Source organism: Triticum aestivum, chromosome 5D, assembly GCF_018294505.1.
Source record: "Triticum aestivum cultivar Chinese Spring chromosome 5D, IWGSC CS RefSeq v2.1, whole genome shotgun sequence".
NCBI classification, from domain to species: Eukaryota; Viridiplantae; Streptophyta; class Magnoliopsida; order Poales; family Poaceae; genus Triticum; species Triticum aestivum.
This window is the reverse complement of record NC_057808.1, coordinates 10,669,894-10,741,982: the sequence shown is the minus strand read 5'-3', so window position 1 is coordinate 10,741,982 and position 72,089 is coordinate 10,669,894.

Genomic DNA, 72,089 nt, shown 5'->3' with positions numbered 1-72,089 from the left:
CATGTCTACATAGTTCTCGAACCCGTAGGGTCCGCACGCTTAACGTTACGATGACAGTTTTATTGAGTTTTGATGTACCGAAGGAGTTCGGAGTCCCGGATGAGATCGGGGATATGACGAGGAGTCTCGAAATGGTCGAGACGTAAAAATCGATATATTGGACGACTATATTCGGACTTCGGAAAGGTTCCGAGTGATTCGGATATTTTTCGGAGTATCGGAGAGTTACGGGAATTCGTATTGGGCCTTAATGGGCCATACGGGAAAGGAGAGAAAGGCCTCAAAAGGTGGCCGCACCCCTCCCCATGGTCTGGTCCGAATTGGACTAGGGAAGGGGGCGCACCGTTCCTTCTTTCTCCTTCCCCCTTCCCATCTCCTACTCCCACAAGGAAAGGAGGAGTCCTACTCCCGGTGGGAGTAGGACTCCCCCCTATGGCGCGCCTCTCCCCTTGGCCGGCTGCCTCCCCTTGCTCCTTTATATACGGGGGCAGGAGGGCACCCTAGAGATACAACAATTGATCCTTGAGATCTCTTAGCCGTGTGCGGTGCCCTCTCCACCATATTACACCTCGATAATACCGTTGCGGAGCTTAGGCGTAGCCCTGCTCGGTGGAACATCATCATCGTTACCACGCCATCGTGCTGACGAAACTCTCCCTCAACACTCGGCTGGATCGGAGTTCGAGGGACGTCATCGAGCTGAACGTGTGTAAAACTCGGAGGTGCCGTGCGTTCGGTACTTGATCGGTCGGATCGTGAAGACGTACGACTACATCAACCGCGTTGTGATAACGTTTCCGCTATCGGTCTACGAGGGTACGTGGACAACACTCTCCCCTCTCGTTGCTATGCATCACCATGATCTTGCGTGTGCGTAGGAAATTTTTTGAAATTACTCCGTTCCCCAACAACAAGACCACCAATGAGCCTTTCTTTTGCCATTCTCAACACCCCACCAGAAATTTGCAATAGGTCTTCTCATGCGATCACAGATGATTTTGGGGATTTGAAAGCAACTCAGGATGTATGTTGGAACAGCTTGAGCTACTGGCTTCAATAAGACCTCCTTACCAGCTCGTCATAATGGTTTATCAGACCAGCCATTCAGATGCTTCCATATGCGACTAGGGAGGAAGTTGAAACAATTAGAGTGAGACTATCCCACCCAAGTAGGCATGCCAAGATAAGTGGTTTGCAGTGCTTCATCCTGAACTTGAAATGATTTTTTGACTCTTTCTTTCACAGCATTACCACATCTAGAACCAAAGAAAATGGAAGATTTATGCATGTTAATCCTCTGTCCCGATCCAGCACAATACAAGTCAAGTACAGCTTTCAAATTTGTGTACTCCTCACGTCCCCACGGGCAAAAAACAAACTATCGTCCACAAAAAGCAAATGAGATATTGTCGGACCAGATTTTCCGTTCCTGATTCCTTTAAGAAAACCATGTTGTTCTTTTTGTTGCACCAAGCAAGATAAACCCTCGGCGCAAAGGAGAAACAAATAAGGGCTGATCGGATCCCCTTGGCGAATGCCTCGGGATGGTATAAAAGGATCCGTGAGGTCTCCATTCACCCGGACTGCATATCTAACTGATGCAACACATCTCATAACATTAGAGACCCACTGAGGAGCAAAACCAAGTTTCAGAAGTATACCCTCCAGATAGCACCATTCAACCCTGTCATACGCTTTCATCATGTCAATTTTGAGAGCAAGTAAGGCGTCTTAGACCGCTGTCTGCGAATGGAATGCAAGCACTCATATGCAATAAGTACATTATCTGTAATGAGCCACCCATGAACAAAGGCGCTTTGCTGTTCTGAAACAATGTTTGGCAGAATTTTTTCAACCTATTGGCTAAAACTTTGGTAGCAATCTATGGGCCGAAAGTTCGTCAAAGTTGAAGGGTTATTGGTCTTGGGGATAAGCACAATAGTGGAGTCGCAAAAACCTTCTGAAATGTCCACACCAGTTAAGAATCCCCTCACAGCATCACAAATATCAGCCTGCAACAACTCCCAATGTTTCTGGTAGAATAGAGCAGGATAACCATCCGGACCAGGTGCCTTAATCGGCCCCATCTGAAAGAGTGCTATTTTAATCTCCTGTACTGAATACCCAGCTGTAAGCAACTCATTCATAGCACCATCGGCCTTGGTTGGAATTGCCTGTAGCACCTGCTCGATAGAAGGACAATTTTCAGAAGTTAAAAGAACTTCATAGAAATCACGCACCATCGACAGCAATGCCACTCGATCTTCACATCGAGTACCATCTGGTTTTGTGAGAAAATTAATCCTATTGGTACGACGTCTGGCAGATGCACGGGCTTGGAAAAAGCGGTATTTCGATCCCCTCACACAGCCAATATATTCTAGAATGTTGCCTGTCCATTATTTCTTCCTTAGCAAACAATTAACCAAGCTTCCTTTCCACAGATTTCTCTTCCTGAGACATAAAATCTGGATCAGCACCCCTACGAATGTTGGCTAGCTTTTTTCTAGCTTGTTTATCTCTCTCATGGTTGACCCAAAAGAAAACATGTTCCAATCTTTCAAAGTCCTTGACAATTGATGAAGCCTATCGCACATGGAACGCAGGGAACAATCAGATGTGTTGAATTTTCTCCAAACCTTCTCCACAGTTTCAACATAATCTGGAGCACGTAACCATGCTGCCTCATATTTAAAACTATGTTCAACTGGAAGAGGCTGGGTTCGATCATGGACCTCATTCAGCAGGACATGAACAGCATAATGATCAGAAGTAGTTGTGATAATATTCTCCACTGGAAAACCTTCAAATAGCTGTAAAAAAGCATTGTTAGCCACAGCGCGATCCAATCTGACTTTAATGTGGCGATCCCCATCTTGTTTGTTACTCCAGGTAAACCGGGGCCCAGAATAACCCAAACCAGACAGTCCACAATCATCTAAACACTCCCGGAATTCCATCATCCCAGCTTCACCGCGATCACGGACACCCAAATGTTCTTCAGCAACCAGAACCTCATTGAAATCCCCTGCACAAATCCATGGCCCATCCATTTTGTTTTGAGAAACCTCAACTTGTTCCAAAATTCATGGCGACACTCCAGTTTTGGTTCCCCATACAAAATAGTCGCACGCCAAGCTGTTCCACCAACCCGGTTCACCACCATGGAAGCCATCACTACTAACAGCCATACATGAGTCATATCCCAGAGACCACATAAAATTCCTTACTCTTGTATCCCTCATCGTTGTTTCAGATAAAAAGAGAAAGGACGGCTGATACTTCTTGATGAGCCATCGCAACTCACCCACTGTCAGGTCCATCCCCAGGCCCCGACAATTCTGTACAAAGTTTTCTGTGGCCAAAGGATCTTCCAGCCTCATTTGTGTCACACCACCCGGATCGAAAGTAAAGCCTGATTGAGAATGCTCAGGCTGTTGATGATTGCTTCTATCATCCGTCTCAGAAGCATCCGCACTGGTGCAACCTTCGTGATTACCAGGGGACAGATTGTGAGGTACATGTATCTCTGTCCCTCGAACTGTGCACTGATGCTGAAAACTCATACATGACGAGGTGCATCGTTCTGACTGGAGCTGCTGACCGGGACGGTGAACACCTTACGTTACCAGTTGAGTGAAGGGTGGCTCACCAAGAACAGGCGTCAATCCTGTATGAAGGCCAGCCTTGGAAAGAGGGGGTGAATAATCTGGCCTAGAATCGCATCCGAGCGCCCCCCCTCCACCGATTGGTCCTTAAAGATGGCTCCGAGACGACCAGAATGAAACAGAGACGCCACCCAATCCCACATCAGCTGCAAGCAACACGCCGGATTCTGCGAGCTACGAACGATTTGCACTGTGCGCTTCTTCAATCCTTCTATCACCATCGTGTCCATGTGGAAATGCACCGGAAGATCCAAGGGAAAGCCTCCCAAGGAAAAACAAAGAAATAATAGAAAAAGGAAGACAAATTTGGGCATTTTGGGGAATACAAATTTCGAAGTGGAGAGACAGATCTGGGAGGAGGAAAAAAATGAAGAAAGATAAATAGATAAGGGAAGGAAGAGCAGAGAAGATCAGCTCGGGCAGGAACTAGGAAGAAAAAAAGGAAGGACACGGCAAATCCCCAGAACAACAGGAACAAGCCAAAAGAACAGGGTAAAAAGAGAAGATTAGAAGAGGTAGATCAGTGAGATTGAAGCTGGACCTAAGGAAGATTGAAAGAGGGAGAAACTAAAGGGATCGGTATGAAGAAAATACGGCATGTCGCCAGTCGCCGGCATATTGCCAAATCATCGCCGCTTAGGCACTGTAGCAGGGGAAAGTCTACCGCCTCCAGAAGGCCGCCTGCCGTCGAGTCGATTGGTCTCATTTAGGTATCGCGACATAGGCGTGGTCAGCCCTCACCAACGATGCAACTCGTCGCCGGATCTTCCCGAGACACATGGCGAACATGTCTCTCTCTCCGGTGCACAGGTCCACGGCTTTCCGTTCGCGGTGGACGGGTCGGGTGTCTTGCTTCCCGGAGGAGATGGCATGGCGGAACCGGAGCTTGCGATGACGTGGCCCAAGACAGGCCTATGGCGAACAGGTCACCGGCGTACATGTCACCCTTTGGCGTAGCTGTTAGATCCATTGGATCGGAGTAGGCTAGTAATCCGGTAAACCTACCTTCTCCAGCGGTTGATGAACTCGAGCCGGAGGCCATCGTGGAGAGGGCGATGGTGGCGATGGCAGAGAGAGGTGAGGTGGTGGCGACGGGGGATGTGTGGGCAGTGGCAGCGGTGGAGCTTCCCATCGCTTCAGTGCCTCCCTCTGGATCGGATAGGGTTACGAGTGGGAAACAGTGGCGGTGACGAACCTCATACCCCGTCCCTCTGGTCCCCACCTCCTCTTTATAGCACTGTGCGACAGGGGCCCACCAGCCTTGCTTAGGCTGGACGCCCCCGATCAGGGCATGGGTCAAGGGCCCAATGAGCCGTTGGGCCCATTGGTGGAGAGATCAACCTAACATTCTCCCCCTTGATCTCATCATTATACTTTTAACTTTATACTTTGAAATAACTCTTTTCAAAGTACTCGTTCCATCACAGATTTGCATGTAGAGCATGTCTCATCATCATGGTTCATTCCCGATAGAATCAACACCTACAACACACTCCTCTGTTTTGAAACAGATTCTTTAACCTTGGGCCCTTTTATTGTCCGGAAATCTTAGACTATACCATAAAACCCATGTCGACTGTGTGTTCTCCGAACATACTGGACGGCAAGCCTTTAATAAGCAGATCTGCAAACACTTGTCTGTTGCTTTTATGCTTCAAGCATTTCTACATGATTCCAGACTTTCTCCTTTACAACGCATAACTCTGTGTCAGTGTGTTTGGCATCAACACTTGACTCGTTGTCATAGGAGCGAAAAACTTAAAATGGTTATCGCTGTTGTCAACCATTATCAATTCCGGGTACAGGTTTCCATAACGATTTTGCCTGTCCCTCAGCCTCATATCATGCTATACTTTATATTTGCATCACATTGATGATAAATGATTCATTCTATAGAGTTCTTCCACACAAAAACTCCTAATGTGAAGGCCAACGACAATTGTGGATTTCGCTGTACATTTCACAAGTTTTTATCTTTGTACTCACATCCTTTTGAGAGCACTTGTTTCTTTCAGCATGAGGCCGATATCTTTGACTCCATTCCATCAATTTAAATATATACTGGACATTGCCAAAACAACCCGGATATGTGAACTATGTCACGGTAATGTTATAAAGCTTCCAACAGCTGAAGCATATGGTACCATATTCATTTGGTCTATTTCACATTGACTCTTGGAACACTAAAGTTCCCAAAATCATTACCCTTTACTATAAGAACAGGCGTAGGTTTTCTCACATGCATACTTTAGAGACTTTTCAAAGTATGCTCATGCGACACTCCTAATACCCATTTTTTTCTTTTTTTGGTGAATCTCAATAATTATAACGAGAGTCACTCTACTGAGAACATTCTTTTGAACTTTGAGAACAAGAACTTCTTTTCTCCTGCTGTAGTAGATTGACATCACCATTAGCAAGTAGGACGTCATGCACATGCACAGGATTAGGAAATGAATTTCCCGTTCTATAACTTTGCATGAATACAATTGTCTTCTCATTTTTTTTAACCCAAAAAACATCTGAATCTTCTAACTTTAAATGCCACTGTCTAGAGACTTGCTCTAGTCCACAAAAGACTTCTTGAAGAAGTATCCCTTGTGTTCTTTACTTTCATCTGATGTAACTCAGATCATGATGTCGATCATGATGTGCCACTAACAGGCAAATTGATCCTATAGTGTTTCATCTCCAAGAAGCAATAGGTATTACAGGACCTGTATCACAAGGTCCATGTTTACTCATTCCTCCTTTATGGAGCTAACAACAGGTGTTGTATAAGTCATACAACATGCTCCCCCAGATGCAATCTATTCGAGTCTTAGGTATTTTCATATCATGCTCCCCCAGATTACTCCATCTTTACCAAAAATGGTGTATCTTTAAACTTTATTATTTGGGTTTATTCTGTTAAAACTCTCTTCTTTATGGCACTTTAAGCACCGTCTTAATATTCCTTAGTTTTCTTTCCTTGAGGGGTATTATGATGATCATCGTACTCCCCCAGACGATCACATTCTTCATTAATGGATATCTCATATTTCTTTCTCCCCCTCGGAATGTGGCAAGAACTTTTCTGCCACTATTTCGAAAAACCATTCACAACTCTTGTGAATTGAGGAAACTTTGAGTATCTACTTCATTTATCTGATTACTTCATATGTAATGAAGTTATCTGTTAACTGGTATTCCATTTTAGAAACTCAACAGAGTTCTTTATCATTAGTACTTTTGCAAGTCACACTTGCATATCATTCTTATCTTTAGATTCGTCTGTAACTTTTATTCTCTTCGGAGTTATTGAGTGCTTAATGACCGTTACACATAAGATGTACGGTCGATACTAGGAAAGCATAATAGCTACTCCATACTTTTCTTCCAGAGTGGGACACATTAAAATCACATGAGTCATCATGTCTTTCTCCTGTCATACAGGATAATTCTGAGAAAATTTCTGCCGCCATACGGGTTACGCAGGGATTTTCCCAGACTTTTCCTGCCATGCGGGTTTTATCATAATCATCTTTTCCCGCCATGCGGGTAATTCCCTGTAAGGGACATAAATGCCAGAATTGGCTCTTTTGACTGCATATTCAATCATCAAATTTATAAATAAATCCGAATGCTCTTTGACACACATGCTTGATCCACGTTGGCCAAATTAAACACGCATGTTGCTTGTTTCATCTCAAATCATGTTGACTGAAAAAATCTTCATAGAGAGTACATGAAAGACATTTGTCAACCAAGACTCTCAATGATCTATCTCTTTTCTTTTCTTGGATATTAATATCCAAGAATTATTTTATTTTGAAGCCATTCTTTAGAGAGAACATACTCCCTCACATTATGACCTTTCTTGGTCATCTTTCGGGTCACAAGTACCCATGCATTTGCTTTCACGAATGAAGGCATGGAAAACTTTTAGTCTGAGAAAAATTTAGCCAATAATCAACAATAATGAGCATAAAAATAACCCATGTTGATCTGGTTAAAAAATATGCACATTAAACTTTTAAAACTTTCTTTTATATTCTAAATCACCGTTGGGCAAAATTAGAACAAATTATCATCCGTCTACATTAATTCCATATCACCGTTGGCAGAAAAGGAAATAACGCATATAACTCGTAAATAACGTGATGATAAAATTTCTATTAAGCAACTTTGCTAAGAAAATAATCATCATTATCAACTTTATTGCAGCGGAAAACTAACAATATACATTTCTCACTCTTTATCAAATGCTTTTGAAAATTTGTCACTTTGATACAAAACTTATCAGAGATGTGAACTTTTAACTATAAGACTCATTGAATTATAATATTGTCATCATCAACGTTGGTCAGAAAATAACAGTACCATAATTAAAGTTTAATCAAATATCTTTCTACTGTCATAGCAGAAGCTATCTGAATCTGATTTCACCCACAAGTGAAAAAACTTCTCTCAAAAACTGTTCTTCCAATTAAATTTTCCCGTTGGTTCCAATTTAATTGAAGGATAAAACTTTTACTTTGCAGCGAAACTTTACAATATTCTATTCATAAGAATTTTATTTTTCTTTTAAAAGAGCACTTTTCTTTATTTTGCAGCGGAAAACATGAATAAAAAATTCATGGACTTTATATTCTTTATAGAAACTTTTATTTGACCGAATAAACAAAATCATGAACTTTTTAATTTTCTTTATAAAATTCATGAACTTTTCTTTTTCTGAAAATTTCTATTTTCATTTTCAGAACCTTTTCTGTTTACCTTTTTCTTTTCTATTTTCTAAAACAAACTTTCTTTGGATTAAATTTGAATAGAAAATACTATCTAAAATTTGCCCAAAACTGGACAAATAACCAAAAAAAAATGAAAACTTTCAGCGCAGTGGGGCTAAAAACCGCCCACGGCATGCCGCGCCGCGCGAGCCGGCCACAGCCCAGCGCGCAGCAGCGCTCATCTCCTCTTTCGGCCTGAAAAGGCCCGGCGCGGGCACCAGCCACTCTGGCCTGGTCCATTGGCCCAAAAACGCTTTCGGCCCAAAAGCCCAGGGCGGAGCTAGGGGTTTCTTTCTGGCCGTCGATCTAGATCGGACGGTCCAGAGCGATTTTTGCTCGGACAAAACTGTGGGGAGAGGAAGCCCCGACCGCAACCCTAGCCCATTCTGTTTCCCCTCTCGATCTTTCTCTCGTGACGGCGCGGAGCTCGGGGCTGCGCCCCGGCCGCCCGGTCCGGCCGCCGCCGGCAGCGGCGGAAGCCACCGCGCCGGCGACGGCGTCTACTCTCACCGCGCCGCGCCGTGGCTACCCTTTTCCTTCCCCTCTTCTTTCCTCTTGCGCGCGTCGCGTTCCCCGTCCGCAGCAGCGCAGGAGCGGGTCGTACCTCGCCGTTCGCCGGCGATGGCGTCGTGCGGCCAGCGCACTGCATCGGGCCGCCGTCTCTTTCTCCTTCCCCATCCCGCCGCATCTGTGTGGGTGAGAGAGAGCCGCGAGAAAATCCCTCGTCTGCTCCCTTGCGCGCGGCGGCGCCGGAGTGACGGCGGGTTAGGGCGGCGACGACAACGGCAGGACGTCGATCTGCCACCGCGCAGGAGCCCCTCCCCTATCCTTTCTTTATCCATCCAGTCCGCCACCTTTGACAGAGAGAGAGACGCACATTGCGTCCTTCTCTGCTCCGCTTCGACGACGATGGCATTGTTGCCTCCCCTTCGCCGGTGACACGTTTCCCGTAGCGGAAGCGCGCCGCCGTCGAACGGCGTGGCTGTTGTGCTCTTTGCCCCTTTCGGGGTAAGTTCTTCTTCCCGATCGCCTCGGCTTACCGATGCGCGATGGGATCGAGAGGAACGGCGCGGCCATAACGGCGGCGCAACTTTTTCGGTGATGCACTTTGCCCTGTCTAGGGTTCTTAGGGGGAAGGGAGGGATCTTTCTTTCTCTGTGTATTCTTTGTACCGAAAGTCTTAGCCTAGCATGGCCTGATACCATTGTTAGATCCATTGGATCGGAGTAGGCTAGTAATCCGGTAAACCTACCTTCTCCAGCGGTTGATGAACTCGAGACGGAGGCCATCGTGGAGAGGGCGATGGTGGCGATGGCAGAGAGAGGTGAGGTGGTGGCGACGGGGGATGTGTGGGCAGTGGCAGCGGTGGAGCTTCCCATCGCTTCAGTGCCTCCCTCTGGATCGGATAGGGTTAGGAGTGGGGAACAGTGGCGGTGACGAACCTCCTACCCCGTGCCCCTGGTCCCCACCTCCTCTTTATAGCACTGTGCGACAGGGGCCCACCAAGCTTGCTTGGGCTGGACGCCCCCGATCAGGGCGTGGGTCAAGGGCCCAATGAGCCATTGGGCCCATTGGTGGAGAGATCAACCTAACAGTAGCACCTGCCAAGGCGACGTGCCCCTACGACGCCACCCTTCGTCAACCCTGTTAAGAGGCGCCTTTGTCTTGGCAGACCAACCAATACTGCGTCCAGCTGAGGCAAGGTGACACAACCACTACGATCATCTCTCCACAAGTTCACCAGGAGATGTCCCCTGATAAAGAGGACTGCCATAGACTTGGCGTCCAACCAAGTGAGGTGCACCCATCATGGCGGGCAGGTTTTTGCCGTATAGGTCCATGGCGTCGCCGGCATACATGTCACTCTTTGGTGTAGCACCAGCCCAAGGCGACATGGCCTCTACGTGATGTGAATTGGGGCCCGATCTTTCGATGAAAGAGAGATTTTTTTCGATAAAGGGCGATTTTATTAACTCAAAATGTAGCATCAAGTGGATACAAAACATTATGAGCAACACCCGGCCTCTGCACGATGAGAGAGAGATAACTACGATTTTTGGAGGATTTGACCCTCACGATCCGGCTACCAACCGTACAGGGAGAATCGTATATGACTGATATCCACGGCAATCGCTGAACCAACTCCATGGTGTTATTGACCAAGCCAACGGCACAATCACCTATCCACGAAGGATTTTTCCTGCAAGCAAATCGAATAACATGCAAGAAAATAATATCCAAGCAATTTAAAAATTGCGGATATGCTAGATGAATAAATCTCACAACTCAGGGTTCCGATATCGGATGTCCCCGAAGGGACGTCAGCATTTTGATAGGATGTCTTGACGGTCGCACTAGCCGACTACAAGCAAAAACAAATTAAAGCAACATTAGCTAAATTTCTCGAAACAAAACCCAGGTCTAAGCCCTAATTTAGGCTAGCTATTTATTAAGAGCAGCCGGCCGCAGAACACTTTGTGGTACGGACGCCGAATACTGCGACTTCTATTGACAAGACGTGTTGGCTCATCGTGGTGTATCGAGTCCTTGGACCCAACATTGTTTCTCTCGGTCCATGAAGCCAAAACCAATTGTTTCTCCCTTCGTAGCGAAGCAAGCTTAGTTAGGAAAGAAAGGAGGAAATAAACAACTATTGAGGTGTTCTGATCTGTAGCAATTCGGTCGAACGTTCGCCGATTCTTAATCTCCTTTTCTTAAAACTAACGTCTGATTCTTGACATCCAAACAAAACCACTAAGGTAAGTAAAACAATCTCTCGGCCAAGACGTGCACATGCACACGTTGCATGCATGGCCCCTTATTTTTCTGCAACAGGAAACAAAGTTGCTAAGGGAAGAGCAACGGGATCATAGGCTAGCGTCCCTTTGGATTAGTATTCTTAACCAGCCTTCTTCTGACCAGGGGAATACGGCTTCGCCGGCGGCTGTGCTGGGCTCGGTGTCGCACCGGTGCGGTAGTAGTCGCCCTGCTCGCCCATGAGCGTGACCGGCTCTGTCGTTGGCTCCTCTGCGTACGAGCCGCCGCCGAGAGCCTCGGCGAGGGGGTCGCCCGGCTCAACCACCACCTCTGGCACGACCTCCACCTGCGGGACGTACCCCTCACCGTCGCCACCCGCGTCCTGCCTTGAGAGCAGATCGGTCGGCAGCGGCATCACCTCCGGTCGCGGGAGGAACTGCTCGGGGTTCTGGCTCATGGACAGCGGCTCCATCTCCAGGCTCACCGCGGCAGAAGGAGCGCCGTACTCCTCGAGGCCGTCGGCCCGGCCGGCGATGAGCAGGCAAGCCATGGCCACGGCGGCGACGACCGCCGGTAATAGCTGGTCGGCGTGCATGGTCGGTTAACGGAACTAAGATGAGATTTGTTTGCGCTAATTTCCTTGTCTTTGGCTGGTTGGCGCGTACGTGTTTATGTACCCACCAGAGGACGGGAGGTACTATTTTTGGCATGGATTGATGGCCACTGCTATTTTCGGACTGACCATACGAGACAACCGCCATTCAAACTGCAATGAATGTCCTAAACCATATTGCCAACAATGGACGTCCTAAAATGAGAGTGGCTAGGGAGAAACGTCTATCTTATTCTAAGAAAGCAATGGACATGGATGCTGAGTTGACATGAGAGCTGGGGAAGAGACAGAAGGGAGATGAGCAGGTGACCAAAGCAAAGAATGTGGGGCCGTGGATCAGCCCCGTGGGGCTCAATGAGACTAGTGGCACGGAATTGCCAGGTTTGGGGAATGGCCCGACTATTCGAGGTCTCCTGGATGTCCAAAAGGAGGACCACGATGTTCACTTCTGGTCGGAAACAGAAACAGATATGAAGGGATTGGAGTAGCTGAGATGGAAGTTAGGCCTCCCTAACGTGATGGCTCAGAGAAGTAATGGCCAGAGTGGCGGACTTACTGTGTTTTGGCAGAATGGTTTACAAATAGGGGGGAGGGTGGTGCTCGAGGTACCACATTGAGATGTGACGTCTCTTAAGAACACTAAAAAGTCATAGTGAAAAGCCTTGTCTGATGGCGGAGGATTGGGTTTAATGAAATCTTATTGCAATGTGAGGAGGGCCAACCCAAGAAATTTTATTGAGACTGACATGCGGGCCCCAAATTAAATGTCATAACGGTCAATCTAACATGGTTGACTATTATGCCACATCAACACTTACGTGTGGGCCAACCGTGTCAAAATTGAGTTTAATTTTGACCAAAGCAGTCACTAACGCTAGGTGGTAGTTTTTTGTAAAAAAATAGTCGTAAAGTGGTAGTTTTTGGTCAACTTTTCTAGTGGTAGTTTTCTGATCAGGTCAGTCAAAAAGTGGTAGCTTTTTATAAAAAAATAGTCGTAAAGTGGTATGGTCAAATTTTCTAGAGTGGTAGTTTTCTGATCAGGTCAGTCAAAAAGTGGTATTTTTTTGTTAAATACTCACCTATTAATATGTGTAATGTTGTCTATAAGCTGGTCTCCAAAGTGCTTGCAAATCGTCTAAAACCCATCCTTCCAGAGATTATTGCCCCAAATCAGATTACTTTTGTACCTGAGTGACTGATTAAAGACAACATTTTTTGCTTGCTTATGAGGTTACTCATTATATGCAGCATAAAAGATCCAGTTCGGTTGGGTATGCTACTATGAAGTTAGACATGAATAAAGCATACACTACTAGGGAAAAGGTTATACACATAAACTTAGCAGCAGCGCGGTTTAAAAACAGACGCTACTGTTAAATAGCTGTAGGGCTCTTTATAAAACCGTGCTACTAATATCCCTTTAGCAGTAGCGCGTCAGGAGAGAAGAGCGCTACTACTAAAATTGCCAGGCCATTGCCTCCAGACTAGGTATAGTAGTAGTGCTCTTTCCATAGACGTGCTACTGCTAAAGTACTTAGGAGTAGCGCGTTTCGCCAACACACGCTGCTGCTAAGTATCGTCCCCTCTTGCAACTAAGTTTAGTCCCATACTGCTAAGCGAACAGGGTGTTTACCATCTTAAATATGTTACTTCTCAAACTATTACAACCACTTGGTCTTCATTGAACTCTATGTGTAGAATTTATGGCCGCAATATGAGTCTTCTCCGGTTTCTAAACCGGTGAGGACTCATATTGACAATTCAGATTGTACACAAAAAGATCATTGATGATCAATGTATTTTTGATGTATATTTTTACATACTTACGCATAGCAGTAGCGCATTTTATCAGAAGGCGCTACTGCTAGGGCGTTTAGCAGTAGCACATTTCCATATAGCGCGCTACTGCTAGGCCATTCTATCTTCCCCAACCGGCCGCCCCTCACTCTCCTCACTCCACTCACACTCACACCCCCGCTCACTCGATCTCCCCCCTCAATCCCCCCGCGCCGGTCCTCCCCCGCCGGCCGCCCTCGCCTACCCCTCCCCCTTCTACGCCGCCGTCACCTCCTCCTCCTTCCTGGACTCAGTAATCCTTCACCGGCCGCCCTCCTCCCCGCCCCCTCCTCCTCCTCCGTCCTCCCTCCACTCCTCCGTTCGACACCGGCCGGCCCCTCCTCGCTCCACCTTCCTCCTTCGTCCTCCTTCCTTCTCCCTCCTTAGTCGCCCCTCCTTCTCCCTCCTCCCTCCTCCAACCCCCCCGCCATCTCCTAAATTTTTGATTTAGTAGGCTAGTTGATATTTTCTTGTTGATATGCAACATTTTGATTTACTTAATAGTTTGTAGTTGATATATAACAATTTTGATTTAGTATGATTAACTGAGAACTAAAAATTTAGACATATATAGTTGATAGTTTTTAGTTGATATAAGCCTCTGGTTGTATATAACACTATGATTTAGGATAGTTTCTAGGGTTTAGAATAGTCGATGCTAGTTTGCTATGTTGGTTTGCATGTTGAGCTTGATGATCATCCCATGCTAAGTGAATGAAATATGCCCTAGAGGCAATAATAAAGTTATTATTTATTTCCTTATATCATGATAAATGTTTATTATTCATGCTAGAATTGTATTAACCGGAAACATGATACATGTGTGAATACATAGACAAACAGAGTGTCACTAGTATGCCTCTACTTGACTAGCTCGTTAATCAAAGATGGTTATGTTTCCTAGCCATAGACAAAGAGTTGTCATTTGATTAATGGGATCACATCATTAGGAGAATGATGTGATTGACTTGACCCATTCCGTTAGCTTAGCACTTGATCGTTTAGTATGTTGCTATTGCTTTCTTCATGACTTATACATGTTCCTATGACTATGAGATTATGCAACTCCCGTTTACCGGAGGAACACTTTGTGTGCTACCAAACGTCACAATGTAACTGGGAGGTATCTCTGGGCCCACTCGGTAATGCACATCACTTAAGCCTTGCAAGCATTGCAACTAATGAGTTAGTTGTGGGATGATGAATTACAGAACGAGTAAAGAGGCTTGCCGGTAACGAGATTGAACTAGGTATTGAGATACCGACGATCGAACCTCGGGCAAGTAACATACCGATGACAAAGGGAACAACGTATGTTGTTATGCGGTTTGACCGATAAAGATCTTCGTAGAATATGTGGAAGCCAATTTGAGCATCCAGGTTCCGCTATTGGTTATTGACCAGAGACGTGTCTCGGTCATGTCTACATAGTTATCGAACCCGTAGGGTCCGCACGCTTAAAGTTCGATGACGGTTATATTATGAGTTTATGTGTTTTGATGTAACGAAGGTAGTTGGGAGTCCCGGATGTGATCACGGACATGACGAGGAGTCTCTAAATGGTCGAGACATGAAGATTGATATATTGAACAACTATATTCGGACACCGGAATGGTTCCGGGGGTTATCGGATATATACCGTAGTACCGGGGGGTTACTGGAACCACCCCGGAGGTTATTGGGCCTCATGGGCCCAAGTGGTGGAAGAGGAGAGGCGGCCAAGGGGCAGCCGCGCGCCCCTCCCCCCCCTTTCCTTTCCCCCTCTCTCTCCTTCCCTCTCCTCTCCTACTCCAACATGGAAGGGGGAGTCCTACTCCCGGTGGGAGTAGGACTCCTCATGGGGCGCGCCAAGGGTGGCTGGCCCCCTCCCCCTCCTCCACTACTTTATATACGGGGAGGGAGGCACCCCCTAGAGACACAACAATTGATCATTGATCTTTTAGCCGTGTGCGGTGCCCCCCTCCACCATAATCCACCTCGGTCATATCATAGCGGTGCTTAGGCGAAGCCCTGCGTCGGTAGAACATCATCATCATCACCATGCCGTCGTGCTGACGGAACTCTCCCTCAAGGCTCGGCTGGATCGGAGTTCGAGGGACGTCATCGAGTTGAACGTGTGCTGAACTCGGAGGTGTCGTGCGTTCGGTACTTGATCGGTCGGATCATGAAGACATACGACTACATCAACCGCGTTGTGCTAACGCTTCCGCTTTCGGTCTACGAGGGTACGTGGACAACACTCTCCCCTCTCGTTGCTATGCATTACCATGATCCTGTGTGTGCGTAGATTTTTTTTTTGAAATTACTACGTTCCCCAACAGTGGCATCAGAGCCAGGTTTTATGCGTTGATGTTATATGCACGAGTAGAACACAAGTGAGTTGTGGGCGATACAAGTCATACTGCTTACCAGCATGTCACACTTTGGTTCGGCGGTATTGTTGGATGAAGCGGCCCGGACCGACATTACACGTACGCTTACGCGAGACTGGTTCTACCGACGTGCTTTGCACACAGGTGGCTGGCGGCTGTCAGTTTCTCCAACTTTAGTTGAACCGAGAGTGGCTACGCCCGGTCCTTGAGAAGGTTAAAACAACACTAACTTGACGAACTATCGTTGTGGTTTTGATGCGTAGGTAAGAACGGTTCTTGCTCAGCCCGTAGCAGCCACGTAAAAATTGCAACAACAAAGTAGAGGACGTCTAACTTGTTTTTGCAGGGCATGTTGTGATGTGATATGGTCAAGGCATGATGCTATATTTTACTGTATGAGATGATCATGTTTTGTAACCGAGTTATCGGCAACTGGCAGGAGCTATATGGTTGTCGCTTTATTGTATGCAATGCAATCACCCTGTAATTGCTTTACTTTATCACTAAGCGGTAGCAATAGTCGTAGAAGCAATAGATGGCTAGGCAGCAACGATGCTACGATGGAGATCAAGGTGTCGCGCCGGTGACGATGGTGATCATAACGGTGCTTCGGAGATGGAGATCCCAAGCACAAGATGATGATGGCCATATCATATCACTTATATTGATTGCATGTGATGTTTATCTTTTATGCATCTTATTTTGCTTTGATTGACGGTAGCATTATAAGATGATCTCTCACTAAATTTCAAGATAAAAGTGTTCTCCCTGAGTATGCACCATTGCCAAAGTTCGTCGTGCCCAGACACCACGTGATGATCGGGTGTGATAAGCTCTACGTCCATCTACAACGGGTGCAAGCCAGTTTTGCACACGCAGAATACTCGGGTTAAACTTGACGAGCCTAGCATATGCAGATATGGCCTCGGAACACTGAGACCGAAAGGTCGAGCATGAATCATATAGTAGATATGATCAACATAGCGATGTTCACCATTGAAAGCTACTCCATTTCACGTGATGATCGGTTATGGTTTAGTTGATTTGGATCACGTGATCACTTAGATGATTAGAGGGATGTCTATCTAAGTGGGAGTTCTTAAGTAATATGATTAATTGAACTTTAATTTATCATGAACTTAGTCCTGGTAGTATTAGCATACCTATGTTATAGATCAATAGCTCGCGATGTTGCTCCCCGTTTAATTTTTATATGTTCCTAGAGAAAAGTAAGTTGAAAGATGTTAGTAGCAATGATGCGGATTGGATCCGTGATCTGAGGTTTATCCTCATTGCTGCACAGAAGAATTATGTCCTTGATGCACCGCTAGGTGACAGACCTATTGCAGGAGCAGATGCAGACGTTATGAACGTTTTGACAAAAGCTCGGTATGATGACTACTTGATAGTTAAATGCACCATCCTTTACGGCTTAGAACTGGGACTTCAAAAATGTTTTGAACGCCACGGAGCATATAAGATGTTCCAAGTGTTGAAATTGGTATTTCATACTCATGCCTGTGTCGAGAGGTATGAGACCTCTGACAGTACTTTGCCTACAAGATGGAGGAGAATAGCTCACCAGTGAGCATGTGCTCAGATTGTCTGGGTACTACAATTGCTTGAATCAAGTGGGAGTTAATCTTCCAGATAAGATAGTAATTGACATAATTCTCTAGTCACTATCACCAAGTTATTAGAACTTCGTGATGAACTATAATATGCAAGGGATGACAAAAGTAATTCCCGAGCTCTTCACGATGCTGAAATCGACGAAGGTAGAAATCAAGAAAGAGCATCAAGTATTGATGGTTAACAAGACCACTAGTTTCAAGAAAAGGGCAAAGGGAAGAAGGGGAACTTCAAGAATAACAGCAAACAAGTTCCTGCTCAGGAGACGAAACCCAAGTCTGGACCTAAGCCTGAGACTGAGTGCTTGTACTGCAAGCAGACTGGTCACAAGTATTTGGTGGATAAGAAGGATGGCAAGGTGAACAAAGGTATATGTGATATACATGTTATTGATGTGTACCTTACCAGAGCTCGCAGTAGCACCTGGGTATTTGATACTGGTTCTGTTGCTAACATTTGCAACTCGGAACAGGGACTACGGATTAAGCGGACACTGGCTAAGGACGAGGTGAGGATGCGCTTGGGAAACGGTTCCAAAGTCGATGTGATCGCCGTCGGCACGCTACCTCTACATCTACCTTCGGGATTAGTATTAGACCTAAATAATTGTTATTTGGTGCCAGCGTTGAGCATGAACATTATATCTGGATCTTGTTTGATGCGAGACGGTTATTCATTTAAATCAGAGAATAATGGTTGTTCTATTTATATGAGTAATATCTTTTATGGTCATGCACCCTTGAAGAGTGGTCTATTTTTGATGAATCTCGATAGTAGTGATACACATATTCATAATGTTGAAGCCAAAAGATGCAGAGTTGATAATGATAGTGCAACTTATTTGTGGCACTGCCGTTTGGGTCATATTGGTGTAAAGCGCATGAAGAAACTCCATACCGATGGACTTTTGGAATCACTTGATTATGAATCACTTGGTACTTGCGAACCATGCCTCATGGGCAAGATGACTAAAACACCGTTCTCCAGAACTATGGAGCGAGCAACTGATTTATTGGAGATCATACATACTGATGTATGTGGTCCAATGAATATTGAGGCTCGCGGCGGGTACCGTTATTTTCTCACCTTCACAGATGATTTAAGCGGATATGGGTAAATCTACTTAATGAAACATAAGTCTGAAACATTTGAAAAGTTCAAAGAATTTCAGAGTGAAGTTGAAAATCATCGTAACAAGAAAATAAAGTTTCTACGATCTGATCGTGGAGGAGAATATTTGAGTTATGAGTTTGGTCTACATTTGAAACAATGCGGAATAGTTTCACAACTCACGCCACCCAGAACACCACAGTGTAATGGTGTGTCCGAATGTCGTAATCGTACTTTACTAGATATGGTGCGATCTATTATGTCTCTTACTGATTTACCGCTATCGTTTTGGGGTTATGCTTTAGAGACGGCCGCATTCATGTTAAATAGGGCACCATCAAAATCCATTGATACGACACCTTATGAACTGTGGTTTAGCAAGAAACCAAAGTTGTCGTTTCTTAAAGTTTGGGGCTGCGATGCTTATGTGAAAAAGCTTCAACCTGATAAGCTCGAACCCAAGTCAGAGAAATGTGTCTTCATAGGATACCCAAAGGAAACTATTGGGTACACCTTCTATCACAGATCCGAAGGCAAGACATTCGTTGCCAAGAATGGATCCTTTCTAGAGAAGGAGTTTCTCTCGAAAGAAGTGAGTGGGAGGAAAGTAGAACTTGATGAGGTAATTGTACCTGCTCCCTTATTGGAAAGTAGTTCATCACACAAACCGGTTCCTGTGACGTCTATACCAATTAATGAGGAAGTTAATGATGATGATCGTGAAACTTCAGATCAAGTTGTTACTGAACCTCGTAGGTTAACCAGAGTAAGATCCGCACCAGAGTGGTACGGTAATCCTGTCCTGGAGGTTATGTTACTAGACCATGACGAACCTACAAACTATGAAGAAGCGATGGTGAGCCCAGATTCCGAAAAATGGCTTGAGGCCATGAAATCTGAGATGGGATCCATGTATGAGAACAAAGTATGGACTTTGGTTGACTTGCCCGATGATCGGCAGGCCATCGAGAATAAATGGATCTTCAAGAAGAAGAATGACGCTGACGGTAATGTTACTGTCTATAAAGCTCGACTTGTTGCAAAAGGTTTTCGACAAGTTCAAGGGGTTGACTACGATGAGACTTTCTCACCCGTAGCGATGCTTAAGTCTGTCCGAATCATGTTAGCAATTGCCCCATTTTATGATTATGAAATTTGGCAAATGGATGTCAAAACTGCATTCCTGAATGGATTTCTGGAAGAACAGTTGTATATGATGCAACCGGAAGGTTTTGTCGATCCAAAGGGAGCTAACAAAGTGTGCAAGCTCTAGCGATCCATTTATGGACTGGTGCAAGCCTCTCGGAGTTGGAATAAACGTTTTGATAGTGTGATCAAAGCATATGGTTTTATACAGACTTTTGGAGAAGTTTGTATTTACAAGAAAGTGAGTGGGAGCTCTGTAGCATTTCTGATATTATATGTGGATGACATATTATTGATCGGAAATGATATAGAATTTCTGGATAGCATAAAGGGATATTTGAATAAGAGTTTTTCAATGAAGGACCTCGGTGAAGCTGCTTATATATTGGGCATCAAGATCTATAGAGATAGATCAAGACACTTAATAGGACTTTCACAAAGCACATACCTTGACAAAGTTTTGAAGAAGTTCAGAATGGATCAAGCAAAGAAAGGGTTCTTGCCTGTGTTACAAGGTGTAAAGTTGAGTAAGACTCAATGCCCGACTACTGTAGAAGATAGAGAGAAAATGAAAGATGTTCCATATGCTTCAGCCATAGGCTCTATCATGTATGCAATGTTGTGTACCAGACCTGATGTGTGCCTTGCTATTAGTTTAGTAGGGAGGTACCAAAGTAATCCAGGAGTGGATCACTGGACAGCGGTCAAGAACATCCTGAAATACTTGAGAAGGACTAAGGATGTGTTTCTCGTTTATGGAGGTGACAAAGAGCTCGTCGTAAATGGTTACGTCGATGCAAGCTTTAACACTGATCCGGACGATTCTAAATCGCAAACCTGATACGTGTTTATATTAAACGGTGGAGCTGTCAGTTGGTGCAGTTCTAAACAAAGCGTTGTAGCGGGATCTACATGTGAAGCGGAGTACATAGCTGCTTCGGAAGCAGCAAATGAAGGAGTCTGGATGAAGGAGTTCATATCTGATCTAGGTGTCATACCTAATGCATCGGGTCCAAGAAAATCTTTTGTGACAATACTGGTGCAATTGCTTTGGCAAAGGAATCCAGATTTCACAAGAGAACCAAGCACATCAAAAGACGCTTCAACTCCATCCGGGATCAAGTCCAGGTGGGAGACATAGAGATTTGCAAGATACATACGGATCTGAATGTTGTAGACCCGTGGACTAAGCCTCTTCCACGAGCAAAACATGACCAGCACCAAGACTCCATGGGTGTTAGAATCATTACTGTGTAATCTAGATTATTGACTCTAGTGCAAGTGGGAGACTGAAGGAAATATGCCCTAGAGGCAATAATAAAGTTATTGTTTATTTCCTTATATCATGAAAAATGTTTATTATTCATGCTAGAATTGTATTAATCAGAAACATGATACATGTGTGAATACATAGACAAACAGAGTGTCACTAGTATGCCTCTACTTGACTAGCTCGTTAATCAAAGATGGTTATGTTTCCTAGCCATAGACAAAGAGTTGTCATTTGATTAATGGGATCACATCATTAGGAGAATGATGTGATTGACTTGACCCATTCCGTTAGCTTAGCACTTGATCGTTTAGTATGTTGCTATTGCTTTCTTCATGACTTATACATGTTCCTATGACTATGAGATTATGCAACTCCCGTTTACCGGAGGAACACTTTGTGTGCTACCAAACGTCACAACGTAACTGGGTGATTATAAAGGTGCTCTACAGGTGTCTCCGAAGGTACTTGTTGGGTTGGCGTATTTCGAGATTAGGATTTGTCACTCCGATTGTCAGAGAGGTATCTCTGGGCCCACTCGGTAATGCACATCACTTAAGCCTTGCAAGCATTGCAACTAATGAGTTAGTTGTGGGATGATGAATTACGGAACGACTAAAGAGACTTGCCGGTAACGAGATTGAACTAGGTATTGAGATACCGACGATCAAACCTCGGGCAAGTAACATACCGATGACAAAGGGAACAACGTATGTTGTTATGCGGTTTGACCGATAAAGATCTTCGTAGAATATGTGGAAGCCAATATGAGCATCCAGGTTCTGCTATTGGTTATTGACCGGAGACGTGTCTCGGTCATGTCTACATAGTCCTCGAACCGGTAGGGTCCGCACGCTTAAAGTTCGATGACGGTTATATTATGAGTTTATGTGTTTTGATGTACCGAAGGTAGTTGGGAGTCCCGGATGTGATCACGGACATGACGAGGAGTCTCGAAATGGTCGAGACATGAAGATTGATATATTGGACAACTATATTCGGACACCGGAATGGTTCCGGGGGTTATCGGATATATACCGGAGTACCGGGGGGTTACCGGAACCCCCCGGAGGTTATTGGGCCTCATGGGCCCAAGTGGTGGAAGAGGAGAGGCGGCCAAGGGGCAGCCGCGCGCCCCTCCCCCCCAGTCCGAATTGGACAAGGAGGGGGGCGGCGCCCCCCCCCCTTTCCTTTCCCCCTCTCTCTCCTTCCCTCTCCTCTCCTACTCCAACATGGAAGGGGGGAGTCCTACTCCCGGTGGGAGTAGGACTCCTCATGGGGCGCGCCAAGGGTGGCCGGCCCCCTCCCCCTCCTCCACTCCTTTATATACGGGGAGGGAGGCACCCCCTAGAGACACAACAATTGATCATTGATCTTTTAGCCGTGTGCGGTGCCCCCCTCCACCATAACCCACCTCGGTCATATCGTAGTGGTGCTTAGGCGAAGCCCTGCGTTGGTAGAACATCATCATCGTCACCACGCCGTCGTGCTGACGGAACTCTCCCTCAAAGCTCGGCTGGATCAGAGTTCGAGGGACGTCATCGAGTTGAACGTGTGCTGAACTCGGAGGTGCCGTGCGTTCAGTACTTGATCGGTCGGATCGTGAAGACGTACGACTACATCAACCGCGTTGTGCTAACGCTTCCGCTTTCGGTCTACGAGGGTACGTGAACAACACTCTCCCCTCTCGTTGCTATGCATTACCATGATCCTGTGTGTGCGTAGGAAGTTTTTTGAAATTACTACGTTCCCCAACACTAAGTTGCTACATGTGGTTGTTAGATCCATTGATCTTCTTTAATTAGTATTGATGCTAGCTTGTTAAATATATTCAGTTTGGCACAAGATAAACAACAAAGATTGAAAACAGTAGCATGGCAGTTCCTGTTATATGTAGTGTCTGTTGCTAACCTCATATCATCTTATATGTTAATTTTAGTTACTAAGCCTGAATATTCTGTTTTCCGATTAAGATCGATGCATTGAGAACTTTATGTTATTGTTTTTCTTTCCTGTGAAGTGGATCGTTCATCTTTGCTCATATTGCTTTAGGAAAATGGCGCGACCACCACCACCACCATGTCGACTGTGCAAGTTAAGGTGCGCCAGCAGCCTTGCAACTGGCAAGCTGTTCAGCATCTACTTCCAGCCGAGTTTTCGTCATGTGGTAGTAAGAAATTATATGAAATGTAGCAACTATTTTGTTTTTAGTGTTGGCATTAATGCATTGTGTCATTTTGATTTTTGTACACAGGTCGTCCCATGCAATGTGAGGTTGAAATTCAACAAGCTGATAGGAGACACTGTGACCTTTGAGGCTCCTGGGGGGCCCTACACTATGGAGGTCAAGAAAGGACGCAATATGTTGCAGATTGGAGGAGATGGATCGGCCCGTTTCCTCGCCCGCATGCGTGTTACTGGTGGTGAGTTGATCAACTTCTCCTTCAGAGTAGAAAGACCCAAGCTGGTTGTCATTTATATCAACCTGGTGGAAGATGATGAAGATGATGAGGACCCACTCGATGAAGATGATGAGGACCCACTTCATGAAGCCATCGTAGCTCAAAGAATGAGGCTGAGCGAGGAGGAGGTGTGCAACCTATGGACATAATTCCGCCACGTGATGACTTTGTCGGGGGCCATTCGTGACCCGCCTGACAAGTACCATGGTCGATCGGCATGATATGGTATGTTATACTAACTATAGTAATTTGATGATATATATATATATATGCTTTATTGTTATACTTACAAATGCAAATTATCCGATGATATGCTTAGTGTAGAGTCCAATGATATGCTGTGTGGAATCTAGACGATGATATGCTTTAGTGTAGAGTCCGATCACATGCTTCTCAGTGTAGAATCCAAGGAACTATTAATAGTGTAGATAATCCATATATACTTATTAGTAGAATTCATGCTTAGTACAAATGTGTAGTACTGTGTGTTTTGATAGTGTAGAAATCTATACTTAATAGAAATATATTTGCAAGAGTATGTGCGAGGCTACTTATTAATTGATATGTTTTTCTTATTCAGAAATTGCCAAAGAGCCTATCTGTGAGTTGTGGTATCGAGCCTGATGAAGAAGGCTCAGCTGGAATACGCCTTACCGCAAGGGCCTCCATCACCACATGTACTTACGGCGTGGACACGGACGGTCGCACACACTTAAGCTCGGTTGGGTGGAAGAGATTCCTCACTGGCAAGAACCTTCGTGTTGGACAGGCCATCCGAATTACTATTAGGAACACCCACCGCCCAGGCTTGAGGATCATGATCGTCGTCGATATCATCTAGAACTACATATGTGTGTGTTGCAGTATGACTATATATACCTAGCAGAACTGCTATATATGTGTGGCTGTAAGACTACCTTGTACTGCTTGAGGATGCATGTTGACTATATATGAAATTGTTATCTAGTACTACCTAGTACCTATAATGCTTTATGATATTGTATGACTACTATATGACTATATGGTATTGTGGTTAATGATATTGTTATCTGAAAATTGCAGTTTATTGAAACGGGGAAGGAAGCAGGGAAAAATGATGAAAGATATAGCAGTAGCGCGGGGATAGGAAGGCGCTACAGCTAATTAATAGTAGCGCGTTCCAGAAATGCGCTGCTGATATAGTCAATAATAGTAGCGCGGGTATAGACCGCGCTACTACTAACAGTTAGCTGTAGCGCCGTAGTAGTAGCGCGGCCACCTGCGCTGATAGCCTCAAAACTCGCGCTACTACTAGGGTTTTCCCTATTAGTGATATGACAACGTGGAGTGGCATATTTTGGAGAGTATGATGAAGAAGATGGGCTTAGAGGTTGGGTGACTGACGACAACTATGAAGAGTGTCACATCAATGAAACATCATTTGTTCAAAAGCGGTTCTCTAGTTTGTTGAACACGATTGAAAGTAATGGATAACTGGAAGGAGTTAAAGTGTGTCATGATGCCCCAAATATTAACCATCTATTGTTTGCATACGACTCGCTAATTCTTCTAAAGGTGGATGAAGAAAGTTTGCATCATTTGCAAGATATCCTTTCTCATTATGAAGTTTACTCTGGATAGACTATAAATGTTGATAAATCATCCATTATGTTTAGTAAGAATGCCATGCAATGTGATAAAACTCATATGATGCAGCAATTTGGGCGATGGAGTGAGGCAAGCAATGAGAAATATCTTAGGCTTCTAGTGTACATTAGACAGTCATGAGCCAATGTCTTTGCATATCTTAAGAATCGCATTTGGGAGCACATCCAAGGTTTGATGCTGGAGAACGCATTGACGAATATTGGAAAGTAAAGTTTGATAAAGGCATGTGCTCAAGCTATTCCCATCTTTATAGTGTATTGTTTTGACCTAACAAAAGGCCTTTGTGTTGCATTGGAAGTTGGGAGAAGCGTACTCTGGCAATGGAGGGGGGATGCATTAGTGGTAAGGATTCTTTATTCGTTTAATAGGCCCATGCTCACTAAGTAGGGATGACGGCTACTAACGAACCCTTCCTTGTTATGTGCCAGCATGTTGCAACAAAGTACTACCTTCATGGAAATTTGTTAGAATGACAACCAAAAGAGGGTATCTCATACACTTGGAGAAGCATTGTTAAAGGACGGGAGTTGTTAAAAGAAGCAATAAAAATAGTAGGAGATGGGGTGTCAATTTAGATTTGGACTGATCCATGGGAGCCACGGAAATGGCCTAGTCCCATCGTCCCGAGAGGTCGGTCGATCCTACAAACATTACGTGAGCTCTTTGATCCGTACATAGGTGTGTGGGATTCGATCCAACGAACAATAGATGAGCTCTTTGATCTGTTCATAGGTACTTGGCCACAAGATGCAATATGAACCTTATTAATCTAGTGTGGGCATATGGAAGATGACTAGGCATGGTATTATGATCCAAAGAGCATTTCCTCTGTTAAAATGCCATACAAATTGCATCATGAGAGGCTAAGTAGGAATACTGCAGGAATTTATGGTCAAACAGTGACCGATGGTGGATTCAAATGGACAGAAATCTGAAGAGGGGCATTGCGCAGATCAGCCTACAGACGAGGCTCGGCATCAAGAGACGAGGATTAGTGATGGATGCCCTATTTGCGAGAGATTTAATGAGGATGGAGCCCACCTGTTGGTAAAATCTAAAGAGGTATGTAAGATATGGGGAATCCTCAACATGCAATATGAAAGGGAAAGGCTAGCTGAATGCACTTGACCAAAGGAGTTCCTTCATTGCTTGCTCGGCTTGGATGTCTCACAGAAAATGTTTTGTATCTTGCTATTGTGGGTATGGTGGCTGACCCAAAATATATAAGGTTAATGTTGGGGAGAAGAACCTCAATGTGAATGACACACTTTACTAGATCAGGAGGAATGCCATGGATTATGAATTGCTTTACCTAAAGAAACCAAAGCAAACTTTGGGTGGTGACCCACACATCTCATGGAAACATGCTGAGATCAACAATGATGGTAGTTCATTGCTGGATAGAAGGAGGAGTTTGAGATAACATAGGTGATGTAGTGGGCTCAAGAGCAAGAAATTGCGATGTGTTCATGATGCTATGCATGCAGAGGCTGAGGTGTTCCAACAAGCTATCCAAGCAGCTCGGTACTGTGGCCTGACGCGAATTATCAAAACATATGCACATGAGCTTATGAAGGCCATCTCGTATCAATACCTAGCACCTAGTGGAGTTCTCTTCCGGGATGGTAAAGTTCATCCTGCGTTAAATTTTTGTGCTTAAATAATGCATTGTCCTAGACTTTGAAATAAGATTCTGGATGCCCTAGCGGCGTTTGGTGCTAATTAGATGGATGTCGTAAGCCATATGGGTGGGTGGCGCTCCTACATTTATCCGGGCTTTGTGGCAAGTGGCATTGTTGTGCTCTCTAGTTAATGGAATAAAGGATTTCCATATCAAAATAATGGGCATTCTAACTGCCAAAAATAATAAGGGAAAGAAGGACAATGGAGAAAATTATAATTCCCTTGATTTGCATTTTATGTCTAACTAGAATGGTAGTGCATATAAAGTTTGATATCAACTGTAGATTCTGATGGATTGATGCTAGTTGTCAAGAGGTGACACCAAACATAAAAATGATTGCACATTGTTCTTAATAATTAAGTTCATCGATAGTGGTGCTAGTGTAGTCTTGGAGTATTCCACGATGGCGAGTGGTGTTTCTCTGGCCATCCTTGTCGGTGGCATACAACCATGGTTCCTCTCCACCCTCGACTTTGCTCGCTGCACCCATGCGACATGTCGGAGCACATCATATCTTCCCATCGCCTCATCACTTCAATGAAAGTGGGATGGCCCGTCTCCGATGCCATCTGCATTGTTTCTATGATAAGTGGGTGCCTCCGGGTCCTCCAACATGATTTAACGTGTCGGGAATCCTCGGGATGGGGTTCTGAGAGATCGGGGAGGGTTGGGCCAGATGTGCAACATGTGATGGGAGAAAGCACCCTCTCACCATGGTCCACTTGCTACAACACTTAGGGCCCAAGCACAAGGTTAAAACCCTATATCCTCTCACCCATCTGCTTCCATTTCTTGATCTTGATGAGCTACTCCACCACTTCTAAGAGGCGCCCAAATCCCCACCATATAGGGTTTCCCCTTCCTTCGTATGGCGGGAAGGGAAGGTTGGGGCGATTCGCGCTCTTTCCACAAATTGCAGCCACTCCTCTACGTCCTCCAGATTCTTCACCAACAGACCTGGTGGGAGATCAATGGAGCGAGGTGGAACGAAGGAAAATATGAATCCTAAGGAATGTTGAGAGCAAGTGAGCGTTATCTACTCCCTGCATCTAGAATGTTCCATGTGGTGATAATATGGCAGCTAATATTTCTTATGACAATGCACCTACTAATAAATCAATGTAGGTGACTCGTGTCATTCCTACTATTCATTCTAATAGAACTTATGCATATGTGGTGACTAATACTCCTCATTTTATCGATATTGAGGGCGATAAGGACATGGACTTGCATATCTCCAGTAACTAGGTAGTCTAGTCTCATACAAACTCTCCTGGTCCTATTATGATGTTATCCCCAATTCTCCCCCTAGCAGCTGAAGTGAAAGTGCATCCTGATCCCCTAGGTATAATTTGGTAATTAATGTTAAGATATATCAAGGGACTAATGTTTTTCAAGCATATTTCACATTAAATCCCAAAAAATGCAACAAGAAACAATTAACGACTCCCCCCACCCCCAGCCCCCCTCCAATTTCAACAATGACAATTGTTAGGCAAGCAACTGACTTAGAGTTTTCGTTTTAGTTATATAAGATCACTTAAATCCATAGGTATGCCAATACTATCGAAAGGGGATTGAGGTTGTTAACCGGAGTTCCTTTTCCATGTGCTTAATGACCAAAAGTCCTCAAGAAGCATTTTTCCCACTCTCTCTCTCTACATTTACACTATATGAAGCCTGTAAACCTTATCACAATGGATCCTCTAAACACCGCCCATTCAAAATCTCCACTTATTGAACCGCTCAGACACTCAGAACGTTTTTGGTCAGAAGTTTCAAACGACTTTCAGAGGCATGCATAGGTGAACCATTGGTTAGTCGGAGCTTCTGAACGACTTTTGGTTCGACCTTCCAAGATATTTGAGAGTTGTCACCTTTATATTTGTATGGATATTCCGATCTAAACCCTTTGAGCCTTTGAGCCATGCTAAAATTTCTATAACGGTCAGGTTTCTGGTTCTGCTGATATATATACACACCTATCCCATCTGTTCACTCAAAGGAAAACATTCAAATCATATTTTTTGAGAAAAGAATTCACCTTCTTGTGATGAGTTCAAAGTTCTTTCTTCATCGAGAATCAAGATGCTGTTTTTAGTCCTAGCCTTCCTCCTTATTTTCCACTCCTACCTCTCAATTGAAAGCCATACCTAAATAGAGTTTTGAGTGTGGAGGAGTGAAGCACAAGAGCAAGGGATTATTCACCAAACAACCTCAATCTTGTTACTTTTGGAGGGTGTGCGCCTCCTAAATTGGCTAGGTGTATGTGTTTGGGAGCCTTCAAGGTGTGAAGAAACCAAAAGGTTTGTATGAGCTTGTAGATCTCCTACTTCGTGAAGATTTACCCTCGAGTGAGGTTAGACATGTATGATCGTGTGCCATGATGAAATAGGTTGATTGCTCCTTCATGGATGTAGTCCTCCATAGACTTGTTGCTTTGTGGAACCCACAATTGGGATCTCCGTGATCCTAGAACCTTCGTGGTTTGGAGCCACCAGCAACGTGGAGTGCTAACTATCTGAACCATGGGAAAAAGCTCCGTTGAGTCACCTAGTGTATGTATTCCTCTAACATTTAACTTTACTTACGCAAGTGTTGTCTTTGCTTGCTATACTCTTGTAGACTTGCATGTGTAGGGTGTTATTAAGTTATCACTGGAAAATCTTAGAAGTGTAAAGATCTTTAAAATTGGGGAGAGAATCCTCTAGGCTTGCTTGTAGTTTATTTACCCTACTCTAGACATGCTAAACAATCCTACATGAAGAAACTCTAAGGTCTGGCAAGGTGATCCCGTATCTCCTCTCTTTTTTGCTAGGAGCAAACTTTCTCCACTCAATCCTCAATGAAGCCATGCACAGTCAACGTATTCTGGCTCCTCTGCCAGTTGAGTCATGCCTTGACTTCCCAGATTTATAATATGTTGATGATACAAGTTGTGTGCTTCCTACTTCTGAGGTGCATCTACTGCAATTTAAGAACCTACTCTCGCACTTGCTGCTTAGACTAATTTGAAGGTGACCCCTTGAGAGAAGTGAGGGTTAGATGATTGGGTTGGCCGATGGTCCAGTTTACCAGAGGCCTTCGTTTCGGCATCTGTAGCAGCAACCCATAGGATCACTACTAGGGAAAACCTTATACACAGAACTTTAGCAGTAGCGCTGGGTAAAATGGGGCGCTACTGCTACTTAGCAGTAGCGCAAGGCAAAGGAAGGCCCTGCTGCTATGAACATAGTAGTAGCGCGGCCATGGATAAGAGCGCTACTACTAAAATTACCCCACCGTTTCCGCCAGGCTAAGTTTAGTAGTAGCGCTTTCCTATGAAACGCGCTACTGCTAGCTAGTTTAGCAGTAGCGTTTTCTCCTAAACCGCGCTACTGCTAATCCAGCATTATCCCCGTGCGCGCTCGCCCGTTTCCTCACTCTCCTGTCTCATTGTCGCGGTCGTCGTCCTCCTCCTGCCATCGTCCCCATCGCCGCATTGCCGCCACCGGCGTCGCTTCCATCCTCCGGCCTCAGTAAGCCTCCTCCTCCTCTTCCTCCTCCCTCCTCCCTCCTCTAGCTGCCCCTCCTCCCTCCTCCGCCCCACTCCTCCTCCCCTCGTCCCTCCCCTGTTCCTCCCTCCTCTAGCCGCCCCTCCATCAACAGCACCTCCTCCCTCCATAGCCCCTCCTCCCTCCATAGCCCATACTCCCTCCCCCTCCTGCATCCACAGCCCATCCTCCCTCCATAGATTTAGTTGATAGTATAGATAGGTAGAATGTAGGTTTTTTCAATAGTATAGTGATGACCCACAAGTATAGGGAATCTATCATAGTCCTTTCGATAAGTAAGAGTGTCGAACCCAACGAGGAGCAGAAGGAAATGATAAGCGGTTTTCAGCAAGGTATTCTCTGCAAGCACTGAAATAATAGGTAACAGATAGTTTTGTGATAGGATAACTTGTAACGAGAAACAAGTAACAAAAGTAAATAAAGTGCAGCAAGGTGGCCCAATCCTTTTTGTAGCAAAGGACAAGCCTGGACAAACTCTTATATATAGAAAAGCGCTCCCGAGGACACATGGGAATTATCGTCAAGCTAGTTTTCATCACGTTCATATGATTCGCGTTCGGTACTTTGATAATTTGATATGTTGATGGAGATGAACTAGGGTTTGAGAGGAGATGGTGCTGGTGAAGATGTTGATGGAGATGTCCCTCTCCCGATGAGAGGAGCGTTGGTGATGACGATGGCGATGATTTTCCCCTCCCGGAGGGAAGTGTCCCCGGCAGAACAGCGCTGCCGGAGCCCTAGATTGGTTCCGCCAAGGTTCCGCCTCATGGCGGCGAAGTCTCGTCCCGAAAGCTTACTTATGATTTTTATTCGGACGGAAGACTTCATATACCAGAAGATGGGCACCGGAGGGCCAACAGGCGGCCCACGAGGCAGGGGGCGCGCCGAGGGGGGTAGGGCGCGCCCCCCACCCTCGTGCCCAGGTGGAGGCCCCCCTGACGTATTTCTTCTGCTCAATATTTTTTATTATTTCCAAAAATAACTTTCGTGGAGTTTCAGGACTTTTGGAGTTGTGCAGAATAGGTCTCTAATATTTGCTCCTTTTCCAGCTCAGAATTCCAGCTGCCGACATTCTCCCTCCTTATGTAAACCTTGTAAAATAAGAGAGAATAGGCATAAGTATTGTGACATAATGTGTAATAACAGCCCATATTGCAATAAATATCGATATAAAAGCATGATGCAAAATGGACGTATCATATAGATAGGTAGAATTTTCTAGAATGTAAATAGAATTTAAGTGGTTAATAGAACTAGTTTATTTATAGTAAGTGCTTAATAGAATTAGTTGAATTAGTAAGAAAATTAATTATTTTTATTTATAGTAAGTGCTTAGTTGAACTAGTTGAATTAGTAAGAAAAATAATCATTTTTATTTATAGTAAGTGCTTAGTTAAACTAGTTGAATTAATAGAACTAGTTTATTTTTAGTAAGAAAGGTATGGAAAATTTAATTATTGTTATGTCATTATCACTTTGTCATCAAAGAATGCTATATGAGATTTAATGATCTAAAATTTTACTTGGTGGAATATGCCAGCTTTGTAGAGTCGTGTCTCCTTGGAGTGATCGTCATCCGAGCTACCTCTACTTCCTCTACACCCGAGTCGGTGAGCTAAAAGTCCACCTCCTCCTTCTCCACTCCTCGGTGTGTTGAATAGAGTAGAACTAGGGTATTTAGTCGGTGAGCTCATGTGCGAATGCTTATGATAATTGGTCCGGATGGAATTGCAAGTTTAAGCATTGTTGTATGTGTATGAACATCTTTGTATCGCAGGGAAAATCCGAGTGGTCTATGTTTTTCCGGAGTGTTGATTCATTTCTGTTCCGGCAAATTTTAGGCGCTCGATGTGTCCTATTTTAGCAAAGGACATGCCGGATTTTTCCGTGAATTTAAGCATGACTTGTGCTAGAATATGTAGGAAATATCGAGTGCCCCGGATTTGTGTGTTGAGTTTCCTGGTAGTTGCCTTCGATCGATATTCAATTAATGTTTCAACTATGAACATAGGAAATGTCTGACGACGAACAGGATTTCGGTATGTGCGAATACTGCGAAAACGAGCGCGGCCTGTGCGACAGAAATTTCCTAGTTGATGGTAGGCGCTTCAGCATCAAGCTGGATGAGACCTTCGAAGTGGATACAGTAAGTCACAACGACAAGTCTTTTTTTGTTATTAAGCATGACTTCTGCTTCTTTTGCTTCAACTTATAATTTTAATTTTTTACTATACTAGCGTATCCCCTGCCATGCAAGAATTTTTGTCTTGGATAAGATTGGTTTCAGTCTTGTGGAAACTATGGAGGTAAAGAGAGTTCACTTGAGGACCGAGCATGGTTATACTTTTGCCGCAAAATTATACAATGCAGACACCTACACCTACTTTGAATGCAAACATTGGAGAGCACTGTGCAAGGCTTATGCATTTGAGCCTGATATGCTTATCACCTTTGATACTCGTCCGAAAGATGATATTGAAGATAATATCATCTGGGTCGATGTGCAGACGCCTCCAGTTCTACCATTATGTGAGTTTCTCAACCATATTTATGTCTTCGATATTGTTTATTCAAAAATAGTTGACAACTAATTTCTATTGAAAGCTTATTTCCAAGAAAACATGTCCGGTGCTTGGTAGACATGACCTACTGTCGTGGTTCTAAGACTGACAGTAGAATGGGGGTAGGTATGAGGAGGCAAGATCCTAGCTATGGTGAAGTTGTACACACAAGGTTTACGAGTTCAGGCCCTTCACAGTGGAAGTAACAGCCCTATGTCTCGGTGCTCGGGAGCTCGGTCGATTGGATTATGTGTGTGGAGTTACACGGGGTGCGAACCCTTATCGCTGAGGAGGGGGTGGCTTATATAGAGTTCGCCAAGCCCCTCCGGCCCTCAGTTACACAGGGTTTAAGGTACATAAAGATAGGGCGTTACTGATAACGCCAGCAATAAAGATACATGAATGACCATTAAGTCTACAGAGTAACGCCTGTCCGTTGCCATACAGAGTGACTTTAGATCTTCTATCCGTCGAGTGATTCTTGTTACGGTCGAGTGAGTACTTCCTGGTCGAATGAACTTGAGTCTTCCGAGTGGAAAGTTTCTGGTCGAGTGGATGATGGTATCCCTTAAATGCTTCTGACTTTAGGTAAATGTCCTTGGGGAGGGCGTCTAGGTCAGGCCTATGACCCTACCCTAGGTACATGTCGTCATCATTAGCCCCCGAATAGTTCAGGGTTTGAGTGGAAAAGGAGTGGAAGTTGGTTCCGACTCAGTTACAAGCTGCGGAAGCGTTTTCCTTAGACTGATGAGCCATGCGACAACTTTGACTTCATTTTCAGTCGCCTTGATCCATTCTAAAGTAGTCGAGTGAACTTTGCTGATAAGCTTCGAGTGTTGATATGGAAAAAATCTTCAGTCTGACAGGTTGCTCTGCTGCTCCCGGATCTTGTGGGATTCAAAATTTTGGGAAGCGCGCGGGACGGAGGAGGCCGCAGTAATCAGCATGGATTAGGCAGGAGCGCCTCGATCCCCGCTCCACCTTTTTCGCCACGTACCGAGCGAGCGACAGTTGCGGGATTTGACAGGATTGCCCGGGCCCAGTCGTCAGTCACTCGGAAATGACTCCATATAAGGCGTTGGGTTGAGGAATTTTACACAGTGCGCCCCAATTTCTCCTTCTTCCTCCTCCACTTCTCCACCGCTACCGCTTCCACTCCGACGCCGCCTCCCACCCGTGCGCCTCTTGCTGCGATGGCGCAGGACAAGACGGCGGCGCTGGAGCGTGCAAAGAAGGGGGCGGCGAAGGGGAAGGGGAAGAAGACCGGTAGGAGCGGGTCGTCGTCGAGATCCGGCTTGCCGCGCGGCTGGGTTCAGGGCGACTGGATCCAGTCCATAATCGAGCTAGATGACTTGCAAGATCTGGCCGAGAGCGGGCTGATTGAGCATGGTTCCTGGAGGCTCCCGGGGGATGAAACTGAGCCGTAGCCTCAGGAGGGCGAGTGCGTCTTACTCGCCACTCACGTCGACCGCGGTTTTTCCTTGCCCCCACATCCCTTTTTCCGTGCTTTTCTGAACTTCTTCGGAGCTCAACTCCACCATTTCTCTGCCAACACTATCACGTACCTTGCTGCCTTTGTCTCCCTGTGTGAGAATTTCCTAGGTTGTTGACCGCACTGGGGTCTGTTTAAGCACATCTTCACATGCCGCTCGCAGACTGAGAAAAAAGCTAGCCCGAGTGACGAGAAAACCCAGGTGATCCAGATGTGTGGGGGCTTAGGCATCCATATGAGGGGGAAGAGTGCTTTTCCCCCGATGACTCTCCCTGACTCGGTTAGAGGGTGGCAGTCGACTTGGTGTTATTGCAAAGACAAGTCGACCCCTGGTCATTCGACAGGTCTCCCTCCCTTTTCCTTGGAGTGAGTCCAGAAACCCACTACCTTGAGAGTGACTCCAGCAGAGAGGGTGGAGGTGACCATGTTGATGGAGCGAGTAGTTCAGCGGATCCATGAGGGTGTGACTGGTATGGATTTGCTCGAGGTATTTCTCAGTCGACGTATCCAGCCTCTCCACGCTTGTGACCACTCCATGTGGATGTACTCAGGGATTGAAGATTCTACTCAGATCCACCCGGAGGACGTTGATGAGAAGAAGGTGGTGCAGTGGGTGCAAGGCATCACAGGAAACAAGGATACCCCAGGGGATCCCAAAGAGTTTTACCATTCGACGCAACAACCAACCAGACCAGGTCTATTCTTTATTTCCGAGTGCTTTTCATTCTGACTTGTAGTTGTTGATTGAGTCGACCATCCTTTGTTCACCTCTTTTGCTTTGCAGATCTATACGGAGACATACTCAATGCCGAACGGGGAGCAAGAGCAGTACCAGGAAGGAGAAGAAAGCGGAGGCGAAAGCATGGATTGGCAGTCTGATGGAGGAGAAGAGGAGGAGGAAAGCGAGGACTCAAGCAGTGGCAAAGAAGTCAAGTCACCCCCTTGTAATGAAAGGCGTTCCAAGCATAAGCACGACCCAGCAAGTATCGGTGGCAAAGTGGCTAAGCCGACCGGACAGACTTCCAAGCGCACTCGGACCTCTTCCCCTGTGCCGACTGAGAAGGCTTCAAAGCAGCCCAAAGTTGCAGCATCGAAGTCTCGGAAGACCCTGCCCAAGATCAAGATCGATGTCCCCGTCGCTTCTGCGTAAGTGTCTTGTCCTCATTTTTTGCTCAAGGCCTGTGCTGTCGACTCTCTTCCGGATTTAACCGAGTGAATCTTGAAATTTGCAGTGTTGCGACCTCTAGGACTTATGCTTACAGAGATGATGACGAGGAAATGGAAGACGCGGCCACTTCTAACCCGAGTATGACTTTTGCAATCTTGTCTTACTTTCTCAGCCCTTTTGTTGGTCGACTGAATTCTGGCGATTGATTCTGTTGCAGCTCCTCCCAATGTCATTGATCTTCCAGATGACGACGAGGATGTGCCGCTGAGGCCCATGGGAAGGAGAAGTAGGAAGACATCAACTGGCAAGGTGCCTCAGTCGACACCAGTGACGGAACCGGTGATCCAGGAGACTGGCGATGCCAACCGGGCTTCTGTGACTTTTGTCGTACCATTGTCGAGTGCCCAGCCTTCAGCGTCGACTACACAGATCCCAGCCGATCCACCATCTTCACTCTTCACTGCGCATCATGTCCCAGAGGACCAAGTGAGCGCTGCCAAGGAAGCTATACGCCAGGCAGGCATCATGATGGAGCAGATGAAGGTGGTTCGGGAGGCCAGTCAAGGTGCTTATGACGCCAGCTCAGCTCTCCAGAGCAACATCCAGGTTGGTTGATTACTGGCTGATCCTTTAGCTTGTCGCTTGTTCTGTTAGGATATGCTACCTGAAAACTTTCCTTGTGCATCTTTTCGTCAGTCTGCATTTGGCATTTGTACACCCACTGGGTGTTTAACTTACTGCTGAATAGTTTTGCTTCTTGGGTCGACTGGGTTGTGTCGGTTGAGTCTTTGAACCAGTGGGGGCACGCTGAGTGCACCCACTGGGTGTAGTCCCCGAGACCATAGTTGACTGCGGGCGGTCGGCTATGGTCTGAGAACCAGAACTTTTTCACTCGGTCTAAACGGATCACGTCGAGTGGAACCCGAACTAGTCGGGGCACGCTGAGTGCACCCACTGGGTGTAGTCCCCGAGACCGTAGTCGACTACGGGCAGTCGACTGTGGTCTGAGAACAATTTTCCTCTTTTTCTCTTTTTCCGACTGGACGGACCAAGTCAATGAAAACGTCAAACCAGGGGGGCACGCTGAGTGCACCCACTGGGTGTAGTCCCCGAGACTGCTGTTGAATGTTTAATTCGGCAGTTGTCTTAGAACTCTTTGAGCTTGTTATTTTATTGCTCGGAAGCAGCCAATCTCCGTGTCTGTCGACTGACTATCTCCTGACCGCAGAAATCTTGTGAACTTGGAGCTTGGTTTGCTGACTTGGAAAAGAAGCAGATTCAGCTCAATCTTGATCTGGAGCTGGCCAAGACAAACTTGCAGAAGGCCAAGGATGAAGCTGTTGGTATGAAAACTTGTCGATTAATTCGTTCCTGACCCGAGTGTTATTTCCTCCTTCTGAACCGAGCGTTATTTTCTTCAGAAACAATGAACAAGGCTCTGGCATAGAAGGATCTGGACCTTGCGGCCGCGCAGAAAGCAGCAGAAGAGAAAACTGCACTCACCAACCAGAAGCTGGCTTCAGTCGGTAAACTGGAGGAAGAGAACATCAAGCTGAAGGCTGCCCTGGATGAAGCCAACAAGGAGGCGACTCGTCTGAAGAAGGACAAGAGGGCCCTGACCGACAAAGTAGAAGACATCGCCCACAAGAGAGATGAGCTAGAGAATTATTTGGGAGGACTTGCCAAGAAGTTACTCGTTATGCTTGAAGGTGCTTTCCTTTGTCCGACTGACTTGTTGCTGTCGACTCGATATATAGCTATTGACTCATCGTTGTGTTGCGTGTGCAGAATTTTTCCAGAACTTCGAGGAAGAGACTAGGCAAATTGAGACAGGCTTGGACCCCATCCTCTCTCCTGTTAAGGACGAAGCTGCCATGAACGTGCTCCGACTGGAATCTCGCGTCGCTGGTGTTGTCGACTACCTTGCTCGGCTGAAAGTTGCGGTGTCGCAAATCGACACAGCGCTCTGGCCAGGGAGTCGCAGTCTTTGTATTTGTGATGCAACACCGATGAGAGAGTAGCAGTCGACCTGCACCTCGTCGTCCTTGCGGATCGGGATAGAGCACACATTGTACTTATGGCACAGCTCTGAGGAGAGGATCGCAGTCGACATGTACCTCGTCGTCCTTGCGGATCGGGATGGAGCGCACATTGTACTAATGGCGCAGCTCTGAGGAGAAGGTCGCAGTCGACCTGCACCTCGTCGTCCTTGTGGATCAGGATAGAGCGTGTGGCCAAGTCCCCGAGCGAGAAGATCGGTCCTCACTCGGAACCTGTTTCAAACTTAGGCGAGTACTGGACTGCAGCTAAGCCCCCGAGTGAGAGGGTTGCTCTTCACTCGGTGGGATTTTTTAAACTTAGGCGAGTACTAGACTGCAACTAAGCCCCCGAGTGAGAGGGTTGCTCTTCACTCGGTGGGATTTTTCGAACTTAGGCGAGTACTGGACTGCAGCTAAGCCCCCGAGTGAGAGGGTTGCTCTTCACTCGGCAGGATTTTTTAAACTTAGGCGAGTACTGGACTGCAGCTAAGCCCCCGAGTGAGAGTCTTGCTCTCCACTCGGTAGGATTTTTCAAACTTAGGCGAGTACTGGACTGCAGCTAAGCCTCCGAGTGAGAGGGTGGCTCTTCACTCGGCAGGATTTTTTAAACTTAGGCGAGTACTGGACTGCAGCTAAGCCTCCGAGTGAGAGGGTTGCTCTTCACTCGGCAGGATTTTTTAAACTTAGGCGAGTACTGGACTGTAGCTAAGCCCCCGAGTGAGAGGGTTGCTCTTCACTCGGTAGGATTTTTTAAACTTAGAGGAGATCAGTACTGGACTGCAGCTAAGCCTCCGAGTGAGAGTCTTGCTCTCCACTCATTAGGATTTTTCAAACTTAGGCGAGTACTGGACTGCAGCTAAGCCTCCGAGTGAGAGGGTTGCTCTTCACTCGGTAGGATTTTTAAACTTAGGCGAGTACTGGACTGCAGCTAAGCCCTCGAGTGAGAGGGTTGCTCTTCACTCGGCAGGATTTTTTAAACTTGGGCGTGTACTGGACTGTAGCTAAGTCCCCCGAGTGAGAGTCTTGCTCTCCACTGGGTAGGATGTTTTAAACTTAGGCGAAACGGATTCACAGCTAAGCCCCCGGGTGAGAGGCTTGCTCTTCACTCGGCAGGATTTTCTTTTTCGGAACTTAGGCGAAGCGGATTCGCAGCTAAGGCACCCACTGGGGGATTTAGAACACATAAAAAAAGAAGAACAAACATTTAGGAGACTGTAAAATTGTGTCTTTGATAATCAAACTAGGAGGTATTTCTTATTACATCTCAACAGTCTAAATGCTTAAGTATAAAAGGGGCGGAGCAGCTCCGCATTCCAAGCGCATGGCTCGTCTTTATTGTGCTCCACACTGTAGAGGCGACATGCTCCATTGTGGAGCACTTTGGTGATGATGAAGGGGCCTTCCCAAGCAGGAGCGAGCTTGTGTGGTCTCTGCTGATCCACTCGAAGAACCAAGTCCCCCTCTTGAAATGCTCGACCTCTCACGTTTCTGGCGTGGAATCGACGCTGGTCTTGCTGATAAATGGTCGACCGGATCAGGTCCATCTCTCTTTCCTCTTCCAGGAGATCAACTGCATCTTGCCGAGCCTGTTCTGCTTCATCTTCTGAGAAAAGTTCGACTCGGGGTGCATTGTGAAGTAAGTCACTCGGAAGCACAGCTTCAGCCCCATAGACCAAGAAGAATGGGGTTCGACCAGTCGACCGATTAGGAGTTGTCCTCAATCCCCAAAGCACTGATGGAAGTTCATCGACCCAAGCGCCTACTACATGTTTGAGGTCACGCATCAATTAGGGTTTCAGCCCTTTGAGAATCAATCCGTTTGCTCTTTCAGCTTGCCCATTCGACTGGGGATGGGCGAGTGAAGCATAGTCAACCCGAGTGCCCTGGGAAGCGCAGAAGGCTCTGAACTCATCGGAATCGAAGTTCGACCCATTATCTGTGATGATGCTGTGCGGAACTCCATATCTGAATGTTAACTCTCTGATGAAGCTGACAGCAGTACTTGCTTCGAGGTTTTTAATAGGCTTGGCTTCAATCCATTTGGTGAACTTGTCGACTGCTATGAGCACATGGGTGAAGCCACTCCTGCCAGTCCTCAGAGGGCCAACCATATCTAACCCCCAAACAGCGAACGGTCAGACGAGTGGAATGGTCTTGAAAGCTGAAGCAGGTTTATGGGACATGTCTGAGTACAATTGGCAGCCCTCGCACTTGTCGACTATTTCTTTCGCCATCTCATTGGCGTGTGGCCAGTAAAACCCTGCTCGGTATGCTTTGGCCACGATGGTCCGAGAGGATGCATGGTGAACACAGGTCCTCAAGTAGATGTCATTAAGGATCGCTCGACCTTCTTCTGGAGTAATGCACTTCTGAGCGACTCCAGTAACACTTTCTCTGTAAAGCTGTCCACCCATTACTGTGAAAGCTTTAGATCGACGGACAATCTGACGGGCCTCTTCTTCATCTTCTGGGACGTCTTTCCCTAGAATGTATGCAATGTACGGCACTGTCCAATCAGGTATGACGACCAAAACTTCCATGATCAAGTCGACCACGGCTGGGATTTCAACTTCAGTCGGATCAGTAGGGCTCTTTGGTTGTGGGGGATCTTCCATGAAGGGATCCTCTTGAACTAATGGTGTGTGAAGATGCTCCAAGAACACATTACTGGGAATGGGCTCATGCTTGGAACCTATCTTTGCCAAATCATCAGTTGCTTGATTTTTCAGTCGGGGTATATGATGAAGCTCTAACCCCTCAAACTTCTTTTCCAACTTTCTTACTGCGTTACAATAGCCAGTCATAGCCGGGCTCCTGATGTCCCACTCCTTCATTACTTGATTAACCACCAAATCTGAGTTGCCGTAGACCATTAGGCGACGGACGCCAAGTGAAATGGCCATACGCAACCCGTTCAGAAGTGCTTCATATTCAGCTTCATTATTGGAGGAATCAAAATGAATCTAGAGAAGATAGCTGAGCCTGTCGCCTCGGGGGGATACCAATACCACCCCAGCACCAGAACCATTCAACATCTTGGATCCATCAAAGAACATGGTCCAATGCTCCGAGTGAATCTGAGTCGGTTGTTGCTACTCAACCCACTCGGCAAGGAAATCTGCTATTGCTTGGGACTTGATAGATTTCTTTGCCTCAAACTTGATATCCAATGGAAGGAGTTCAATCGCCCAATTTGCCACTCGACCAGTTGCATCTCTGTAGTTCAGAATTTCTAACAATGGTGCATCGCTGACGACTGTAATGGAATGATCTGAGAAATAATGTGCAACCTTCTTCGTGGTCATGTAAATTCCATAAACAAGCTTCTGGTAATGCAGATATCTCTGCTTGGATGGAGTCAAGACTTCAGAGATATAGTATACTGGGCGCTGAACTTTATAGGCTTTTCCTTCTTCTTCCCGCTCGACCGTGAGTACAGTACTGACAACTTGCCCAGTGGCTGCAATATAAAGCAGTAAAGGCTCTTTGCTGATTGGGGCAGCAAGCACCGGCTGGGTGGAAAGCAGGGCTTTGAGCTCTGCAAATGCTGCGTCAGCTTCACGAGTCCACTCGAACTTATCAGATTTCTTCATCAGTCGGTAAAGAGGCAATGCCTTTTCACCGAGGCGAGAGATGAATCAACTCAGGGCGGCCAAAAAACCAGTAAGCTTCTGAACGTCATGCACACGCACAGGGCGATTCATCTGGAGTATGGCACCAACATTCTCTGGGTTCGCGTCGATCCCTCGTTCGGAAACGAGGAAACCGAGCAACTTTCCACCTGGAACTCCGAATGTGCACTTCGACGGATTAAGCTTGATATCATACCTTCTCAGGTTAGCAAAGGTTTCAGCGAGGTCAGTCAGCAGGTCGGAACCTTTACGCGACTTGACCACAATGTCGTCCATATATGCTTCCACATTCTGACTGATTTGAGTGAGCAAGCACTTCTGAATCATCCTCATAAATGTGGCACCAGCGTTCTTGAGACCGAATGGCATGGTGACATAGCAAAAGCACCCGAATGGAGTGATGAAAGATGTTTTTATTTCATCAGGTCCATATAGTCGGATCTGATGATACCCGGAATATGCGTCCAGAAAAGACAAACGCTCACACCCCACAGTTGAGTCGACAATTTGGTCGATGCGGGGGAGAGGGAAATGATCTTTCGGGCAGGCCCGATTGATATGCTTGAAGTCAATACACATACGAAGTGAATGGTCCTTCTTGGGGACCATGACAACATTGGCGAGCCACTCGGAGTGGTAAACCTCTAGGATGAACTCAGCTGCCAGAAGCCGAGCCACTTCCTCGCCGATTTTCTTTCTCTTCTGTACGGCGGACCATCGAAGATGCTCTTTGACTGGTTTTACTTTTTGGTCGACTCGCAAATGGTGCTCAGCCAGTTCCCTGGGTACACCCGGCATGTCAGAAGGTTTCCATGCAAAGATGTCCCAGTTCTCACAGAGGAACTGGATGAGCGCTTCTTCCTATTTGTTGTCGAGTGATGTTGAGATATGAGTAGGAGCAGCATTAGGATCGGTCGGGTGAATATGAACCGACTCTGTTTCACCGGACGACTGAAATGCAGAATCTGTGGCAGGCTTCTTGGCTCGCAACAAATCACTCGGGTCTGCACTCTTCTGGTATTCTTGCATTTCAACTGCTGCCATTTGTGCATCGGCAATTTTTGAACCCTTCTGGAGGCACTCTTCTGCCTTCTGTCGATTGCCAGTGACCGTGATCACTCCTCTGGGACCAGGCATCTTTAATTTGAGGTACACGTAACATGGTCGAGCCATAAAACGTGCATATGCAGGCCTACCCAAAATAGCATATAAGCACTCTGGAAATCCACTACTTCAAATGTCAACTTTTCCTTACGGTAATTCTTTGAATCACCAAAAACCACGTCAAGAGTGATCTGGCCGAGTGATTCGGCTTTCTTTCCCGAGATAACGCCATGGAAACTCATGTTGCTCTCGCTAAGCATGGTCATCGGAATGCCCATCCCCTTCAAGGTTTCAGCATAGAGAAAATTTAGGCCGCTGCCACCATCCATCAACACTTTGGTCAGTCGAGTGCCTCCAACAACGTGGTCGACTACCAACACTTGTCTCCCTGGAGTGGCAACGCGTGCAGGATGATCATATTGGTCGAATGTGATAGTTGTTTGTGACCACTTTAGGTATGTTGTCATTGCCGAAGCAACCATATTCACTTCTCTGTTTATCACTTTTAGTTGACTTTTGCTCTCAACATCAGCAAAAATCACCAGGGTGGAATTAACATTGGGAAAACCGTCATCTTCCTCTTTGTCCTCATCCTTGTCTGACTCCTTCTCCTTTTCACTGGGCTGCTTCTCTCAGAATTGCTGGATCAGGAGCCGACACTATCGAGTGGTGTGTTTAGGATAAATCAGATTACCCTCTTCATCCTTCTTGGTGTGAATGTGACATGGCAAATCCAACACATCATTTCCTGCTTGATCTTTCACTTTCTTGGGAGTCCAGGGCCCCTTGGGTTTCCCTTTAAACTTTCCTTGGATCACTGCCGCAGTTTCACCAGGTCCTGCAAGCTCAGCTTTACGCTTCTGCTTCCGATTGGAATTGCCTCCACCGGTGTCCTGACCGACTGGTTTGCTCTTTCCACTGCGGAGTCGATCCTCTTCTTCTCCGTTAGCATACCGAGTGGCTATTTCCATCATCTGAGTCAGAGACATATCTCATGTCCGACTGAATTTCAGGTTAAGCTCTCGATACCTAACGCCTTCCTTGAAGGCACAAACTGCTTGATGCTGAGATACATTTTCCACTGTGTGATGCAAAGTGGTCCACCTCTGAATGTAATCTCTCATAGTCTCATTCGGTTTCTGAACACAATGTTGCAATTCTGCCAACCCTGCTGGTCATTTGCAAGTACCTTCAAAAGTTCTGACAAACACTCAGGCTAGCTCTTCCCAGCTGAATATACTGCCTGGGGCTAACTGATTCAACCAAGCTCTGGTTGAACCCTCCAACATCAAAGGAAGGTGCTTCATGGAAACCTCATCATTGCCACCACCAATCTGCACAGCCACTCGGTAATCCTCAAGCCAAGTGTCGGGCTTGGACTCACCAGTGAACTTGCTAACTCCAGACGCCAACCTGAAGTTGGGAGGAATCTCTACAGCCCTGATGGCTCTGCTGAAACATTCTAGACCTGAGACATGAACCCTGCTGCCAGTCGGGCGGTCCCTGTCGAGTCCCTCTCTGTGTGCTCTGTTCCTGTCGACCAGACCTTGAACAAGAATCGATCTCGCATCAAAGCTTGGCTCCCTTGGGTCGACTGGCAATCTCCGCTCACCACCGTGGGAGCGCCTATCATCATGATGACGGGGCACATAGAACCCACCCCTCGGAGGGGGTGTAGGCACTCGACGGCGGTTATCGCGGTCGAAACGATTCTCAAACTGCTCATGATTCCGATCCCAGTATTGCTCTTGGCGATGCCCACGTCCCTCTCCCCTCTGAGGCGATCTTGGGCTGTGGGCCGACTAGACTGTATCAGCCACCACAGATCTACTGTGAATTCTATCCCGCGACTGAGATACTGTTGTGTTCTGCTCTCCTGCTGCCGAAGTAAAGCCCGGATCTGCATCAAACCTCTTCCGGCCTCCGACTGGGAAGGCTGAATGCACTCTGCTATGCAGGCTGCAGCTGTAAGATTCTGAATTGGAGTGCGGTATACCTGATGCTGAGGTGGGAAAAGTTGTCGCTGCCGTCGACTGGAGTCAGGGATCCGCTACCGAGCACGCTCGTCGAGTGCATGCTGAAAGTTCTCCAGACGAGTGCGCTCAGCCAAAGTGGCCAGGCGCGCTACCTCCAATGCCCGAGCCCCGGAGGTCTCCCCGATGATAGGCATGTGAAGCTCGTCCTCGTTGCGGCGGCGAAGTTCTTCCCTTTGCTGCGAGGAAAGGGTTTCAAGATGATACTCCTCGTGAACATGTGACGGGTCGCCGCCGCCATCGCGACAAAACCCGGGTGGGCTGTGCGGCGCATTGACCACCAAGACCTCCACCGCAGGATCGCTGCTGTCACATTCGGAGAGGGTCTCGACAGAGCCAGTCGACAGGTTGAACAGGCCGTAGAGAGATTCGTCGGCCTCGATCGCCGCTTCTTGTGGGGTGGCCGACTGACGTGCCACTGCGTGTTTCACCCACCGCTGAAGTCGCGACCGACCGGCTCGCTTGCGTCGGCGAACAGCGGAGAGCGAGGACACCACGGAGCCGACCGATACTAGGTCGACGGCTGCCGCAGAAGGACGCCGTGAATGCACGCGCGAAAGTGCGTCGCCCCGCGGACGGGGAGCGTGTCAGCGTCTGTCGGTGTCAAAACCGGCGGATCTCGGGTAGGGGGTCCCGAACTGTGCGTCTAGGTTCGATGGTAACAAGAGACGGGGCCATGATGTTTACCTAGGTTCGGGCCCTCTCTATGGAGGTAATACCCTACTTCCTGCTTGATTGATCTTGATGAATATAAGTGTTACAAGAGCTGATCTACCACGAGATCGTAATGGCTAAACCCTAGAAGTCTAGCCTGTATGACTATGGTAATGTGTATCCGCCTATCCGGACTACGCTCTCCAGTTTATATAGACACCGGAGAGATCTAGGGTTACATGGGGTCGGTTACATAAGAAGGAATCTTCATAGTTGGTTGCCTGGCTTGCCTTCCACGCCAAGGAGAGTCCAATCCGAACACGGGTATAGTCTTCGGCCTTCATATCTTCACAGCCCATCAGTCCGGCCCAATGGATAACAGGTCGGACGCCCGAGGACCCCTTAGTCCAGGACTCCCTCAGTAGCCCCTGAACCTGGCTTCAATGACGAGGAGTCCGACGCGCAGATTGTCTTCGGCATTGCAAGGCGGGTTCCCCTTTTTCCGAACTCCAAGATAGTCTTCGGATGCGATGATTGTATCCGGACTTGTTACACACACCACACACAACCGCAGAGAGAATATATATTTTTACATGAGTTCCATCCGCTGACAACTTTTTTTCAACACGACATTACGTCCGACCGGTCATAATTCCAAACCATTTTTATGTTCGACGCCCCACGTCCCGAGACGCAGTTGCCATTGGCACGTCTTGTCAAAGCACGTCTTGTCGCCTTATCACGGGATTCTCATCAATGCGGGCATGGGTAACCCAACCGTGCCATTTATACAGCCCTTGGGAATAGGCGAATCTTAAGGCGAGTGAGGAGGCGTTTAATATTTGCTGCCTTTATAAGGGGATAAGGATTCCCTCTTCCTCTTCTCACGCCCTCTTTCTATCTCCGCCTTTCCAATCTCGAGCTCCAGCGCCCAAGTTCTCATCTCCTTTCCACTCAAGCAACCATGTCCGGATCCGGTGGCCAGGGCAACTGGATGGTCTCCTCCGTCAAGGAGGAGGACATTACTGAGCTTCGGGCGGCCGGATATTTGGCGAAGGAGATCGCCCACCGTCTGCTAGCCGAGGGACAGGTCTTCCCCACGCCGAAGCCCACCGAGAGGGTAGTATTCATCCCCCATTTCTTCCGCGGGCTAGGGTTTCCACTCCACCCTTTCATCCGCGGGCTGATGTATTATTACGGGATAGATTTCCATCATCTGCCCCCGAATTCCTTCCTCAACATCTCAGCGTTTATCGTCGTGTGTGAGGCCTTCCTCCGCATCCAACCCCACTTTGGGCTGTGGCTCAAAGTCTTCAACGTGAAGCCGAAGGTGGTGGAGGGCCAGCACGCGGAGTGCGGAGGAGCAATGGTGAGTAAGCTGTCCAATGTCTCCTGTCCCAAGGGCACCTTTGTGGACACAGTAAAGGAGTGGCAGAAGCAGTGGTTCTACATCACTGAACCTCGCTGCACCACATGGGCCGCAGCTGCCCAATTCCGCTCTAGCGCTCCCATGCGACTCACCTCCTGGGTTGAGAAGAGTCCAGACTGGTGTTCACCTGACGAGCTGATAGCGCTGCAGATGCGCGTTCAAAACATGGTGACCAAGAATATCAAGCTCGTCGATGTAATCCAGGTGATGCTAGTCCGCCGGATCCTTCCGTGCCAGCGCCGAAGCCACCCTCTATGGGAGTTCAATTTGAAGAAGCACCAGACCTTGGTAAGGCTCTTCGAGACCACTCACGAAGGCGCCTGGAAGTTGCTTTTTAAGGTGTAACGCCCCGAGACCGACGCTTTAGAAGACTTCCTTATTTTCGTGATCGCCGTGTGTTCCTTTTGGTGCTTGCTCTTTTATTTTTGCATTGCATCATGTCATCATGCCATCATTTCATTTAATTTTTAAAACTCAACTAAGTAAATTGCATGGATCTTCGATCCATTTAAATCGAGGGAATTCACATGATGATTTCTCTTCATAACATATCCTCCTAATATTTATGGAGCTATTATAAATATTCATTAGTTTGGAATTAACCGGAACACACTTGCAAAATAATTCCCATGTCTATTTCCACTTCAAGTTTCACCTCCAAGCTTTGCCAACAATTCTTTTCCCTCTTATCAAGGCCCTTCCTAAATGTTCAACATGTTGGACACTTTGTAATCCTACTCCTTCTCATCTTCTTTTCTGTTTCATCTTGCCTTTGCCATGCCATACCTCATTTAAACCGGACATGCATCATACTTGATTGTGCTTCATGCCATGTGTATGTGGTGGTTGTTTACTATGTTGTTTGTTTGTTTCCGGCTTGCTTCTCTCGTTACCTTCGGTTTCGTTCCGGAGTTGTGAGGATTCGTTCGACTACGTCCGCTTGTCTTCTTCACGGACTCGTTCTTCTTCTTTGCGGGATTTCAGGCAAGATGACCACCCCTCGAAATCACTTCTATCTTTGCTTTGCTAGTTGCTCGTTCTATTGCCATGCCGCGCTACCTACCACTTGCTATATCATGCCTCCCACACGGCCTTGTCAGCCCCTAACCTTTTCACCCTTCCTAGCAAACCGTTGATTGGCTATGTTACCGCTTTGCTCAGCCCCTTCTTATAGCGTTGCTAGTAGCAGGTGAAGATGAAGATTGCTCCATGTTGGATTATGTTTATGTTGGGATATCACAATATCTCTTATCTTAATTAATGCATCTATATACTTGGTAAAGGGTGGAAGGCTCGGCCTTATGCCTGGTGTTTTGTTCCACTCTTGCCGCCCCTAGTTTCCGTCATACCGGTGTTATGTTCCTTGATTTTGCGTTCCTTACGCGGTTGGGTGATTTATGGGACCCCCTTGACAGTTCGCTTTGAATAAAACTCCTCCAGCAAGGCCCAACCTTGGTTTTACCATTTGCCTACCTAAGCCTTTTTCCCTTGGGTTCTGCAGACTCAAGGGTCATCTTTATTTTAAACCCCCGGGCCAGTGTTCCTCTGAGTGCTGGTCCAAACTAGAGCCACTTGCAGCGCCACCTCGGGGAAACTCGAGGTCTGGTTTTAGTTGTACGTAGTGTTCATCCGGTGTGCCCTGAGAACGAGATATGTGCAGCTCCTATCAGGATTTGTCGGCACATTTGGGCGGCTTTGCTGGTCTTGTTTTACCATTGTCGAAATGTCTTGTAAACCAGGATTCCGAGACTGATCGGGTCTTCCTGGGAGAAGGTTTATCCTTCGTTGACCGTGAGAGCTTATGATGGGCTAAGTTGGGACACCCCTGCAGGGTATTATCTTTCGAAAGCCGTGCCCGCGGTTATGAGGCAGATGGGAATTTGTTAATATCCGGTTGTAGAGAACTTGACACTTGACTTAATTAAAATACATCAACCGCGTGTGTAGCCGTGATGGTCTCTTCTCGGTGGAGTCCGGAAAGTGAACACGGTTTCTGGGTTATGTTTGACGTAAGTAGGAGTTCAGGATCACTTCTTGATCATTGCTAGTTCACGACCGTTCCGTTGCTTCTCTTCTCGCTCTTATTTGCGTATGTTAGCCACCATATATGCTAGTGCTTGCTGCAGCTCCACCTCATTACCCCATCCTTTCCTTTAAGCTTAAATAGTCTTGATCTCGCGGGTGTGAGATTGCTGAGTCCTCGTGACTCACAGATACTTCCAAAACAGTTGCAGGTGCCGATGAGACCAGTGTAGGTGACGCAACTGAGCTAAAGTGGGAGCTCGATGAAGATCTTGTTCATTACTATGTTTCTTTTCATGTTGATCAGTAGTGGTGCCCAGTTGGGACGATCAGGGATCTGGCAGTTGGGTTGTCTTCTTTTCTTTTGGTTCCGTAGTCGGACCTATGTGTGTATCTCTGAATGATGTATGTTTTATTTATGTATTGTGTGAAGTGGCGATTGTAAGCCAACTCTTTATCCCATTCTTGTTCATTACATGGGATTGTGTGAAGATGACCCTTCTTGCGAAAAACCACAATGCGGTTATGCCTCTAAGTCGTGCCTCGACACGTGGGAGATATAGCCGCATCGTGGGTGTTACAAGTTGGTAATCAGAGCCATCCCCGACTTAGGAGCCCCATGCTTGATCGAATCGCTGGCGTTGTTGAGTCTAGAACAAAAATGTTTTGAGTCTTAGGATTATATATATCGGAGAGTAGGATTCTTTTTACTCCTCAGTCCCTTCGTTGCTCTGGTGAGGTCTCCTGACGTAGAAGTTTTGACTTTTCTCTCCTCAAATTTCACTAAAAAAAATTTAGGATCACGCGGGTATCTTAGAATCGTTCCGATGGTTTTGTGACGAGAACATTGTTCTTGGTGCCTCCTGACATTTAGGGGTTGTGGCAGTGTCCCGGGGAGTCGACCTCCGAGGTGTTGTCGTCACATTTTTATCGTTGCAGTTCTGGAATACCTGAGTTTCGCCGACATCAAAATCTCTTTTATGCAGTTGTTGGTGAGATCACCTCGACGCCACCCAGTACTGGGGCGGGAGTTAAGGAGTATTGCCATAACTCGTATAACGGATGCTTTTCGAAGGTTGAGGTAAACGATTTCTGGAGTTTTCTTGGTTATGTGTTGAAGGATGGATACAGCTGGATCTAGGGATTGTTAGTTTGGGTGATATATTTTGTGTCCCCTGTATCCCCAACACCAGATTGCATAACCAGAAAGTTTCGAGAGTTTATAAGTGGGAATTCAAGTAGCCTTAGGATATCTTTCCGACAGACGCATGATATGAGATTGGGGTTCGACGTCTAGTGGTCTGCCTTTCCACGGTTGGTTTTACAGTGGTCTCGTAGTGTCTTAAAGAGTCCTTGGCTATGCCGACTCGGGGACGCTTCGTATGTCATGTGCACTGCCTTGTACATGATGGTGTTGTGCGATCGAGCCCGTGTGGGCCCCACCACGAAAACTTCGGACGAAATCTCTATCATATGTTTGTTCCGGCTTATTCTGCAAGCCAAATCCTTTGTTTTGTTTTTATTTGTGGTATTCGAGTTGCTTCGAAGTCAAATGTTGAATCCATACCGTTCCTAAACGGTGTTCTCATATTGCTATGTGAATACTAATCCTTCTTGATCATCGAGGTCGTCATGGTAATTTCTTTTCTAGCCGGCGTGCTTCTCTTCAAGTGGATACGATCATTTCAACATTCGCAAGATCACCTCTCAGTTTTCTCAACGGTGTTTGTTTCATCCGCCCCAAGGTGCCTTTGCTTTTCCCGCCCTCCCACCCTTTTTCTTCAAGGACTCAGATTTCTTAACCAAATATCCATTTTATTCACGTGAAGTCCCTTCATTCTTTTCTTTCAATGTTCTTAACCGGTGATTTCTCATGAAGATGCTCACGAAGCTTCAAGTTATTATTCTTCGTTATTTTTTCTTCTCCGGTGAATTCAATTCAAGTTTTCAGATTAATCATATTTTTTCCTTGTTTCAAATGTTTTTCTCATGCTGGTGTATCTCTTAATCATTCCCCGCTTGCTATTCAATTGTTCCGGAGTGCTGAAGATATCTCTGAAGATTCGTGTTTCCACTCCGCATCAATTCTAACTATTTCGAGGTTGTTACCTCATTCAAGCCATTTAATTCAACTGGTGCAATCTCCTTTTCAAGTAATCTTTTCAACGGTGTATCTTTTGAGTGGGCCCTAACCCACAGGTCTTTTCCCAGGATCTTACCTGACTCTTCTAATTTTTTCTGGAGTTATTCCCAAATTCATTGCAAAGTTGACGTAAGAATGAATTATCATCAGTCATATGTCTTTCTCCAAGATCTTTCAAATTATTTCATCGTTGGTTCATCATTTTTATTATCCATTGTTCCGGAGTGCCTCAATAATTCATGGTGGTGTTTCTCATCGTCATTCTCAACATTTGAAGACCGAAGAAGAATTTCTCCTAAATCTTGGTCCGTTCCCTTGAAGATTCATGGTTCTAGCTTATGCCATCCTCTCATAATTGTTTTCGATTGTGAGAATTCTTCTCATACCCATCCGGAGCATTTCATGAGTTGTTTTCATTTCTTGATCATCCAAAGGCCATCATTTCAGAAGATTTCTTCGTTCCAAGTTTTCAGCTTCGTTCTTCAATTATTCTAAATTGATGTCTTCTTCGGTCACCTCCATATTATTCCGGTGCATCGTTCAAATATCCTCTAGTCAGCTCGTGATCTATTCGTTCTCATGTATCTAATTCCCTCGAGTTTTTTCACGCATTCTTTAATTCTATCGTTGTTTCGTCCTCTTTTATTCAAATTTTTTCAATTCTCGCGGTGGTTCGTTCAAGATTTCTCTCCCTTCGTTATCATATCAATTTATTCGTTGTTTCAATCCTACCGGTGGTTCGATGAAGGCCTTCCCAAGTTTGCGCAATATCTATGTTAATCCTTTCTACGAGAATAAGTAGTATGCCAAATCCGTTGCTTGTCATCAATCTAAATTGGTGAAGGCTAAGCATAATGTAATTCTTATTCTTGTCTCATCCAAGTGATTAATTCCTTATTCCGGAGGTTCATCAAAATTCTTGATTTCATTTGTTCATCTTTCTTTCCGGAGTTCCAAGTTATTTCAATTATATCATTTCAAAGCTTCATCTAATCATTGCAAGGCTTCTCCCGGAGTTCTTTTTAAGTTTCCATTTCGTTTGATCATTCTTATATTACCGGAGTTCTTCATGGAGGCTCTACATGGTGCGTCGTCAAGGATTCCTTTCATTTTTCAATTGTTCTTCAAGATTTCTCTTGAAGTTATGATCCGCCAAGCTATACTCTAAAATAAACATGGTGCTCAACACATGTTTGTCTTGAGGAGTTCAAGCATTCTTCTTCTTGCATTCCGAAGTGCAATTCTTTCTACAATATCTTTTGAGGTGGTGTTATGTCATTCTTGACAATTTGAATTCGCGTTTCATGATTCGCATGTTGTCAAGAATGAGATATTTTAAATCCACCAATCTCTTCGTTGGATCTATCTTGTGTCATGTTTCACCTAAAGCCTTCCCTAAGGAATGTTGCTACTATGGTGCTTATCAATGATCCAAGTTTTCTCCTATCCTCTCGGCGAGAGAAGATTCCATCTCTTCGTTGATCTCAAGCAAGCAATTGTTTCCGTTAGTGGCAGAATTTCACCTCAAGTTTTGAGATGTTTTCCTTAAGCCCACAACAAGCTTGTTCTTTCGTTGTTGATTCTTCCAACAACTCCGTTCAATCCTACTTCGTAAGGATGCTCTTTACAATTCATTTATGGTAGGAGATGTTGGTTTCATTCTTCGTTCTATTCACTCCAACTATCTAACTATCATGCATTGTTTCCGGAGGCTTTGTGATGTTGCTCTCTTCGACAAATCATCTTGTTTTGTCAAGATCATGTAATTTTTCCTTTCTTATCCGTTTAGCCGGAGTGTCGTGTTTTCACTCGAGTTCTCTCATCTTATCAAGTTTTATCTCCTCCCTCAACCGGAGTGCTATCTGAAATCTTTCTTACCCCTGTGCCATTCTTTCATTAGTTCCGAAAAAAAATGTGTTGTTAATTTCATCGAGTATCCTCTCATCTTGTCAAGATCATGTTCAATTCCTTCCATTTACAGTCGGAGTGCTGCCCAAATTATATCATTCTTATTCCTTCCCTATCTTGTTTTAACCGGAGTGGTTTAAATATCAATCGTGTCAATTAACCTCAAGGTTCACATGGTGTTCCTTGTTTCTCTTTTCTACCGGTGTGCTTTCTTATTCCTTTTGATCCGTTAAGCTCTTGTTTCATATTCTTCAACCTACAAAGGTTCTCGCAATGTTCCTTGTTCCTCTTGCTGAACGGAGTGTTTTAAATTTTGTTCATCTCCGTTGTGTCATTTCCCCAAGCTTTCCGACCTCTCAAGGTTCTTTGGTTTCACTCGTTTGTCAAAGAAGCAATTTGTTTTACCTCTTCCTCTTCCGCTTCTTCTCCGGTGCCATCCTAGATCTCGGGACGAGATCCTCTTATAGTGGTGGAGTGTTGTAACGCCCCGAGACCGACGCTTCAGAAGACTTCCTTATTTTCGTGATCGCCGTGTGTTCCTTTTGGTGCTTGCTCTTTTATTTTTGCATTGCATCATGTCATCATGCCATCATGTCATTTAATTTTTAAAACTCAACTAAGTAAATTGCATGGATCTTCGATCCATTTAAATCGAGGGAATTCACATGATGATTTCTCTTTATAACATATCCTCCTAATATTTATGGAGCTATTATAAATATTCCATTAGTTTGGAATTAACCGGAACACACTTGCAAAATAATTCCCATGTCTATTTCCACTTCAAGTTTCACCTCCAAGCTTTGCCAACAATTCTTTTCCCTCTTATCGAGGCCCTTCCTAAATGTTCAACATGTTGGACACTTTGTAATCCTACTCCTTCTCATCTTCTTTTCTGTTTCATCTTGCCTTTGCCATGCCATACCTCATTTAAACTGGACATGCATCATACTTGATTGTGCTTCATGTCATGTGTATGTGGTGGTTGTTTACTAAGTTGTTTGTTTCTTTCCGGGTTGCTTCTCTCGTTACCTTCAGTTTCATTCCGGAGTTGTGAGGATTCGTTCGACTACGTCCGCTTGTCTTCTTCATGGACTCGTTCTTCTTCTTTGCGGGATTTCAGGCAAGATGACCACCCCTCGAAATCACTTATATCTTTGCTTTGCTAGTTGCTCGTTCTATTGCCATGCCGCGCTACCTACCACTTGCTATATCATGCCTCCCATACGGCCTTGTCAGCCCCTAACCTTTTCACCCTTCCTAGCAAACCGTTGATTGGCTATGTTACCGCTTTGCTCAGCCCCTTCTGATAGCATTGCTAGTAGCAGGTGAAGATGAAGATTGCTCCATGTTGGATTATGTTTATGTTGGGATATCACAATATCTCTTATCTTAATTAATGCATCTATATACTTGGTAAAGGGTGGAAGGCTCGGCCTTATGCCTGGTGTTTTGTTCCACTCTTGCCGCCCCTAGTTTCCGTCATACCAGTGTTATGTTCCTTGATTTTGCGTTCCTTACGCGGTTGGGTGATTTATGGGACCCCCTTGACAGTTCGCTTTGAATAAAACTCCTCCAGCATGGCCCAACCTTGGTTTTACCATTTTCCTACCTAAGCCTTTTTCCCTTGGGTTCTGCAGACTCAAGGGTCATCTTTATTTTAAACCCCCGGGCCAGTGTTCCTCTGAGTGCTGGTCCAAACTAGAGCCACTTGCAGCGCCACCTCGGGGAAACTCGAGGTCTGGTTTTAGTTGTACGTAGTGTTCATCCGGTGTGCCCTGAGAACGAGATATGTGCAGCTCCTATCAGGATTTGTCGGCACATTCGGGCGGCTTTGCTGGTCTTGTTTTACCATTGTCGAAATGTCTTGTAAACCGTGATTCCGAGACTGATCGGGTCTTCCTAGGAGAAGGTTTATCCTTCGTTGACCGTGATAGCTTATGATGGGCTAAGTTGGGACACCCCTGCAGGGTATTATCTTTCGAAAGCCGTGCCCGCGGTTATAAGGCAGATGGGAATTTGTTAATATCCGGTTGTAGAGAACTTGACACTTGACTTAATTAAAATACACCAACCGCGTGTGTAGCCGTGATGGTCTCTTCTCGGCGGAGTCCGGGAAGTGAACACGGTTTCTGGGTTATGTTTGACGTAAGTAGGAGTTCAGGATCACTTCTTGATCATTGCTAGTTCACGACCGTTCCGTTGCTTCTCTTCTCGCTCTTATTTGCGTATGTTAGCCACCATATATGCTAGTGCTTGCTGCAGCTCCACCTCATTACCCCATCCTTTCCTTTAAGCTTAAATAGTCTTGATCTCGCGGGTGTGAGATTGCTGAGTCCTCGTGACTCACAGATACTTCCAAAACAGTTGCAGGTGCCGATGAGACCAGTGCAGGTGACGCAACTGAGCTCAAGTGGGAGCTCGATGAAGATCTTGTTCATTACTATGTTTCTTTTCATGTTGATCAGTAGTGGTGCCCAGTTGGGACGATCAGGGATCTGGCAGTTGGGTTGTCTTCTTTTCTTTTGGTTCCGTAGTCGGACCTATGTGTGTATCTCTGATTGATGTATGTTTTATTTATGTATTGTGTGAAGTGGCGATTGTAAGCCAACTCTTTATCCCATTCTTGTTCATTACATGGGATTGTGTGAAGATGACCCTTCTTGCGACAAAACCACAATGCGGTTATGCCTCTAAGTCGTGCCTCGACACGTGGGAGATATAGCCGCATTGTGGGTGTTACACGTGGGAGATAAGAAGAGGGCTACTCCGGCACATCTGGAGGCGAAAACGTTCGAGAAGGGGAAGGGAGTTCCAGCGGTCAACACCGCATGGGATGTTGATAGCAGTCCGGAACGACGCCCCCGAACTAAGCCCCAGGCCGCATCATAAGTGACATGGCTCGCTCGTGCGCACATCCGGCCGTTTCTCTCCATTGTCTTGACATAGTTAACTGTACTATTGCAGTCCGGCCCGCGACCTAATCCAACGATCCTCGTCTGGAGGTTCGTTGACTCCGTCAGAGATGGCGAGCATGTCGCCACCGCCTTCTTATTCCCCCGGGGCCAGGGATGACACCGAAGTGTTGTCCCGGAAAGCCGCTCCGAACCGGGGAGGAGCCCAGGAGGCTGTCCGGGAGGCGCCACGAGGCGAAGCCTCCACTGCCGGGCACATGGGGGAGCCGATCCCCATGGAGACTGGCGAAGAGGGCCGCATCCAGCTCGGCCCTCAGCCGAATACGATTCCGGAGACCCATATGGCTCCGGAGTCGGACAAGCAGCCCCCTTTGAAAGAGGGAGGTGCGCCGCTTCCGCCGGTGGCCCCTGTCCATCCAGGGACACCGAATAACCTGATGGAGGTGCTACAAGGCGCCTTCGTTATGGACGAGCACCATGTCCTTATGGGCACGGTGATCGAGAAGGTTCGGTCCGGCCAAAGTGGACTGAACGAAGCCTGCAGCAGCCTGTTGACACGTTTCGAGGTAAGTGACATAGAAAGAGAAAAACCCCATGTAGTCAGTAGCCCCTGAGACACTGTCCGGTGCTTGGCGAGAAGAACCGGACAGAGGATCAATCTTTTATTGTAGGAGACTAACGCGATATGTATGCATAAGCAGGCGTCGCTGTTGGCCGCAACCTCGCATGCTGCCGAAGTCTCTGAACTGAGGCAGAGGCTGGAGCGGACCAAGAGCAAGCTCGGCGAGGTTAAGGTTCGGCTCCAGGAGAAGCAAGGTGAGTAACGACTTGCGGTGTGTTCAGAAAGCGTAGGTGCTATGTATCGACCGTAGTGTCGTAATATGTGCAGGACTCGCGACCGAGGTCGAGGCCCTGAGGAAGGCCCTGGGCGAGGCCGAGGAGAAGGTTGTCCAGCAGCAAGCCGTCCGGAAAAAGCTCAAGGCCCGGGTCAAGGAGGTCCAGCAGGAGCTCCAGGATGCGGTGAAAAAATGTGAGGCCTTGGAGCATGATGCGTCGGTTCAAGGGGCCGGACTCGCCAAGGCTCGTCAGAGCGTGGGGACCGCATGGAATGAGGCCCAGGCCGCCCTCCAGGAGATCCAGGAGGCCAAGAAGATCACAGCAGGTAAGGCATTTAAGATGCACAGCAAGTATGCGGGGAAGCAGTACCTTTTATTAACCCGGGTTCGGAGTTCCCCAGGGACTTTTGCGGATCTACCATGCAGCGTATCAGACGGGTCGGTGTGGAACAACACCTATGGGATCACAAGAATCCCTACTACGGTTGCCTGGGCGCAGGGTTGCAAGAAGAGTAGGATTAGTAATCAGCACGAGGATCATTTACCCAGGTTCGGGCCGCGAGGATGCGTAAAACCCTAGCCCTGCTTTGGTGGGTGTATTTCAGAGAGTTCTTGAGCTCTCGAACTAGCTATGGTGAGTGTGTGGTTCGAAAAAGCCGAATCCTTCTCCAGTATGCCATGGGCCTCCTTTTATAGGCGAAAGGGGCTCCCACAGTGGCATACAGGAGGTGGAAAGGCGTACAGTATTGCGATCTTATCGCTTGGATTACAGGACAAGTCGCATTTAATGCGCCGCTGAGGTGTCCCCCAGCTTTATCGGGGACGGGGGCGAGGCCCGTCCCGTCCGTCGCTGCTCCTTCTCGCTTTGACACGCGCCGTGGCCAGTGATGTGTGCGGCGCCATGTAGGCAGGCAGGCAGCTGAGGTGGCGCGGTGGTAGGGTCTTCACGAAGATCTGCATGCCGCCACGCAGGCGCCTGCTGAGTTGGCCTGGAAGCTGCATGTTGCCACGCAGGTGCCTGCCCAGCTGGTTTGGGCTGGCAGCTGCATGTGAACGGTGATGGAGAGTTGGCTGGTGCGGGCCTGGCAGTGGTCCTGCTGGCGTCTTTGGCGAGAGCCTTGCCGGGGGGCCCGGCAAGGGTCTTGCCGTGGCGCGCTGCCGTCCCCGGCAGGAATTTTGCCGGGGGCCTCGTGGCTCTCCTCGGCAAGGATCTTGCCGAGGATTGTTGTCTTCTAATCCTCATCTGATCTTGAATATGTCTTCACAAAGATCTGCATGCCACCACAGAGGTGCCTCCCGAGCCCCGGCCCCACGTGTCTGATGGTGTTGGGGACATGGGCTCAAGGGTGGCTCGCCCTGTTGGTGTTGGGCGCGCTGCCCCGGCAAGGGTCTTGCCGGGGCTGCTGAGGCAGTCCCCGGCAAGGGTCTTGCCGGGGGAAACTGCTCCGCCCCTCTGTTTCTTTGCGTTCTTGGTCTTGGTGTTGCTCTGGCTGTCTTGGGCTTTGGTTTTGCCTTGGTTCACCTCCCCTGCTCTGCTTGGTGTGGCCGTGGGCGCTACTCTGACTACCCGTGCACAGGTAAAGGGGTACAAAGGTGCGCCCCTTCTTTTGTACACCGACAGGAGCTCTCGAACTAGCTATGGTGAGTGCGTGGTTGGAAAAAGCTGAATCCCTCTCCAGTAGGCCATGGGCCTCCTTTTATAGGCGAAAGGGGCTGCCATAGTGGCATACAGGAGGTGGAAAGGCGTACAGTATTGCGAGCTTATCGCTTGGATTACAGGACAAGTCGCATTTAATGCGCCGCTGAGGTGTCCCCTAGCTTTATCGGGGACGGGGGCGAGGCCCGTCCCGTCCATCGCCGCTCCTCCTGGCTTCGACACACGTCGTGGCCAGGGATGTGTGTGGCGCCATGTAGGCAGGCAGGCAGCTGAGGTGGCGCGGTGGTAGGGTCTTCACGAAGTTCTGCATGCCGCCACGCAGGCGCCTGGTGAGTTGGCCTGGAAGCTGCATGTTTCCACGCAGGTGCCTGCCCAGCTAGTTTGGGCTGGCAGCTGCATGTGAACGGTGGTGGAGACTTGGCTGGTGCGGGCCTGGCAGTGGTCCTGCTGGCGTCTTTGGCGAGAGCCTTGCCGGGGGGGCCGGCAAGGGTCTTGCCGTGGTGCACTGTCGTCCCCGGCAGGAATCTTGCCGGGGGCCTCGTGGCTCTCCTCGGGAAGGATCTTGCCGAGGATTGTTGTCTTCTAATCCTCATCTGATCTTGAATATGTCTTCACAAAGATCTGCATGCCACCACAGAGGTGCCTCCCGAGCCCCGGCCCCACATGGCTGATGGTGTTGGGGACGTGGGATCAAGGGTGGCTCGCCCTGTTGGTGTTGGGCGCGCTGCCACGGCAAGGGTCTTGCCGGGGCTGCTGAGGCAGTCCCCGGCAAGGGTCTTGCCGGGGGAAATTGCTCCGCCCGTCTGCTTCTTTGTGTTCTTGGTCTTGGCGTTGCTCTGGCTGTCTTGGGCTTCGGTTTTGCCTTGGTTCACCTCCCCTGCTCTGCTTGGTGTGGCCGTGGGCGCGGCTCCGACTGCCCGTGCACAGGTAAAGGGGTACAAGGGTGCGCCCCTTCTTTTGTACACCGACAGGAGCCCCCGGGCCTGGGCCACACATAAGCGCGACACGTTGGGCCAGGCCCAAAACAGTGTGCGGGCAGGCGGGGCGGTTTTTACCACGGTAAAACTTTTCGCGCGCTGCGCTTCCCACGACCCGTGTTGAAGGCGCAACGTGGAGGGGCGCACGTGACGTGGGCGGCATGCGTGGGGCGGTTCCTGCACGCATGCGTCACATCACAGTAAATGGGCAGCGCGACCCGCACCTTCCGCATAAAAAAGGAGGGGAACCGCGAGCGCACTGTTCCTTTTACCCTTCGCGCAATCCCAATCTTGGAAGCCTCCGCTCGTCTTCCTCTTCTTCCCCAAGCTTCGCTCTCACTCGCCGCCGTTGTGTTCCCGCCGCCCTCTGCTCTACCCTTCTCTCCCAGCCGCCATGGCGCCGAAATCCGTCAAGGGCAAGGGCGTGGCTAAGAACGCCGGAGCGATCGAGCCGTCGGGGAGTGCGCTGGCGGTGCAGCGGACGCAGTCCGCCTTCTTCCCCTCGAAAGTTGACGTGTTCGAGCTTCGGGAAGCCTTCAGGCCCCTGTGGGGGGTGAAGACGGGGGGAGAGAAGTCGAGGCATCCAGCCACGCGCGTCATCCCCGCCGACTGCACCGAGGCTGCCCCAAATCGGTACCCCTTCTTTGTTGACTATTTTTCCTGCAGGCTTTGTCCTCCCTTCTCCGATTTCTTCAGCGACATCATGCACACCTTTGGCTTCCGCCTCTTGTATTTTACCCCGAATGCGGTGGCGTGCATGGCCCTTTTCGCGCACCTCTGCGAAGGCTTCGCCGGGGTGCACCCCAACACCGCGCTCTTTCGCCATTACATCTCCCCTCGGATCCAACCAGGGGGCGCCATCTCCGGTTGCATCACCTGGATCCCAAGGTCCAAGGGGGCATATCCGGAGGGTGCCATGAAGGAGAGGTGGGAAGAAATGGCGGGGCCGGTGGTGCTGGATCGAAGAGAAGGACCCGCCGGCGTTCTGCGAAGTTCGTCGGGCACCGCCGGTCCGCAGAAGTGATTGGAGCAATGTCGACGCCGACGACGAGAAGCTCACGGTCGCCACCACCAGGATCCTTCGGCTCACCGAGGCCGGGCTCACCCTTGAGATGATCGGGGCGGACGTCATCCGCCGCCGGATTGCTCCACTGCACAACAAGGGGAGGCCGGCCTGGCTCTTCACGAACCCCGCCGACATCATGCGGCTTCGCCTGGGCCTCGACCACAACTTCACAGTGATGGGGCATGCCCATTTCTGCGAGCGGCTCTTCCAGCTCAACATGGGCCACGACGGCGAGGTCGAGCAGACCGGCAAGGTCGCGACGGCCGCCACGAAGGCCGGCAAGGTCTTCAAGGGGCCCTTGTTCAAGCTGCCGGTGGGAGTGGTCCCGCTGTGCAATAATTCACGCCGGACCGAGATCATCGCCATGATGGTGGACTGCACGCGCATGGCCCTGACCCGAGTTGGAAGGGGCCGGAGGACATCGAGGTGCAGCAGTTCTTTGACACTCTGCACGAGGGGTACATCAACGCCGAGCGGCTGCTTGTCCAGGACACCACCCAGGCAGAACTGGACTACATCGCCACCAGGGCGAGGGAGGCACAGCTTACCAAGGAGGCCGGCAGCGCTGGTGGCGTGGAGGACAAGGCCACGACGGCCGCGGAGGAGGAGGAGCTCGCCCGGTGGGTGGCAGTCGCCGGGGAGGCCAGCAGTGCCGGCACCGAGGCTCCTCTGGTTGAGGGAGCGACCGACAAGTCGTCGGGGGAGGAGGCCGGGGCTGTTGACCCTCCGGCTACGGGGAGAGGGCGAGTCCTGCGGCGAGCCACTTCCGGCGAGCTGGTGCGGTCTGCCAGGGCCGCGCGACGGCCAAAGTCCCCGGAGGAGTCCGCGCGCCAGACGAGGGCCGCGGCGGTGAAGGAGGTGGTGAAGGATGTGGCAGCGAGCAAGAAGGCATCTGCTTCTTCTTTGTCCACGCGCCCGCAGACTCCGCCCTCCTCCCCTCCTCCGGCGGAGGCCGACGCGGGGGTCACCTTTGACTACGGGTCCCTCAGCCTGAGGAGGAAGAGGAAAACAGCAGAGGAGGAGGCGGACGACGAGTATAAGTGTCTGGCTCCTTCCCGTTATCCTTGCCTCCTCGATATGTGCCGCTTGTCTTAACTTGTTTTTATCTTGGCAGGGATGTGGAGATGCTGGCCCAAAGGGTGAAGAGGGCCAAGACCTCGGCGGGCGGCCAGCCCCCGGCTGGTACTCCAAGGGCGCCACTGGTGGTGCTGAGTAGCCCGGACAGCAGTCCCCGGTCCAGCCCCCAGCGTAAGCTCACCACCCTCCCCTTGTCGACACGTGTCAGGGGTACGATACTTTGTTGCTGACCTTGCCGGGTATGCAGCAGGCGAGCGGCAGCAAGAGGAGCCGCAGAGGGCTACTCCCAACACGCCGCCCCCATCGACCACGCCGCCCCGAGGGGCGTCCCCAGTAAGGGCGCCAAGCACCGAGCCCATGCACATGGAGGAGGAGGAGGAGGAGAACTTGGGCGCTGGCGGCTTTGCCTCGATGCCAAATGTTGGCGGGGAGGGGACTTCTTTTTCCCAGCCTGGCACCGGCGGTGGTAAGTTGCTCGCCTTCCCTATTCCTTTTTCTTTCTTGCTGACCCTTGGTCTTGGCCTTGCCTTACCCCTTTCTTTGGTGTCCAGATTCCTCCTCGGTGAACCCAGAGGACATGGACGCCGTCATCGAGGACGTCGCCAAGGCCGCCGAGGCGGATGCCGAGAGGATCGCCGCCGAGGAGGCCGCTGAGGGCGCGACTGAGGACGCCGCCAAGGGGCCTGCCGGGGAGGCCGGCAAGGCCACCGCTGAGGAGACCGGCAAGGGGCCTGCCGGGGAGGCCGGCAGGGCCGCTGCCGAGGAGGAGTAGGAGGTGGCTGATGACCAGCCTTCCTCCTCTGCTGCTTTCGGCTCCGGCAAGTACCTGAGGGTGAGTGACGACTTGTTCGTCCACCTTCCAGGCGCGTCAAGTGATACGTCTCCATCGTATCTATAATTTTTTATTGTTCCATGCCAATATTATTCAACTTTCATATACTTTTGGCAATTTTTTATACTATTTTTGGGACTAACATATTGATCCAGTGCCCAGTGCCAGTTCCTGTTTGTTGCATGTTTTATGTTTCGCAGAAACCCCATATCAAACGGAGTCCAAACGGGATAAAAACGGACGGAGAATTATTTTGGAATATTTGTGATTTTTGGGAAGTAAAATCAACGTGAGACGGTGCCCGAGGTAGCCATGAGGGTAGGGCCCACGCCCACTCCAGGTGGGCGCGCCCCCCACCCTCGTGGGCCCCTCATAAGGACGTTGATGCTCTACTTTGGCCGCAAGAAAGCTAATTTTTGGAAAAAGATCTGGGCGAAGGTTTCAATCCAATCGGAGTTACGGATCTCTAGATATAAAAGAAACGGTGTCAGGGCAGAATCCGAGAACACAGAAACAGAGAGAGACAGATCCAATCTCAGAGGGGCTCTCGCCCCTCCCACGCCATGGAAGCCAAGGACCAGAGGGGAAACCCTTCTCCCATCTAGGGAGGAGGTCAAGGAAGAAGAAGACGAAGGGGCCCCCTCTCCCCTTCTCTTCCGGTGGCGCCGGAACGCCACCGTGGCCATCATCATCACCGCAATCTCACCAACAACTCACCGCCATCATCACCAACTCTTCTCCCCTCTATGCAGCGGTGTAACCTCTCTCTTACCCGCTGTAATCTCAACTTAAACATGGTGCTCAACGCTATATATTATTTCCCAATGATGTATGGCTATCCTATGATGTTTGAGTAGATCTGTTTTGTCCTATGGGCTATCTGATGATCAAGATTGATTTGAGTTGCATGTTTTATTATTGGTGTTGTCCTATGGTGCTCTCCGTGTCGCGCAAGCGTGAGGGATTCCCGCTGTAGGGTGTTGCAATACGTTCATGATTCGCTTATAGTGGCTTGCGTGAGTGACTCAAACACAAACCCGAGTAAGGGGGTTGTTGCGTATGGGATAAAGGGGACTTGATGCTTTGATGCTATGGTTGGGTTTTACCTTAATGATCTTTAGTAGTTGCGGATGCTTGCTAGAGTTCCAATCATAAGTGCATATGATCCAAGTAGAGAAAGTATGTTAGCTTATGCCTCTCCCTCAAATAAAATTGCAATAATGATTACCGGTCTAGTTATCGATTGCCTAGGGACAAATAACTTTCTCGTGACAAAAAGCTCTCTACTAAAACTAACTTAGTTGTGTCTTCATCTAAACAGCCCCTACTTTTTATTTACGCGCTCTTTATATTCTTGCAAACCTATCCAAAAACACCTACAAAGTACTTCTAGTTTCATACTTGTTCTAGGTAAAGCGAACGTTAAGCGTGCGTAGAGTTGTATCGATGGTCGATAGAACTTGAGGGAATATTTGTTCTACCTTTAGCTCCTCGTTGGGTTCGACACTCTTACTTATCGAAAGAGGCTACAATTGATCCCCTATACTTGTGGGTTATCAAGACCTTTTTCTGGCACCGTTGCCGGGGAGCAATAGCGTGGGGTGAATATTCTCATGTGTGCTTGTTTGCTTTATCACTAAGTAATTTTATTTGTTGTTCTTAGTTGTTCTTTATCTTTAGTTATGGATATGGAACACGAAATACCAAAAAAATTAGGTGTACTTGCTACTCATGGAGATGAGGAACCTCCTAAAACCCTCGATGCTCGTTATGTCACAGATATTATGTACTACTTTAATAATCCTGAGAAAACCCCATTCAATTATGTAATGGGAGTAACGTTGGATCAACGTGAATACTTTAGGGATTATCGCTTGACACAAAAATGGAAACTATTATGGGATCAAATTCATATATTGAAGTGGTATGCTCGACAAGTATGCTTGAGTTATGATTATACTTGTTGATCTAGGATGAAGGCTCCACACCTTCCCTTTTCATGCAAATATAATGATAATAAAACCTTAGCTTCTTTTGCTAATGGTATATATGATTACTATGATGTGGAACAAATAGAAGAATTTGTTGCTTTTATGGGTGCTTATGAAATTGAATTTATGTTTAAAGAGTTTGAAGATTTTGATGATGCTGTTTATAGACCTGAAAATTTAGCTATCCTCAAATATTGCTATGAGAATCATGAATACAATTCCGATATTAATGCACTTATTGAGAAAGTCTCCGCTGTCCAAGAAGAGACTAATATTTTGCAGGAATCTATGAAAGAAGAAGTTGATGAAACTGTGAGCTCATTGGATTAAAAGGATGAGGAGGAGAGCGAAGAACAAAAGGAGGAAGAGCGGATTGATCACCTGTTCCCACCTTCTAATGAGAGTAACTCTTCAACTCATACATTGTTTAATTCCCCTTCGTGCTTACCAAAGGATGATTGCTATGATGACTGTTATGATCCCTTTGATTCTTCTGAAATATCCCTTTTTGATCATGCTTGCTATGCTTGTGGCCAAGATGCCAATATGAATTATGCTTATGGAGATGAACTTGCTATAGTTCCTTATGTTAAACATGAAATTGTTGCTATTGCACCCACGCATGATAGTCCTATTATCTTTTTGAATTCTCCCAACTACACTATATCGAAGAAGTTTGTGCTTATTAAGGATTATATTGATGGGTTGCGTTTTACTACCACACATGATGATTTTGATAGATATAATATGCATGTGCTTGCTGCTCCTACTTGCAATTATTATGAGAGAGGAACTACATCTCCGCCTCTTTATGTTTCCAACACGATAGAATTGCAAGAAAATGTTTATACTATGTGAAAGAACATGCGATGCCCCCATGTTTGGTTTTGGTAATTGATGACAATCTCTATGGACTAATGGTTGCCTTGAGTTATATTTGAAGGATTTGTCCATAGGCATTTCTTGAAGTCCATGTGTTGGTTTCAAGGAGTTTATGTGGTGACCAAGGTGTTATTAAGGAATTATCCAACGATTGGTCATGTGAGAGTAGAGCTTATTGCAAGCTTGTCTTGAAGAAGAAGATTGTGTGATCATTCATGTTTACCTTCAAGACATCATCCAAATGAAGAGAGTTGGAAAGAGTCAAGGTTGATCAAGACTAAGTCAAGAGTGAATCAAGTTGATCAACACACAAAGCGCACAAGATGTACCGAGAGGGATCAAGCGATCCCATGGTGTGGTAAGCATTGTCGATTACGCTTTGTGTACTAACCCATGATCTTCGTGAGAGTTCTTTGTGGGGTTAGGTTGCGGTGTGCAAGTTCAAGTGAAGCATCATGAAGAGATTAAATGCTTGAAGCTTGCCGTCCATTGTGGCGACAATGGACTTGTGAAGATGTTGCGGTGTGCAAGTTCAAGTGAAGCATCATGAAGAGATCAAATGCTTGAAGCTTGCCGTCCATTGTGGTGACAATGGACTTGTGAAGATGTGCGGAAGAGTGGCTCACCCATAGTGGAGTATGGGGGAGCAATCAACTAGTCTTCATCGAGCCAACACAACCAAGAAAGGTTGTCCAACTTGAGGGAGTCAAGATCGTCATCATCTAGCTCAAGTGGACCATGTGCAAGGCAAAGGTTTGCTCTTGATAGGTTTTCTATTTTACCGGTCTCATGATGGTAGTTGGGAGACCGGGTTATAGGATCGATTGCCGTACTATCAAGGGGGGCTCTCAAGTGAGTAGCTTGATCGTATCGTTCGTCGAGAGCTCAAACCATTGCATACTTGCATCATGTTTCTTGGTTCTTGTTTGGTTCTTCTCTTTGTGAGTTTTGGAGCTTATGGTCATCTTGATGACAAGCTCGAGTTCATCGAAAACGGAGTTCACTCGCATCTTCTATGATGTTTTCGATGTTGGAGGTTATGCCGGTTCTTCTCGGTTGGAGGTTTCACTCCTCTATTTGTTGGCATACCTCCCCTGCCTCTTCTATTTGTTAGCTCGCTGTTTTGATGCTACTCGTCTTTCTCAATCCAACAAGCTTGAGTTTGCTCAATTCGGAGCTCATATGTAGAAGTTATGGCAGTTTTGGTTTCCTAGCGGTAGTACCGCGGCCAGAGCGGCAGTACCGCTTATCGCCCCAAGCGGTAGTACCGCTGTCCAAAGCGGTAGTACCGCCTATGGCCATAAGCGGTAGTACGGCTACGGTTCCGCGCTGGTACCGCCTCGATTTTGGGTCTTGCATTTTTCGTGTCGAGTTTTGCAGTAGTTGCACGGCAGTAAGGCACGGCAGTTCCGCCTATAAGCGGTAGTACCGCCCCGATGGGCGGTAGTACCGCCTGTAAGCGGTAATACCGCTCCGGTCGGGCGGTAGTACCGCTACTGCATTTTTGGTCCCGTGTTCTGCTCCTCCAGCGGTAGTACCGCTGGGGTGCGCGGTAGCTCGTGTTCTTCCCCCATTGTTGACCTTCTTCGAGCTTGCTAACTCTCAATCCCTCCATGGATTCTTGCTAGTTTTTGAGGGAAAAGAGAGAGGAGATCTAGATCCACATTTCCACCAATCACTTTCTCCTCTATGTGAGGGGAACCCCTTGGATCTAGATCTTGGAGTTCTTGGTGTTCTCCTTCTTGTTCTTCCTCTCATTTTCCTCCCTAGCATTAGTTGCTTAGGTGGGATTTGAGAGAGAGGGATTTGGGCACTCCGTGTGCCCTTGCCATTGCATTTGGTGCATCGGTTTGAGTTCTCCACGGTGATACGTGGAAGTTACAAGTTGAGAAGCTTATTACTCTTGGGTGCTTGGTGCCCTTGAGCTTGTTCCTCTTGGGTGCTTGGGCGCCCTAGACGGTTGGTGGTGTTCGGAGCTCAATCATTGTGGTGTAAAGCTCCGGGCAAGCGTCGGGGTCTTCAATTAGGTTGTGGAGATCGCCCCGAGCAATTTGACGGGTAACGGTGACCGCCCCCAAGGGTTGCCAAAGTGTACGGGTTCGGTGACCGCCCCCAAGGGTTGCCAAAGTGTACGGGTTCGGTGACCGCCCCCAAGGGTTGCCAAAGTGTACGGGTTCGGTGACCGCCCCCAAGGGTTGCCATTTGTACGGGTTCGGTGACCGCCCTCAAGGGTCCCTTAGTGGAATCACGGCATCTTGCATTGTGCGAGGGCGTGAGGAGATTACGGTGGCCCTAGTGGCTTCTTGGGGAGCATTGTGCCTCCACACCGCTCCAAACGGAGATTAGCATCCGCAAGGGTGTGAACTTCGGGATACATCGTCGTCTCCGCGTGCCTCGGTTATCTCTTATCCGAGCTCTTTACTTATGCACTTTACTTTGTGATAGCCATATTGCTTCTTGTCATATATCTTGCTATCACCTAGTAGTCTATCTTGCTTAGCATAAGTTGTTGGTGCACATAGGTGAGCCTAGTTGTTGTAGGTTTTGTGCTTGACAAATTAACCGCTAGGTTTATTCCGCATTTGTTCAAGCCTAAATCGTAATTATTTTAAAGCGCCTATTCACCCCCCCCCCTCTAGGCGACATCCACGATCTTTCACTATGCATTGGCCTTTACTAGGTGTGCATGAATTGTTCTTTTATGACATGCCGATGCATAGGAAGAGAGTTAGACTTCGTCATTGCTTGATATATGTTACTTTGTGCTCACTACTAAATTACAAATCATTGTTAATTAAAATTGGCTTTGATATACCTTGGGATCCGGGTGGATCCATTACTTGAGCACTATATGCCTAGCTTAATGGCTTTAAAGAAAGCGCTGCCAGGGAGACAACCCGGAAGTTTTAGAGAGTCATTTATTTCTGTTGAGTGCTTTCATATAGTTTTGAAACAACAAAAATAAAGAGGGGAACCTAAAAACTTTTTCAAAAAGAAAAGCGAAAGTGAGAAGGACGAGCATTGTTAAAGTGGGAGCTAGCCTTGAACTTTGTTCATGCTCACGGAAACTTTGTGAATCTTCATTACACAAACTTTTCAATAAAAATAATTATCCCACAATTCCATTGTATTAAAAAAATAATGTGCCAAGGTTTGCCTTTAGGATGTTTACAATGCTTGTTGGTTTGTACGGTGCAGGACAGAAACTTTGGCTGTAGTGCGCGATTTTACATTTTTTACTGGAACGTCAAATGGTTCTGATTCTTTTTGCACTGTCTTTATATACAAATTTTTATTTTTCCTAATTTTGGCAGAATTTTTCAAGTATCAGAAGTATGGAGAATGTTCAGATTATTACAGACTGTTCTGTTTTAGACAGATTCTGTTTTTGATGCATAGTTTGCTTGTTTTGATGAAACTATCAATTCCTATCAGTGGATTAAGCCATGAAAAAGCTATATTACAGTAGACACAATGCAGAAACAAAATATGAATTGGTTTGCAACAGTACTTAGAGTAGTGATTTGCTTTATTATACTAACGGATCTTACCGAGTTTTCTGTTGAAGTTTTGTGTGGATGAAGTGTTCGATGATCGAGAAGGTCTCGATGTGAGAAGAAGGAAGAGAGGCAAGAGCTCAAGCTTGGGGATGCCCGAGGCACCCCAAGTAAATATTCAAGGAGACTCAAGCGTCTAAGCTTGGGGATGCCCCGGAAGGCATCCCCTCTTTCTTCAACAAGTATCGGTATGTTTTCGGATTCGTTTCGTTCATGCGATATGTGCAAATCTTGGAGCGTCTTTTGCATTTAGTTTTCATTTTTCTTTTATGAACCATGCTGGTATGAGATGTTCCTTGGTTGATTTATAGAATGCTCTTTGCACTTCACTTATATCTTTTGAGTACGGCTTTATAGAATGCTTCATGTGCTTCACTTATATCATTTGAAGTTTGGATTGCCTGTTTCTCTTCACTTAGACAACCGCCATTTGTAGAATGCTCTTTTGCTTCACTTATATTTGTTAGAGCATGGGTATATCTTTTGTAGAAAGAATTAAACTCTCTTGCTTCACTTATATCTATTTAGAGAGATGACAGGAACTGGTCATTCACATGGTTAGTCATAAAATCCTACATAAAACTTGTAGATCACTGAATATGATATGTTTGATTCCTTGCAATAGTTTTGCGATATAAAGATGGTGATATTAGAGTCATGCTAGTGGGTAGTTGTGGATTAGTAGAAATACTTGTGTTGAGGTTTGTGATTCCCGTAGCATGCACGTATGGTGAACCGTTATGTGATGAAGTCGGAGCATGATTTATTTATTGATTGTCTTCCTTATGAGTGGCGGTCGGGGACGAGCGATGGTCTTTTCCTACCAATCTATCCCCCTAGGAGCATGCGCGTAGTACTTTGTTTCGATAACTAATAGATTTTTGCAATAAGTATGTGAGTTCTTTATGACTAATGTTGAGTCCATGGATTATATGCACTCTCACCCTTCCATCATTGCTAGCCTCTTCGGTACCGTGCATTGCCCTTTCTCACCTCGAGAGTTGGTGCAAACTTCGCCGGTGCATCCAAACCCCGTGATACGATACGCTCTATCACACATAAGCCTCATTATATCTTCCTCAAAACAGCCACCATACCTACCTATCATGGCATTTCCATAGCCATTCCGAGATATATTGCCATGCAACTTCCATCATCATCATATACACGACTCGAGCATTCATTGTCATATTGCTTTGCATGATCGTAAGATAGCTAGCATGATGTTTTCATGGCTTGTCCATTTTTTATGTCATTGCTACGCTAGATCATTGCACATCCCGGTACACCGCCGGAGGCATTCATATAGAGTCATATCTTTGTTCTAGATATCGAGTTGTAATATTGAGTTGTAAGTAAATAAAAGTGTGATGATCATCATTATTAGAGCATTGCCCCAGTGAGGAAAGGATGATGGAGACTATGATTCCCCCACAAGTCGGGATGAGACTCCGGACTTTACAAAAAAATAAAAGAGGCCAAAGAAGCCCAAATAAAAAAAAGAGGCCAAAGAAGCCCCCCAAAAAATAAATAAAAAATAAAAAAATGAGAGAAAAAGAGAGAAGGGGCAATGTTACTATCCTTTTACCACACTTGTGCTTTAGAGTAGCACCATGTTCTTCATATAGAGAGTCTCTTGAGTTATCACTTTCATATACTAGTGGGAATTTTCATTATAGAACTTTGCTTGTATATTCCGATGATGGGCTTCCTCAAACGCCCGAGGTCTTCATGAGCAAGCAAGTTGGATGCACACCCACTTAGTTTTCAGTCTAAGCTTTCATACACTTATAGCTCTTAGTGCATCCGTTGCATGGCAATCCCTACACACTCACATTGATATCTATTGATGGGCATCTCCATAGCCCGTTGATACGCCTAGTTGATGTGAGACTATCTTCTCCTTTTTGTCTTCTCCACATAACCCCCATCATCATATTCTATTCCACCTATAGTGCTATATCCATGGCTCACGCTCATGTATTGCGTGAAAGTTGAAAATGTTTGAGAACATCAAAAGTATGAAACAATTGCTTGGCTTGTCATCGGGGTTGTGCATGATTTGAATATTTTGTGTGGTGAAGATGGAGCATAGCCAGACTATATGATTTTGTAGGGATAACTTTCTTTGGCCATGTTATTTTGAAAAGACATGATTGCTTTATTAGTAGGCTTGAAATATTATTGCTTTTATGTCAAATGATAGACTATTGCTTTGAATCACTCGTATCTTAATATTCATGCCATGATTAGATACATGATCAAGATTATGCTAGGTAGCATTCCACATCAAAAACTATCTTTTTTATCATTTACCTACTCGAGGACGAGCAGGAATTAAGCTTGGGGATGCTGATACATCTCCGTCGTATCTATAATTTTTTTATTGTTCCATGCCAATATTATTCAAATTTCATATACTTTTGGCAACTTTTTATACTATTTTTGGGACTAACATATTGATCCAGTGCCTAGTGCCAGTTCCTGTTTGTTGCATGTTTTATGTTTCGCAGAAACCCCGTATCAAACGGAGTCCAAACGGGATAAAAACGGACGGAGAATTATTTTGGGATATTTGTGATTTTTGGGAGGTAAAATCAACGCGAGACGGTGCCCGAGGTGGCCACGAGGGTAGGGCCTGAAGGAAATATGCCCTAGAGGCAATAATAAAGTTATTATTTATTTCCTTATATCATGATAAATGTTTATTATTCATGCTAGAATTGTATTAACCGGAAACATAATACATGTGTGAATACATAGACAAACAGAGTGTCACTAGTATGCCTCTACTTGACTAGCTCGTTAATCAAAGATGGTTATGTTTCCTAGCCATAGACATAAGTTGTCATTTGATTAACGAGATCACCTCATTAGGAGAATGACGTGATTGACTTTACCCATTCCGTTAGCTTAGCACCCGATCGTTTAGTATGTTGCTATTGCTTTCTTCATGACTTATACATGTTCCTCTGACTATGAGATTATGCAACTCCCGTTTACCGGAGGAACACTTTGTGTGCTAACAAACGTCACAACGTAAATGGGTGATTATAAAGGTGCTCTACAGGTGTCTCCAAAGGTACTTGTTGAGTTGGCGTATTTCGAGATTAGGATTTGTCACTCCGATTGTCGGAGAGGTATCTCTGGGCCCACTCGGTAATGCACATCACTATAAGCCGTGCAAGCATTGTGACTAATAAGTTAGTTGCGGGATGATGTGTTACGGAATGAGTAAAGAGACTTGCCAGTAACGAGATTGAACTAGGTATCGAGATACCGACGATCGAATCTCGGGCAAGTAACATACTGATGACAAAGGGAACAACGTATGTTGTTATGCGGTCTGACCGATAAAGATCTTCGTAGAATATGTGGGAGCCAATATGGGCATCCAAGTCCCGCTATTGGTTATTGACCGGAGACGTGTCTCGGTCATGTCTACATAGTTCTCGAACCCGTAGGGTTCGCACGCTTAAAGTTACGATGATAGTTTTATTATGAGTTTATGTATGTTGATGTACCGAAGGAGTTCGGAGTCCCGGATGAGATCGGGGACATGACGAGGAGTCTCAAAATGGTCGAGATGTCAAG